Below are 72,089 nucleotides of genomic sequence, written 5' to 3'. Positions count from 1 at the left end.
AAAACAACAAGTGAGCTAACTGGATACTGCTTGCTTAAACATGTTACAATGACGGCGAACGCAGGATGGTCCCTTTCAACTGTTGACACTGAACGTACCAAACCACAACAGATTTATCGCATTTCACTTCAGGCGTTGATCTTCAACAAAACAAGAGAAACAAAAAATCTATCAAAATTTGCAATCCACAGATGGCCACGAGGATTTTCTTTTCACCCAAGACCCAACGAATTAAACACCTACGTTTGTCGAAATTAGTTTAATTTTCAAGATTTGTCGCGAGACGTGATAACAGATTAACCCCTTCGGGCCCGCGATCATTGTTTTTCGCAACCTGTTCCGTCGAATTTCCGTTACATCATTTTGGAATAACCGGAGGCGGGGGTAGCTTCCTATTGTAAATAATCGCCGTTTTGTGTGTGTGTGGGGGGGGGGGGGGGGGGGGGGGAGGGGGGGGTATTGTTTGGTTACTGGTCCCTGGGAAAATGATAAATGCTTCTTAGGTCTAAGTGATAAACCCGTGAGAATGGAAGCGTTTTTGTTGTTTTTGTTAAAGTCACATACCCTAGTTTTTAAACACTACGATGTATTTATGCGTTTACTGTTAAAGGCGTTTTTTATCATTTAAATTAGAAGTACATTTTCGTACACATGAAGTGGTTCTGGTCATCCAGGGTTTTGCAATACCCCAAAATGCATTTTTCATAATTCTAAAAACGCACGTTCGTCTGAGAAGTAATGGTTATCGAGACAAGCTTTAGTTATTTTTGACGGTATTTCCCTGTTTAAACATCACAGACTTTAGACTATTTTTGTTATAACCTTTTCCAAATGTGTGTTGTAACTTGTAGGTTTGTAGATTTACTAAACTGAGTGTCCATTTTCACGGGTTGAAACTAGTGTCTGCTCCTTTAATTTGTGATAAGATTATACCAACGGTTGAACTGCGACAGTTGTTGAAAACAGATGTTTCATAGCAGCACGTGTACGTTTTCTGTTTAGTTATTGGTGACGTTTTATAACATTATAGATGTCATTGAAATGTTAAAATTCTCAATTTCAATTTTCAAACAAAGATTTAAAAAAATATTATCAATGGCATATCTACAGTAATAAATATATGTGCATATGCATATAACTTTTAGTGACACTTTCATGTGCATATGAGTAACCAATGACGGATAATCAATTTTTCTGTTTCTTTCTGGCTGAAATAGAGTTCATCATACGAACGTAATCTACTGTAGAACAAAAACGAAATGTATTAAATGTAATACTGATGGGGGGATTTGTGTTGTTTGTTGTTGTTTTTTGTTCTTGTTGTTGTTTGTTTTGTTTCGTTTTGTTTTATTATTTATAATTTGTTTTCTTTCTTTCTTAATTTACTAGTGTTTATTAATTAATTAATTTATTTATTTTAACATTTGTTTTATTTATTTATTTTAAAATTTACTTTATTTATTTAGTTAGTTACTTAAGTTAGTTTAGTTAGTTTTTCTTGGGAAAACGTCATCACGGTAATATATTAACTGTTTACAACCAATGACACTAATATACGTCAAGTCAAAAAAACTGTTATAAATGTATATAATTTAGTATCTATATACACAGCGTAAACGATTCCCCACCCAAGAAATGCTATGATCAGTTTCCATGACTTTGCACCCCGACACTAGAATTAAAACTCCTGCGACCCCTCCTGTTTTATCAATATATTTACACAAGTACCAATGATAATTTTTAAGGAAGTTAACTTATTTTTTTAATGAAGGTACTTTATATTCTGTAAATTTATTATTATTATCAAAGATACGTTTTTCTAATTTATTATTATTATCAAAGATACGTTTTTCTAATTTATTATTATTATTATCAAAGATACGTTTTTCTAATTTGCAACTGACATGAACACGTTACTTATCATTCTGCGTGTTTTGTTTGTTTGGGGTTTTTGTGTGTGTGTGTGTGTTTTTGTGTGTTTTGTGTGTGTGTGTGTGTGTTTGTGTGTGTGTTTGTGTGTGTGTTTTTTTGTGTGTGTTTGTGTGTGTGTTTGTGTGTGTGTGTTTTTGTGTGTGTTTTTGTGTGTGTTTGTGTGTGTGTTTTTGTCGGTGGGGTTTAATGATTTATATGAATAGAGGAAGTAGTGTTAGTGAAATATGGTATCGATAGTTTATATTAACATTTTGTTACCTATATTTAACTCCTCCACATCTTCCTCTTCTCTGTCTGTCTGTCTGTCTGTCTGTCTGTCTCTCTCTCTCTCTCTCTCTCTCTCTCTCTCTCTCTCTCTCTCTCTCTCTCTCTCTCTCTCAATCTCTCTTTCTTTCATACCCTCTCCGTCTCTCACCTTCTCTTTATAGATAGAAAATAAAAAGCAACAAGACAATTTAAAAAAAAAATGTTACTAAAGTATAAAACCGTGACGTCATTCCACAATCAACTGAACTGAACTGAACTGAACTTTATTTACTCTCAGGCCGTAAACCACGGCATATGAGGTACACAATACAATTATACATATATTTTGACAAGATGGCAAACGTATAAGTATTTCACATAAATAAATAAACAAATAAATAAATATATATACACAAACAAGGTACCGCTTTCACGAAACACACGTTCTGCATAAATTATCATAATGCGATTAGCCGAATCGCCAATGAACGTAGCAGTGTTCAACACGGCAAAGGTGTCTTTGCAGAACTACGGCAATTTCGCCTAATGATTAACAACCGGAGATGGCGAGATGACAAAGTCCAATTTGTTTCACCACGGGATGACCCCTGATCGGGTGCATTTAGGTCATTAACTCTCGTGACAGCATTTACCTGCTGCCGTGGCCAGCACCGACCGGTCATTATTGGGAATAGTTCAATGCAGCAAATTAACTGCAATTGAGGGCCGGCCCCTTAATCGAGTTGTTTACCTGTAAATTCGCCATTGTATGTTTTCAATACGGTGGTCCCCACTCCCCCGTGGTGCAGGGTGGGGGATCTGTAGTTTTCGTTCGCCGAAGATAAGTATGATAGGTATGCAAGTAATTTGGGGGTTTTCAACGTGTGAGAAATTTGGAATATTTTATAGTGTTCTTTTGTTGGAACAAGCATTCGGGATTATTTTCTTCTTATTTTCTTCTCTTATTTTACCTCTTTTTTTTTCTTCTTTTTTTTAAAACTGAATATAAATTATTGTAGTTCTGAGGTTACATGCAAGAGAAAAATCAAAAAATAATTTTAAAACTTTAGATTCCACCATGAACTTATCTTGAAGATTTCACTAGATGTTGAATTTCATTCGAAATTTTAATATATATATATACACCTGTGTTATCTACATTTTTGCATAGCTTTTTACATTGTGTTTTAGTAGAATGTTTTAGTAGAATGTTTTAGTCATGTTGATCATTAAATTAATTATTTATTTATTTAACATTGTTTGCCACCCTATAGCCGATGTATTTTTTGTCATGGGTATCTTTAAACATTAATAATTGATTAATTCATTCATTCATTCATACTTTCGTTGAAAACTTTATGTTGCATGTTAAATAAATATTTGTTTAAAAAAATACAGAAATACAGAAATAAATAATAATAATAATAATAAAAATCAACGAAACATATACTAGTATGTATACACAAACAAACACAAATCATACTACAAATCTATTATGCTTGATGTTCTATGTATTAATTTTTTTCTGAATATTTATTGTAGTGTTTCTTCCGGTTTCACTTTATCTGCACTGTTAATTTGTCTTGCTTGATGGTTTGTGTATTTACTTTGTTTCAAATATCTGTAGTAATAGTAGTCGCCTATAATGTTATAATATTTGTAGTAATAGTAGTCGCCTATAATGTTATAATATCTGTAGTAATAGTAGTCGCCTATAATGTTATAATATTTGTAGTGAGGAGAGGGCCTCGTAAGATGGATAACTTGTGCCCAATCCTTTTGTGTATTATATACAATAAAATATGTTTCAAATCTTGAAAATTAAACTAATTTCGACAAACGTAGGTGTTTAATTCGTTGGGTCTTGGATGAAAAGAAAATCCTCGTGGCCATCGATTCTGTGGATTGCAAATTTTGATAGATTTTTTGTTTCTCTTGTTTTGTTGAAGATCAACGCCTGAAGTGAAATGCGATAAATCTGTTGTGGTTTGGTACGTTCAGTGTCAACAGTTGAAAGGGGCCATCCTGCGTTCGCCGTCATTGTAACATGTTTAAGCAAGCAGTATCCAGTTAGCTCACTTGTTGTTTTTGCATAAGATCCATGTCCGAAGAGTAATTATTTGGAATATGAAGGAATGAAATGTTTTATTTAATGACGCACTTAACACATTTTATTTACGGTTATATGGCGTCAGTATTTGGAATATGAAGGAAGATGAAGAAAGGAAGGAAATGTTTTATTTAATTACGCACTCAACACATTTTATGTACAGTTATATGGAGTCAGACATATGGTTAAGGACCACACATATATAGAGAGAAAACCCGCTGTCGCCACTTCATGGGCTACTCTTTTCGATTAGTAGCAAGGGATCTTTTATATGCACCATCCCACTAACAGGATAGTACATACCACGGCCTTTCTTACACCAGTTGTGGAGCACTGGCTGGAAGGAGAAATGGCCCAATGAGGCCACCGACGGGGATCGATCCTAAATCGACCACGCATCATGCGAGCTGGGCTACGTCCCGCCACGTATTTGGAATATGAAATAAATTGTTAAGCTTAGTTGTAACTAAGGAGGTGTTGTTTGTTTGTTTGTTTGTTTGTTTTGTTTTTTTTGTTTTTTAATACATTTGTTTTTTCACCAGGAGTTCAAACGGTTTAGCTGTAATGAGGCTGGGTATTCATACACTGGGGTTTTTCTTGGGACAAAAATGGGACGCGATCAATTCGGGTAATTTTCAAAGAAGCACGAAAATAAATTGAAATGAATGTTTAGAATATCAGTGTTTAGAATATCAAGATATTTGTTGTCGTCCTTATGTTTGTAGTAGCCCAAACCAGATTTTACCTTCCAATAATTGTGTACGTACGAAAAACTAATTACAAAGTAAAATGAAACATATAGTGCTACAAGCATTAGCACACGACTGCAAACACACTGAATTATCAGACACTGGTATTAACAACAAATGTTTTAAATATGTAATTTTTGTCGCCAAAAAGATTCTTTGGTCGCATTTGGCGACCCGGCGACTTGCAGTTTCAAGCCCTGTTACAGGCTTGTTTTTATACTTGTACCTTATTTTGTAATCTGTATTTTTGTGGTTCTGCCATTGGCGTAGCCAAGATTGTTTTATACTAGGGGATGCACCGGCATTGGGGACTGTAGCGCGAGTCACCTCCGGCCCCCTCCTTATTGGTATTGATATGATGGGGAAGACTAGAGGAAAATCTATGTAATGATTTGACAATCGTCGACAACCAAATGGTGGCAAGCTACTGTGCCTAAAATACACATTTTGTTCCTAAAATTCTGATGTCACAGAGCTTTAGTCTGATTATTCTCGAGTCACGACATTAAAGGGACATTCCTGAGTTTGCTTCACTTTTTAAGATGTTATCGATCAACAGAGACTTTTTAACGATTGTAATTACATATCAAATATATGTTTCTGCATAAAATATTAGTGGCTGTATATTAAACGTGTTTCTGATCGTTCTAATATTTGTACTAGGTTAAATTTCATCTTATTTCCTAAAACAAAATAAAAAATTGTACGTACGAAATTATTTGAAGACAAAATCCAGTTTGGGTTTCTTACAAATATTAAGACGACCAGAAACACATTGAATATACAGACACTGGTATTCTAAACAAGAAAATATATTTAATATGTAAGTTTAATCGTAGAAATATTTGATTAGTCGGAAACATTTTACAATGCAGCAAACTCAGGAATGTCCCTTTAAACTTACACGTTATTAACCAGTACCAACGTTACACGAAGAAACCCGACGCCTTTATGCGAAACGAACCTTACTTTCTTGTGGTGACGTAGAGCAAAGTGTGTACCCACGTGACACGTTGGAACTGGTCAACAACATATACATTTAATGTCATGACTGGACTCGAGAATAATCAAACTAAAGCTCTGTGGCATCAGATTTAGGAACAAAATGTGTATTTTACACACAGTAGCTTGCGACCATTTGGTTGTTGACGATTGCCAAATCATTACATAGAGTTTCCTCTAGCCTTCCCTACCTATAAACGGGAATAAACGAACATAAATACAAACAAACAGAAACAAAGGAATAATGAAATAAACACATAATGAATTATAATACTGAAGTGTAAATTTAAAATAATACTATAGAATTGTTTATCCTAAAATATTTAAAATCAAATACCAAAAACAAATTTTTAAATAATAAAAATAAGATTTTGTACTGTACATTTTAGCGTGTGTAACTAACCACGATACTAGAAAACGATAATTTATTTCTAAGAAACGAAGAAGCTATCACATAATTCAAATAAATATCCTATTAAAAATACATTTCAAAATTAAATCAACATTTTCTTCTTTTCGCCCAAGTCTACTGGCGCCAAACGAGACTGTATCAATTCATATTTGTTTTGTAACAAAAACATGTTGTGACATTTCCATTGTACAGAATCAACCTTTTGAATATTCAAAACTATAAGTGCCTATTTAACTACACAGATCGCCTGTGTCTTCCCGAAATGTAGTATTCTCACGGGAACCTAATAACCAAATTTTACCTAAGTGAATTTTAAGTACCCAATGTCTGTCTCCCTGTTGTAAGAAAGCGGCCACGCCCCTTAGCAAATATTACATAACTTTATGTCGGAGTGAGCCGAGGAGGTGTTTCCGCCGTCATCATTTACTCGTGGCACTGATATATTGATTGACATGTAATGAACTCATTAACAGACAAGTTGATTTTTTTCAAGTTTGCAAGAGCCATTAGTGTACTTGTGAGATTTAAAATTGTACGAAATCGGAACAACACAAAAACAAAATCGAAGAATTAACTAATTTGCCTATATATTATTTTCAGTGTATATGAAAAAAGCTAATTTTATTTATATTATATTTGTTTTAATAAATATTCACACTATAAAAAATATTTTATTGAGTGTTAAAAAATTTATAAAGAAAGTTATCGTCAGTATAAAAAAAAAAAAATGTTTAACATTGTCAGTTTAAAGTTATCGTCAGTATAATAAAATAATGTTTAACGTTGTCAGTTTAAAGTTATTGTCAGTATAATATAATAATGTTTAACGTTGTCAGTTTAAAGTTATCGTCAGTATAATAAAATAATGTTTAACGTTGTCAGTTTAAAGTTATTGTCAGTATAATATAATAATGTTTAACGTTGTCAGTTTAAAGTTATCGTCAGTATAATAAAATAATGTTTAACGTTGTCAGTTTACAATGTTTGTCCCCTAAAATAACTAATCAGTATCATAACAATGAAAAGACTACACATACATACATACATACATACATACATATGGATGCCTCGATAGCTCAGAGCGCATCGTGGTTGGTCTCGCAGTTTGCAGGCGATTCGGTGCCACAGGTTCGAGTCCCAGCAACGGCATGGGACAATTTGTGAGGCCAGAAAGGATTTAATTATCCCCTGTGCCTGTGCGTTAATATCTATGTATGTAACAGTCAACCTCGACATACATACAATATATAGATATTCATACATCATTACATACATACATACACTGTTTTATGCACGTAAGCGGGATCGGCCGCGTAAAGTGTAGGCCTCATGCATGTGGTTGAGTTAAAGAGCATCCTTTTTATGGATGTTTCAATAGCTCAGAGCGCATTGTGGTTAGCCTTGCAATTTGCGGACGATTCGGTGCCACAGTTTCGACTCCCAGCAACGGCATGGGGCAATTTGTGAGGCCAGAAAGGATTTAATTATCCCCTGCGCCAGTGCGTTAATATCTATGTATGTAACAGTCAACCTCGACATACATACAATATATAGATATTCATACATCAATACGTACATCAATACACACATGCATATATATCTAGAACTGAGATACTTAGTTATTTCACTACTTGTTTTCATGTGAAACATCAATAAATATTTGTAGACAAAAGAAATTTGGGACTAGCTGCGGGTCAGCGGAAAATGTCGAATGTGTGCACATATACTAAAAACTGAAGCTGGTATGAACAAAACAATATTGAGAAAACACAAAGAATATGTATACTATGTAATATTCATGATATTAAGAATGAATTGTATTTTATTATTCAATTATATTTATAATTTTCCCTCCTTTTTTGTTATTCATCTGACTAATAGTACTTGTGAATAGAACATTCTCACGGCTAGCTCTGGCACTCGACAAATACGACAGTTGCGAATTATAAAACAACAACAAAATCCCAGTAAAATAAATTCATAAAATAACTGACATTTTTTCAAATATCAATAAATTATTTATTTTAAATTTCGTGACTCTTTTGCCTTTGGCGGACATGTTTGTAGATATGTTTTTTTTTTAATGTTAGTAGAGAGAGTATCATCATGTTTAAACACAGTAAAAATACAAAATATATAATTAAATCATATGCATATCATATGCATATGCATGTATAGGCTACTCTTTATAGAGTTTGGGAGCGAGACGTAGCCCAGTGGTAAAGCGCTCGCTTGATGTGCGGTCGGTTTGGGATCGATCCCCGTCGGTGGACCCATTGGGCTATTTCTCGCTCCAGCCAGTGCACCGCGATTGGTACATCAAAGGCCGTGGTATGTGCTACCCTGTCTATGGGATGGTGCATACAAAAGATCCCTTGCTGCCAATCGAAAAGAGTAGCCAATGAAGTGGCGACAGCGGGTTTTCTCCTTCAATACCTGTGGTCCTTAACCATATGTCTGACGCCGTAAATAAAATGTGTTGAGTGCATCGTTAAATAAAACATTTCCTCCCTTTATAGAGTTATGAGAGACTATATACACAATAGATACACACATTCATAGAATAATTATAGGAACTAAGAGAAACATTTTTTTTTTTTTTTTTTGCTAACTAATGCAAATCACTCACAGTTAATAAACACGCGAGTTATCTCCGTCACCGAATATCTTCATTACCTTCATGGTGTCGTTAAACACGCGAGTTATCATTTTCACCGAATATCTTCATTACCTTCATAGTGTCGTTAAACGAAACAAACTTTAACTTTTAACTCAATCGAATGTACTGTGCATAAAACTGTGGCGGTTTGTTTTCCTTCTAATTTTACTTTATTTATTTAGGGGACAGGACGATTTCTTTTTCTCATTTTACTTTATTTATTTAGGGGACAGGACGATTTCGTTTTCTCATTTTACTTTATTTATTTACGGGACAGGACGATTTCTTTTTCTCATTTTACTTTATTTATTTACGGGACAGGACGTAGCCCAGTGGTACAGCGCTCGCTTGATGCGCGATCGGTATGGGATCGATCCCCGTTAGTGGGCCCATTGGGCTATTTCTCGTTCCAGCCAGTGCACCACGATTGGTATATCAAAGGTCGTGGTATGTGTTATCCTGTCTGTAGGATGGTGCATTTAAAAGATCCCTTGCCACTAATGAAAAGAAATGTAGCGGGTTTCCTCTCTAAGACTATATGTCAAAATTACTAAATGTACTCTAGTGCTGTCGTTAAACAAAACAAACAAACTTCTTCTTTTTTCTTTTTTTAATTATTTATTTATTAAAGTTCAAGCAATGTTTCTTTGCCACGCACATACACAGAAACACACACGCACCTATCTTAAAATATGGTTATTTTGCTATTTAGAGAGAGAGAGAGAGAGAGAGAGAGAGAGAGAGAGAGAGAGAGAGAGAGAGAGAGAGAGAGAGAGAGAGAGAGAGAGAGAGAGACAGACAGACAGACAGACAGAAACAGAGATAGACAGAGAGCGAGAGACAGAGAGAGAGAGAGGAGCTAGATTGTAAGAAAGAGAGGGAGCGATGTCACCACAAAGATTACTCCTATCGCAACAAGGGCTATGTATAAACAGACAGTGGTATTCTAAACACGAAAATATATTTAATATGTAAATTTAGTCGCCAAAAATGCTCTGTTAGTACGAAACATATTACAATGACTAAAAACTTTGCACAGTCATTTTAAGTACTGAAAAGTGTATTTTGAAAAGCGAAGTATTGTTATAGGGTGACATAATATTATATGCTGATCAAAAAAATTATAATTAAAAAAACATCTTAACTGGTTCGTCATAAAAAAAAATCAGCATCTAAACCGTATTCATAATATTAAATTTCATCACAATAATTTAAAGGGCCAACTCTAAAGAGAGAGAGAGAGAGAGAGAGAGAGAGAGAGAGAGAGAGAGAGAGAGAGAGAGAGAGAGAGAGAGAGAGAGAGAGAGGCAGACAGACAAACAGGGACAGGAACGGAGAGACGGATGAAGATAGAAAGTGACAAACAGATTGAGAGACAGACAGACAGGCAGACAGAAGGAGAGAGAGAGAGGGAGAGAAGGCGGACTCGTCACCACCACATAAGCTACTTCTACAGGAAAGCAGAAAGGGATCTTTTATATACACTTACCCTTTAAAGTTTAAATAAAACAGTACATACCACCACAGCCATTGACATACCAGTATTGGGCTACATGCCGCCCCCTGCCAGTAAGAGAACTTTAAAGAAACACTTCAAGACTTGTCATGGGTTAACTACCTGCTTGCCGGAGATCTGTTGGAGATTGTTTCATCATTTGCAGACTGTGATTTCAAGAAATCTTGTAGAGTAAAAATTGTGCTCCTTAAAATGTCGAGAATGGGTATCAGGGTGTAACACTCACTTTTCAAAGTAATCGGTGTTACATTCAGAGCAAGCTATTGTAGCGCACGCCTGTCATGGTCACAGGTGTTGACTTATGTTGGCTCCTCCGTCCAGGACAAGGAAGGGTTTGGGGTGGGTGGGAGGAGGGACCGCTCGCTCTTGCAAGTGCAAGAGAGCACCAGCACGTCGACCAGGGTCGGTGGATGGGGGTGGGGATGGGGTATTTGTGATGCTATTGAATTTTGAATGTCCCGTAGGATTAGTTTGTTTTATTTAGCGACACCACTAGAGCACATTGATTTATCCCATCGGCTATTGGGTGTCAAACATATGGTAATTTTGAAAGTCATAGAAAGGAAACCCGCTACATTCTTCCATTGGTAGCAAGGTATCTTTTATATGCACCATCCCATAGACAGGATAGCACATTTCACGGCCTTCACTGGCTGGAACGAGAAATAGCCTAATGGGTCCACCGACGGGGATCGATCCTATACCGACCGCGCATCAGGTGTGCGCTTTACCCCTGGACTACGTCCCGCCCGTCCCGTAGGATTAAGTCATAACATAAGATTGCGCAGTTTTCATGAGGTAATTTGGCGTATAATTTGGAGCGGTTCATAGAAATGGAAATGGGACTATTTGACTTACTTTGCCCGAACGATGGCTCACACTGGAGCCTTGTGTGTAAACCATTTCAGTGGTAGCTTTTATATTCACCTTTTTCATTTTCCTTTAATATTTCGCCGCACATATACACTCTCTTCAAAACTATACGATGGATAGAAATTAGTTTTTTTTAGACTATACAATTATGTCGTTTACAGTCGATGAATGAAATGAAGTTTGTTTCTGATGGCGATATTATCACTTGCCGAAATATGACAATTATTGCCCGTGGTTTACCTAGCATTACCGCTTTACGGACGGTAAAGACGTATAACTAAAAGTCGTCTACTTTTTACTCGTGGCTTTAATCATCGGGTTTATTGTCAATAACTGTCAAGAGCAATTTGCCTAAAAGTATTTCAAACCGCTGAAATAATCATCGAAAGACCATCCCTTGAAATAAATGATCGAATATCAACAATGCCACCCATAAATAAGTTCTGTATGGGGCATAAAGAGTATCATATTTAAGCAGCGTCGCTCCGATAAGCATCATGGAGACGGAACAATATTTAGGTATCTACAGATAAGGTTGACACCGCTTTTTTCTCTTTTTTCCGAAAATCTACGCTTTTCACAATGGTTTATGATTGGAGTCGTTGGATTAGCGACATCGGGCTTAAGGGATATAGCTGATTATAGTCCGTCTGACAGTGGGCAACAGTATTATCTTACACCCCTTGGATAAAAGTCCACCCGTCCGAATCTTGTCGGGACTATATTGTTTTGCGCATAGCGTCGAATTTGTGCAAAGCAATACGTTTTATCTGGCTTCCATTTCATCGAAATTTTTGCGTAATGCCTGTTTAGAACGAACTCTGGGCCTGGGAACTGTGATAAAATGACAGACCCCCCTAGTCAAGGTGTAAAAATGGTCACCGTAAATCAGAAATTATCAGAGGAAATGATTGTAATACCTTTTTATTTGTTGATGGTGTCACAACAATGCTGCCACCTGTCGGTGAAGAACGATCTCGTTTTGAAGCGATGACTAACGGTGATGATGAAGCGTTTTTGGTTCAAAGGAAAATAAATGGTCATATTTACGTGCTATTTATATTACACTTGCTTGTAGCTTTAGGGAGTACGTTACCAAATGAAACCCCATAGACGACAGTAGTAACATATGTGGCTAAAACTCCTATCTGCAGCGTACCCTATAATATAATATAATTTTGAGTTTATCTTTGGCATGTTCATAAAACATTTAAATTAATTTATACTACTAGTGTATAGCATATAGATTAAGATATAAACTTTCAAAACAAAAATTAATAAATATTTTTGAGGAAAGCCACCATTCAACAAATTTGAGAGATACCCTTTAATATATCTATAGGGGCGGAACGTAGCCCAGTGGTAAAGCGTTCTCTTGATGAACGGTCAGTCTAGGATCGATCCCCGTCGGTGGACACATTGGGCTATTTCTCGTTCCAGCCAGTGCTCCTCAATTGGTGTAACAAAGGCCGTGATATGTACTATCCTGTATGTGTGATGGTGCATATAAAAGATCTCTTGCTGCTAATCGAAAAGAGTAGCCCATAAAGTGGCGACAGCGGGTTTTCTCTCTCAATATCTGTGTTGTCCTTAACCATATGTCTAACGACATATCACCGTAAATAAAATGTGTTGGGTGCGTCGTTAAATAAAACATTTCCTTCCTTTAATATATCTACATTGCAAGTATTGTGAAAACTGATAAACGAAAATGAAATGCAACTCATGTTCGGCTTACTAATCGGGTTACAGAAAATACCTATTTTATCACTTATGGTATAAGTTTTGGTGCTAAAAATAATTTTAAAAGAAAATTCAGCTAATGATGTCATGTGGTCATCTCGACATCTCCGTATATTAGTGTTATCTCAACATATTATTTTATGTCGTCTGCTTGTCTTTGAAAAGGTGAAGGACGAATATAAAACTTCAGAACGAGGATAACGGTATATAATGCTCATATTGCAATCTTGATTCTATAATAATAATAATTACACAGCTTATTAGAGTTTTTAAATGTTATTTTATATTATTTGTTTGGTTTTCGGGTGGGTTTTTTTTGTGTCGGTCTGTCTATCTATTTCTACTATTCATGCATCCATGCATCCATCCCATCCATCCATCCATCCATCCATCCATCCATCCATCCATCCATCCATCCATCCATCCATCCATCTACCCATCCATCCACCTATCTACCTACCAACTTACCTATCTACCTACCTGTGTTTCTAGTTATCTATCCATATACATTTAATAATTTTTTATTTTTTATTATTATTTTCTTATTTCTTTATTTGTTGTTTATGTATTTATGTATGTATTTATTTATTTATTTCATGCCATCATTCATTCATTCATTCATTTGTTCATTTGAATTTCTTTTAAGTTGCGCAGGATCAGCATTACTTTGATTTGGCGCTTATTAATTTCCTCCTTTTTCCTCCAAAGCACCAGCTCTGCGCGATTATGGCCACTCAGCGACATACATCACGGCGGTTCACGCACCTCCGGTCCGCTAACATTTATTGCCGTGATTTATCCGCCAGGAGATTATTACAAATAATCAGTGATATCGTGATCGTTATAATTTCCGTCCTAATTGACATGTTTAACAGGTGTTTAATTAAAACCGGCTGCTATTATCCAAACGCCCACCGATGATAAATGAAGTCAAATTTTATGAGCGTTACACGACGCACGGAGAGCCGAAGAATCACCAAATTGCTCCGCGTGGGTATATAGTTTCCGCTCGAAACTCAATGTATAATTTCACGTGGAATCCTACGCGCGTTAATGGCCGTAAGTTGCTAGATTTTACATCTTTTTAAACACCGTCTTACTTCAGCATAACTTGATTCCTTGATGCTATTAAACTCACTGACTTGTTTCGAGGTATTTATTCGGTGGACACTTACATTCTGTTAGATAGGACCATTCAAAGCTCTTGTTCCTTTTATATGAAGGTCATTCAATACGGTTTAGTCTAGTGTTAACCCACCTCGGTGGCCTGTGTTGTTAAGCCAACGAACTTGAGACTAGGAGGCACCGAATTCGCACACTCCCCCACCCCCATATCTGTATTTATTTGGTGGACACCTTTCATTCTGGCAGATAGAGCCATTCAAAGCTCTTGTTCCTTTTATATGAAGATCATGCAATACGGCTTAATCTAGTGTTAACCCACCTCGATGGCCTATATGGTTAGGCCATCGAACTTAAGACTGGGAGGTACTGGGTTCACACCTTGATACCGGCTCCCACGCACACTTGTAGTTATTTGGTGGACACTGTGTTTCTGGCAGATAGCACTATTCAAAGATCTGTTCCTTTTATGAAGGTCATTCAATACGGCTAGAGTTAACCCACCTCGGTGGTCTATGTTTTTAGACCAACGAACTTGAAACCGCGAGGCACCGAGCTCGCATTCTCCCCCACCCCCACCCCCCATATCTGTATGCATTTGGTGAACACTTACATTTTGTCAGAACCATTCAAAGCTCTTGTTTCTTTTATATGAAGGCCGTTCAATACGGTTTAGTCTAGTATTAACCAGCCTCGGTGGCCTGTGGTGTTAGGCTATCAAACTCGAGACTGGGAGGTACTGGGTTCGCACCCTAATACCGGCTCCCGCCCATACTGGTATTTATTGGTGAACATTTACATTCTGTCAGATAAGACCATTCAAAGCTCTGTTCCTTTTATGAAGGTCATTCAATACGATTTAATATAATGTTAACCCACGTCGATGGCGTATATGGTTAGACCATCGTACTTGAGAATGGGAGACACTGAGTTCGCTCCCTGATACTGGCTCCCACTCAGAGATCGATTTTAACGGTTCAGTGGAAACACGTAAGAAATTAATTAACGTGTCTCGGTGGCCTTTGTGATTAGCCCATCGGACTTAAGGCTGAATGGTACTGAGTTCGTACCGTGATGACGGCTCCCGCTCAGATCGTGTTGAAACGGATCCGTGAAGACGTAAGGACACCACGATCAATTTACTTTTCACAATTTATATTATCTTATAAACAAAACCAGTTATAAATAACAATGTAAAATTAATTTACTGTCCTCTCCCCTAGCTCTTTAGATCATACCATTCTTGCTCTGAAAACGTTTTAAAAAGCGAAAACAACTTTCGCTATTTATATAATTAGGTATCTTGACGTTTTGAATGGTTTCATTATCCTATCCGAGAACCGATTCAACTAGAAATAATATACTTTAAATTTGTCGTTTACGTCATCCGAAGAATTACTGTATTCATTTCCCGTCAATGTATTTGTTATTAGCATAACCATTAAATTACTTCTTTTTTTTAAATCAAAGATTTTAAAATTGTCACGTCAGAAGGGATAAATTGCATCAGATATCTTTTGGGTACGTTTGGTACAGGTCAACGTTCGACCAGCCATTTTTCTCTGAACGTTTGACTGGTTCCCGAAGTGGTCACATGGTTTAATGTGAAACCTAAAACCAAGTCTAGTGACAAACGGCTGGTTGAACTCATCTTATATTTTGAGCGACACAGCTGAATATAAATCATATAAAATATAGATTGTGCCAATAAAAGGGTTTTGGAAAACGATACTTAAAGAAGAAAAAGAAAAGTAAAGAAAAGAAAGAAAGAAAGAAAGAAAGAAAGAAAGAAAGAAAAGAAAAGAAAAGAAAAAAAAGAAAAGAAAGAAAGAAAGAAAGAAAGTAAAGTAAAGAAAAGAAAAGAAAGAAAGAAAGAAAGAAAGAAAGTAAAGTAAAGAAAAGAAAAGAAAGAAAGAAAGAAAGTAAAGTAAAGTAAAGAAAAGAAAGAAAGAAAGAAAGAAAGAAAAGAAAAGTAAAGTAAAGTAAAGAAAAGAAAAGAAAAGAAAAGAAAAGAAAAGAAAGAAAGAAAGAAAGAAAGAAAGAAAGAAAGTAAAGAAAAGAAAAGAAAGAAAGAAAGAAAGAAAGAAAGAAAGTAAAGTAAAGTAAAGTAAAGTAAAGAAAAGAAAAGAAAAGAAAGAAAGAAAGAAAGAAAGAAAGAAAGTAAAGTAAAGAAAAGAAAGAAAGAAAGAAAGAAAGAAAGAAAGAAAAGTAAAGTAAAGTAAAGTAAAGTAAAGTAAAGAAAAGAAAAGAAAGAAAGAAAGAAAGAAAGAAAGAAAGAAAGAAAGAAAGTAAAGTAAAGAAAAGAAAGAAAGAAAGAAAGAAAGTAAAGTAAAGTAAAGTAAAGTAAAGTAAAGTAAAGTAAAGTAAAGTAAAGAAAAGAAAAGAGAAAGAAAGAAAGAAAAGAAAAGTAAAGAAAAGAAAAGAAAAGAAAGAAAGAAAGAAAGAAAGAAAGAAAGTAAAGTAAAGTAAAGAAAAGAAAAGAAAAGAAAGAAAGAAAGAAAGAAAGTAAAGTAAAGTAAAGTAAAGTAAAGTAAAGTAAAGTAAAGTAAAGTAAAGTAAAGTAAAGAAAAGAAAAGAAATAAAGAAAAGAAAAATAAAGAAAGAAAAAAGTAAAGAAAAAAGTAAAGAAAAGAAAAAAAGAAAGAAAGAAAAGTAAAGTAAAGAAAAGAAAAGAAAAGAAAAGAAAAAATAACTTCCTGAAACTGACATGTTTTCGCATTTCACTTGAATTATTCAGTCGTCACAGCGAAATGTATGCAAATGTGGACACCAGTTGTAGATTGCGTTATGTCACGTTGTGACAAGGGATTGTGAAACCGACATCTCCAGTGACGTGTCACCCACGACGCGGTACCAGTTAATTCTAGTCCTTTTCGAATAAATTTCACCCAATCACTGAAAATCATAGCCCTGCTACGCTTTATTGCTACAAGCGAAGTGGCAACGCCGTTGTCCGTCTCGCGCTGTGAAGTAGATTCGGTTGGAAATCGATTAATCACGTCACGTCATTTGAAAGACAGGCGGCTCATCAGCGGTCCTGATATTGACCGGCAAGAACCATTATGGAGATGCTACACAATAAAACTGCACTTAAAATGACTATCGCCAATTTGCCGTCGGTGTCGGTAAATCACAAACTCCGATTTATCGATTTCCTTTTAGAACCTTTTTAAAAATCTTTTTCTACTTACTTATGGATATTATTTTTTGTTCAGATATTCAAACATGCTTGAGAAATATATACATATATAGACAGACCGGTAGGTAGACCGATGGATGGATGGATGGGTGGGTGGGTAAGTATGTAGGTGGATGGGTGGTTGGTTGGATGGATGGATGGATGGATGATTGGTGGGTGGGTGATTGAGTGGATGGGTGGATGGATGGATGGATGAGTGGGTGGATGGATGGATGGATGGGTGGGAGGATGGATGGATATATGGGTGGATGGATGGATGTATGGATGGATGGGTGGGTGAGTGGATGGATGGATGATGGATGGGTGGGTGAGTGGCTAGGTGGGCTTTGGGTGGATGGATGGATGGATGGATAGATGGGTGGGTGGGTGGGTGGATGGATGGATGGGTGTGTGGGTTTCGGATGGATGGGTGGGTGGATGGATGGATATATGGATGGATGGATGGATGGGTGGGTGGGTGGGTGGGTGAGTGGGTGGGTGGGTGGATGGATGGATGGGTGAATGGATGGGTGGGTGGGTGCGTGGCTGGATGGATGATGGATGGGTGGGTGGGTGGGTGGATGGGTGGGTGGCTGGCTGGCTGGCTGGCTGCATGGATGGATGATGAATGGGTGAATGGGTGGATGGAGGGTCCAATGGAATAACTTGTCCACATTTGACCTATTTTTCGATTATCTGCTCTGATCCATATTTAGTGTATGTACTTTTTAACTGCAAACTACTCCATAATTTACTTATTTAATTATTTATTTATTTATTTACTTATACATATATTTTTGTGTGTTTATTTATGTATATACACACGTACTTGTGTACACATTTATATATGCATGTATGTTTGTGTGCGTGCGTGCGTGCGTTTTTTATTTATTTATTTATTTATAGGCTGTTCACATGTTTTATTTTATTTTATTTTAAATTATTTTGAATTATTGTAATTTGCTTGCTTTTGCTTTGCTTTGCTTTCATTTAATTTATATTATATATGTAAACATGTATGTGTTTGTATACATCTCTCTTTGTCTCTCTCTCTCTTTAGCTCTCTCTCTCTCTCTCTCTCTCTCTCTCTCTCTCTCTCTCTCTCTCTCTTTCTCACGCTCGCACACACACACACACACACACACACACACACACACACACACACTTTCACACACATACACGTGTGTAATTTACTAGTACTTACAGATATTTTTGTCAATGAAGTATGTCTTTACACACTAGAGTATATTTCTTAACATGAAATCAACTTTCACAGTGGTGGGCCGGACGCGTGAAATAGTTTCATCATAAATCCATTAAATTACTTGTCGACGTCAAGTTAGACGTCGTTGCTATCTCACCCACGATCAGAACATACACTCATTCTAATAAAACCGTATTAAAAGATACTGTATTTAGACTCACAAAAAAAGAAAAAGAAAAAAGGTCACACTATCCGCCAAACTTAAAGTTTCTTTTCAAACTGATTTTCACCTGGGCAATACATACATTTTATTATAATATATTTTTTCTTTCTTTCTTTTTTTCGTTGTTGTTGTTCCGTTCCCTTGAGTGGTGTTTCCTAGCCATGGCCTTAAATTTCCATTACGCGCCCAGGTGAGCTGGGTCTTTGTCAATAACCGTGAACGACGGCGATGAAGCCCTAATGACGAGAGAACCTTGCTTTTCGCAGCGAGCGGTTCAATTGGTTTTTGTTGTCGACTGCGGGGAGCGATGGAACCAAATCTGTAAGGTTCATTCATGGCGGTTTTGTGTTTTGCTCCGCGCGCTTGTTCGACGATTTTCTCCTTCACGGCTTTTTATAGCGTGTATTACTTATTTATGATTTTGTACCGAAATGTCGATTTTGTGCTCAGTTTGGGAGATGTATATTGAAATTTCGGGACTATATGGCCTGCGTTCAGCGACAGCAAAAACACGCCAACGCTCACGAATCAGTTCATTGATTCTCGGTGTAGTCATTTGGTTTAATGTAAAGCGTAAAACAAAAATCTTAGTGAGGTTTTTTTTCTTTTCCATGCGTGTTCAGGAGGGCGAGAGCACTGGTACCATCGTGTTCTATCCCATCACATTAATTTAACGTTAGACGCAAAAACCAGTCTAGCAAGCGCTCATCCTCCTTGTCTTGAGTTTAGCCAGACTGATCAGAAAAAAAGAGTTCGCTAGACTAGTTTATGCGCTTCATTTTAAACCAAATGACTACATCAGGGGGGTCAGTCAAATAGTCCGCGAACGTTAGCATCTCTTGTTGTCGCTGAACGCGGGCCTGGAACTCCCTCTGGTATAGTATTCCCAAATGTGGTGGCTCATGGTATCGGTTATTCTCAAATTTTCTGTTGCAACTTTTCACGATTTGTATTTCAAAGACGGTATGTCCTGTCACAGGTTTGATGCATTTAGTTACTATTGGGCCGTATAGAGGAGGAAATTATAATTGTTATATCGTAGGTCTTTTTTTTCAGCTGGTCCAAAGAAAGGGAGCACTTATAAATCACTTTTCTAGATTTTTTTATTCTTCTGACATGGGAGCAACTGTCCCCTTCAGCCAACCCCGCATGCGCTAGTCACAACCCTGGCTACTGCTAACGTCTTCTAAGCTAGTTGGAACAGTGATTGCATCACATATGTAAAGCGTACCATAATGATGACCTGGTCGCCACAGCTATACCATCCAAAGAAGTAAGCACGATTGAAATTGAATGCTCTGTGACGTACATGTTAACCTGAAACTGACTGATCTGTGACACATACGTTCGACCCATGCCCGCTTCTCCGTTCAGGACAGGGTAGTATTCTCTATATCAGTATATCTATATTAGTACTAAACTGGGGAGAGGAGCCCTGGAGAATGGAGTCCTGATTTAACTCAGTCGGTAGAACGCTCGCCTCAGTTTGCCTGGGATCGTAGGATCGAACCACCTCAGCGAATCCATTTGTTTCCCCCCCCCCCCCCCCAGTGGTATTTTCCAGTGAAACAGGACTCGACCCTTCCCAAACCCCCTATACACACAGGTCGCCAGTCTAGACCCCCCCCCCCCCCCACCCCCTCCTCTTAAAACTCTACTTATACTGTGCTTTAGTGATTCGTTTTAAACAAAACAAAGTTTACTTTACCTATACTAACTGTAACACAAATTAAAGAGAAAAAAAAAAAAAAAACTACAAATGGTGTTTTAGAATGTCATAAGTCAACCATTCATGCCCTGACATCAAAGTTGTTTAACTTCTGAATCAAAGAAAAAAAACGTGTTTCATCGTAGTGCATGTATAACCGTAACTCAAATTAGAAAGAAGAAAAAAACACTCCACAACAATCTCAGATAAAAAAAAAAAATCACAGGTAGTAAAAGAATGTAGTCACCTGTGAGCAAAGTAATAAACAAGACTGAGCGAGAACAATAGAAAAACAGTATCGGGTTCTTGATTGTAATCTAGACTGGCGTGTAAATTACGCTATGGGAAAAGGTCCCAGTCAGCTACACTTCCGGTCTCGTTCTTAGTTGTTTCCACCTGGAGTCCGCTGCGGCATCGCAGTAGCCAATTCTCATCCTGGGAGAAAATTATTTATATTGGTATACAACAAGCTTTGTGTGATCCTACAATTTACCTGGTATGCTAATCGCTCAAATTAGACACGCTATGTTCACGCTTTTCAGACAGATCAGAGCGAGGCTAACCATGCTTGAAGGACACCTGTCAAAGGATTCTGCCACCAGAGGTCAGCTCTGTTGAAAACATTTTTTTTCTCTCTCTCTCACAATATATATGTGCGATTTATGAGATTAATACTTCTTAAAAGTATGATCAATGACGTTGATGCTTATCTAAAGTGATGTCATATGGCGTGAAGGTATAGTTGGTTCACGGAAACACACGATTTGAGATGGCGTTTCTCGGCACTTTTCGTAAATTCTGCAGAACACATAGTTGCGAGTGCGAGTGCGAATAATTTTTTCATGCTCATATACCACTAGAGTTTTGAGCATGTCCGTCCCGGGGCATGTCCAGGGACAGAAAAAAATTAAGCGGACAATTTTGAAATTTACATCCAAAAATTAAATAGTGGGCCTTTAAAATTTTGATGTGCAACTCTAATTAATATAATAAATAAATAAAATTCTACTCATTAAATTTGGCCGCTACATTAGATCGGGTGGTCAATTTTTTTTAAAATAAGATCTGTGGCCTGACTCGGGATGGAGGGGGGGGGGGGGGGGGGGGTATTGTTGAAAATGGTCCGAATTTTGAAAATAGCGATTAGTAAAAAAAGGTTAATAGAATTTAAAAAAAAAAAAAAAGTTACAAGCCAAAAATAAAAAGAATTGACTGCTCGGTCGAATATTTATAATATTTGGAGCATTTTAGAAGGACAGTCCAAAAATAAATAAGAGAAAGAAGAGAGGATCTGACTATTTAATAATATTTAAAAAAAAAGAAGTAATTTCGACATAAACTTTTGAACGAAGGTCTAAAAGTTTAAAGTCCGATCTATATGTCCACGTGAGTGGCCTCGTTAAGGTAGTTAGGGTGCACAGCTTGTAGGGACGAGATGGGTTGCCATCCCGTCAAGAAAACCCCTAGATTGACAGTCAATAGACGTTGAAGGTGTAGTGCTGTGCTGAAATACAGATCTTGAGAAGCCGGATCCGTCTGAACGAGAGAGAGAATCAGACTAGGGTATAGTCCAGTCGTCATGGGTTGGTATAGTGGTGCGGACGGGCCCGACTCCGGAGGATACGAGATGGTATCACAATAAAACAAAGTAAAGTCTAGAAAAGAGTAGTAGGGCCCACCCCGCTTCCTATTTCTTCTTAGAGTGGGTCGGTCAATCTTCCAGTGCTGTTAGGAAAGGCTCGGACATGTAGAGACTAAACGCTAACAACCGTGGCGTTCTGCAGAATGGCCGTCATACGAGTCACGAAAAAAACAAGTCAACATAGTCAGACGGAGAAATGACGTGGAGGCGAGGAATCTCGCTAAAAAAGAATCCAACCTGGTGGTGCAGACTGTCGAAATGAGAAGCGTTCCAGCGTTCAATCAGTTCCAGTGGTCGCACACATCCCAGTAGAAAACGTCACTTCGCTGACAAAAAACAACAAAGTGAAGGATCCCCAAGTCGAGCCGCGAAAGCACGTGCAGTGTGCACAAGCGAAACAAACACGTCTCACCGCGAGGAGCTCCATATTGGGAAATCACACGCAACACACACTAAATACATAGGCATACGGGCTCCCGTTTATTTTTTTGTAGGATGGAGTGAGGCTGAATCTGGGTAACAACATTTATTTAAAGTTTTGCAAAGTTTTGTTTTGTATAACGACACCACTAGAGCAACGAATCACTACGCATTTTTACATGGGCTACAACTAAAATGATTATTATTAACAGAATGATGGAAATGCATGATAAAAAGGTTTCAGGCCAGCTAATTTTGCTCGAATATCTATATCGTTTTTGACCTCCCATCACCTGCTCTCTCCCCCTCCTCCCCCCCCCCCCCCCCCGTCTCGTACGCTTATGTCTAAATACCCACTATACACAGATATGACACACTTTTGTATATTTAATTTAAGTATTATAACAAACATAAATTTGAAAAATATTAATATTTTATTTTTAATCTTTATTCAAATTTTGTTAACATTGTGGTGTCATGTCATATATATATATATATATATATATATATATATACACGTGAAAATAATAATAATATGAATATGTGCCAATTATATAACCAATACTGAAGCACATATGCACACATGAACAACATAACTCCATATTAAACATACGAACCATAAAAAACAAACATAGATTAGTCGGTAAACATCGGCTCTTTCCGTCTAAGTCTAAGAAAACGAAATAAAAAACAAAAACTTCTTGAATAAAGACGGCAATGAAAGCTAGTAGCATTGAATAATAAGATTTAATGAAAATAATTATTGGTTAATAGCTTCAAAACTTGATACTTCATATCACGAAAACTATTTTAAAAGCTCTTAAACATGTTGATGTCTCGGTATAGGTTTGTAGTGCTACATAGCAATATGGGTACGTTCTACTAAATGGACTAATTAAATATATATTCTCGACAACACCAGTTGCTGGGCACTGGTCAGATATTTACCAGTATTCATCCTAATTTCCAAAAACAAATACACATTTTATTTCTTTTACTCAGTTTATTTAATAACAGACTAAAATACGTTTATTATAAAACTTGAAAATTCAGTATTTATTATGTACTCTGTTAAAAGTTAGAAACGCATTAGAAAAACACATTCTTATATTTATTTTTATGCTAGCTTTCTTATTTTACCGAACACTTTCGGAAGAAATACCGAAGAACACCGATCTATGACGGAAAGAGCCGAAATAATTCGATGAACGATACCGCCATAAAATAAAAGAGCGGCCTGCATAGCATGTTTATACACTATAAGGATTTCAAAATAAATTACTACGATGATAACGCAAGTAATGGTACACTCGCCTCAAACATACAGTCACATCTGTCTCAGAAATTATGCGAAATAAAACATTTGTGTAGAATGTGCTGTTCTTTAAAAAAAAAAACTAATAATAAAAAAAAACCAAAAAAAAACAACAACACTGACTTGCTTCTACAAGTATTCACATTTAAAGTTATGCGTTTTCTCTTCTTTTTTAAAAGAAAGAAAACACAACAAATAAAACAATATAAACAAAATAAAACAAAAATAAAATGTTACCTGAATACCCCAGAAACACCAGCTTGTTTGAGTGATCGTACGACCATACCCGAACATACCCGATATTCTCCGAATTCATAAGAGAGTTACAAATGATATATTCGGGTTTTTTTATATAGAGAATATAGTTACAGATACTAATACCAGCGTAATTTACATCGCTGTCCCATCCAGTTTTAAATAATAAAAAAGAACATAAGATATATAATAAAATAAACAAGGTTATGTCAAATTTCCACTGATATTTTAAACACAAAATAAACATTCTTAATAAATAGAAAATTGTCAGCCAATTATCGCTATTGACAAGTGGTTTACATATATGATAAAAGTCGTGTATAAAACACCAGTAACTCGTGATCAGGGCGGACGTGCTTGAACCTTAAACGAACAGACTCCCAAACAAAGTACCCTACCCTAAACACTAGAGTAGAAACCACGTCAGGAGTAAATCAGATGAAATAACATTTTAACACTCCACTGTATTGTGAATGATCGATGATCGGCTAAACTAACACACCTGAGACGAAACCCGTCAAGGATAAAATAAGTTACAGAATAAAGCCTGGTTTCCGTAAAATCGTCCACAGACACAAATAGACGCAGTATAACGCAGATGTTATGCTATTGATTTACAAAGCAGACAGACAGACAGACAGACAGACACAGGGCTCACACTGGAGATAAAAAATAATATGCCCAATTTTCAGATAAGTGGGTCATTTCCTTTAAAATGACAAAAAAGGCTAATTTAAACAGCATTTTTATTAGACTACTACAAATGTACTGAATGTTGTAGCCACTGTGTATAAACATTAGCAATTGGCTAATTTGGCTAGGAGCAGGGTGACATTTTTTGCAGGGCGCACACTGGAACGAAACTTGGTTCCTTGAAAATTATTAAAATGTGGTTAATTTAAGGAATATTTTAATAGCCAAAGATTAAATGTTCTATTCACTTTGTATGACAATTAGCAATTGGCTTCGTTGGCAATAGACAGGGTGATCCCTGAATTTCGACGTTGAACACGTTTTAATTTCATCCGATCCGTCGCCCATTCGACGAGACCGTATTCGATTGTCTTCCCATATTTTGGTGGGGGTTTTTTTTCGTCTGCGTCGATCTGAGTCAGTCTGCGTTGCATCACAGATTTTATGAAAACCAAACTTTAGGTAAATTAATTCGGGTGGTAATAAAGGCGGGTATACACTAGCTGACTTCCGATCCGGAGCTTTGGTTGACGTCTTGCGGTCAGGATATAAACATACCGATTTGATGATTGGCTCAATAAATAAACAAACAAATGAAATACCTACCCACCCCATAAAACACCAAAAACAAACAAACAAACAAAAACCACCAAAAACAACCCGGACTGGAACTCACGTACGTAACACATCCGGTGTTCAATCACCTTTACATTCAGTGAGAACCTTTCATATAGATTTAAAAACAAGTCACACCACGGGTTGTACACTAAATTTTACAACAAAATATTACCTGAAAATATACACATTTAACTTGATATGAATTGCAGGGTAATGTGGTATTTTTTTCAGTTTGTTGGTGTATACTAAAATTATGGCTACGTATTTAAAATGTTCGCCTCAGCTGTTCAAGAGAGACAGTATGCATTTTCGTGTCATTCTCCCTTTAATAGGTGCGAACTTGCGTTCATAATCTAAATGTGCATGTTTTTGCTGATTTTTAAAAAATAAAAATAAAGAGGAGTGTAAAAATATTCATGGAAGAATATATCACATAATAAACGACCAAAGCTAAGCCATAAAACCACTAGTTTATAGCAAAACGTATTTTTATAGAATATAAATCCAAAGGGCATAAAAAGCAAGTGTGCACATTAAACAACCCTGTGGAATAGTTTTCACAATAACTGTACGCTTAGTTCATGACATATTCAGACACAAATTATGATAATCAGTTACCCTGCCCCCTCACCCACCCCAAGAAAATAAAAAAAATAAAAAAAAAAGATAATTAAATTTTCACAAACCTTGTGTAACATATCTCATTTATTTACATGTGAATATTAAAAATTCATTACCTGTTTTGATGTTTTCAGAACATTAAGGCCAATCATATAATTTTAAATATTTAAATATTTGAACACATTAGCATCAGTGTATATCATATGCTAATTATTTCAGTTACGTCACGTCGAACATAAATTATGACGTCACGTCCAACATAAATTACGACGTCACGTCCAACATAAATTATGGCAATGAAGATCACACAATAAATATAAATATATTGAGGTTTACATTCCCACGAGCTTAATTAATAACATAATTACAATTGTTGATGTTGAATTGTGTTTTGTTTCTTTTCTTCTTTTTTTTCTCAATTCTGACCCAGTCTTATTCTAGGCATTACTTCCCTTCCGACGAAAATAACATACCCAAGTGATGGTCATCTTTCTTCTGTGATTGAATCTAGAGGGATGTTTGACTGTGTTTCGGTGGAATTCATATTAGTTAATTAGTGGCTGTTCGGAGAATCAATTTCACTCCCACCGCACGTTTATTTTTGTTTTTATTCCACCTAACTAACATCACATTTACCACACTATCTTGTAATGTGGTCGTCTGTGACTGCAGAGAGAGTGTATTTAATTGATGGCTTTCAGGCTGGTTATTAACATCACTCCCTTCACACCTCATTTTTTTTTTTTATAAACAAAAATATCGAAAAATTACCCAGTTACAATCACATTATCGTGTTCTTTCTTTCTCTTTCTTAAATATGAAAACATTTCTCAGTTAAAATCACATTTATCACCCTCATTATCTCACAATGCGCTCTTCTTTGATTGAAGAGGGGGACGTGTTCGATTGGGCTCGAGTGGAATTAACGTTAGCGGATTCCTCGCTGTTCTCGGTGTCGCTCTCACTCCCGTCTTCCTTCTTCCCGCTGGTGTGCGTCTTCACGTGTTTGCTGAGGTGATCGCTGCGCATGAAGCGTTTGTTGCAGACGGGACACGCGAACCTCTTTTCTCCCGTGTGCGTTCGCAGATGGCGCTGTAGTTCGTCGGAGCGCGTGAATCTCTTTCCGCAGAACAGCCAGTTACACACAAACGGTCTCTCGCCCGTGTGCCAGCGGAGATGGGCCTTCAGATGGGACGTCTTGTTGTAGACCTTCCCGCATCCTGGGATGTGACAGCTATGGATGTTGCGCTTCCTCAGGTGCTCCCCGGCGGGACCCAGTCTGTCGGCTTCCTGGCAGTTGGGGCAGTCGCACGTCGCCCTCCCCGTGTACCGTCGCTGGGACCTGGGGCTCGGGATGTTCGATAGACTGGGTCTCGTGAGGAAAGGCGTCACACCAGACGAGCCCAGGTCGGTCTGGCTGGGCAGCATGGATTTGTAAGTGTCCTGCAGTAGATGCTGCCCAGACGACAGCAGAGACCCGGACGCCGACGTCAGCGAAGAACCTATTCCGTAGTCGGATGCCTGGTAAGGTCCGGTAATCTGAGAATGTATCCCCGAGGCGGCGGCGCTGGGTATGTCCGAAAGCCAGCTTCCGGGTGTGGAGTGCACGGAAGGCGTCCCGTGTACGTCCCACCACGCCGGTGCGCCATTTCCGGTCACTTCCGATTTCAGTCCGTGTGCGTTCACGGCGTGGGAGGACGCCATTCCCGGGAAGGGCCACGATTCGTAAGGGTGACTAGCCATCGAGGGAACCCGCGAATACATCCCGCCGAAACTCGCGTTTCCGAACCCGCCGTCGTTGTGCATCTTCTGCAGCAGCGCCGCCTGCTGGGAGAAGTCCGACTGCACGTGCGAACTGGCAGACGTGGTCGGGTAGAAAATGTCATTGGCGTAGGTCGTCGCGCACGTGGAGTTGGCCGAACTGCGCTGGTAGGTCAGTCCGCTCGTCGTCATTGACAACGAAGGGTTCAGAGAAGACATCCTCTGTGACGTCAGGTGGATCGGGCTGGACGAGCCCCCTGGAGGCGATTTCTTCCAAGGGAGGAAACCTTTCCCGACGGTCGCTTCTGCTAGAGGTGGTGGACTTTTGTTGGTGATTTTGCTACACTGGGCCGCTAACATCGCCAGAGGTGTTCCGCCAAAAGCTTGCGGATCCTGAAAGAAGAGAAAACATGTTTTAAAAATATTTTAATCATCTGATATAATTAACGGTACATGTATGTACTTGTTCCCATGCAGGATAGGCTGCAGAGCTCATGCTTATAAAACATTAGTCTAAACTCAAATCTGTACGACTTGCTCGGACTACCCACTGCCAGAAAAAATTGGTCAACTCGACGGTTTCGTTGTAATTTCCCTAACTCCCGACTTACGACGGGCGCGCTCACATTAACAACTAATGAGTTATACTGTAACGAGAGTCGAGTTGTAAGAGCGCTCAGACCAGCAACTGGACAGTCGTAGAAGTCGTGACAGCAGAACGTTGGCCAACTTTGTTGTGGCAGTTGGTAGTCCGAAACTAGCATTAGAGTCTTGAGTCTAGACTCTAAAAACATTTAGAAGCACGGTGCTAATGGGTGTGGGTTTTTTTAGAGAGACTTGCTGCAACGGCTAAAGCGGATACATACGGTATTCCAAGGTATACTTAAATACATTATACAGACGATGTTCAAGGTACTTTGATGTTTGGGGTAGAGAGTGGGCACCCCAGCACCCTTCCCCTGATTCCGCGCCTGCCGTGTTTCCGGTATTTGTCGTTAACAGTCTCGGCAAACACATTAGGTATACCGAAAGCCGTGGTATAGTACGTTGCTCAGTCCATGGGAAAGTTCAATCACAAGATAACTAGCTGAAGACTATATCTCATAATTATAAAATGTTGGACATTCATTGTTGTGCATCGTTCAACAAAATAAACTTTGACCCTTTTATTGGACGTTTGAAAATCATGGAAGGTCAACGTATAACGTTCTTCTTTTCTTCTTTTTTTCAATAATAATGTGTTGTACCTGTCACTGTATGGTGAATTATGGTTAATGTATTATGTGTATGTATAATTATGTGCCAAACTAGGGATAATGTATGAAATGTATATATATATATATATATATATATATATATATATATATATATATATATATATATATATATATACAGTGTGTGTGTGTGTGTATGTGTGTGTGTGTGTGTGTGTGTGTGCGCGCGCGCATGCGTGTATGCCTATGAACTGTATGTGTACGGCGAATAAATTATTATTATTATTACAACCTCATCATTTAATTACACGTATGTATTAAATAATATAATTACTGCTGGATAGTTTCCACATATGTTAGCAACGTTTAATACAATTTCATTAGGCCGACTCTACTTAGAAAGGTAAACATATTTTCAATCTAATTAAAATTAGCTCCACAATTACATGTGGATCTAACACCAGCCAGTTGGAGCTCATGTCCACCAATCAAAACCTTACTTGCAGAATCCTGCCAGTGATTTAAAAATAATTTGAAAACATTCCGAATTATCCTGAGGGTATACGACATGTTTCGTGTGAATTACGAATGCCTTAAAACATGTTTTATTTTATAAAATAAATAATTTGTAATGTAAAACTGAAAACTGATTTAGTTGGGGGGTTTTATTAATAAATAAATAATTTTTAATGTAAAATTGAAGACTGATAACCCACCCCGTACGTATTGATATGGTTCGCTGTACTGCGGCCACTAAAATAGACTCGTCCGATATTTTTAGAATTTGTATGCTCCCAAATAACGTTATAAAAGGCGAAGTGTGATTGGTCAATATTTAAATTATTATTTACAGGCGAAATGTTACCTGGACATTGGGGACTACGCAGTGTTGTTAGTTTTAAATCACTGGCAGAATTCTGCAAGAAAGGTTTTGATTGGTGGACATGAGCTCCAACTGGCTGGTGTTAGATCCACATGTAATAGTGGAGCTAATTTTAATTAGATTGACTTTTTTTTTTTTCTTACTTTTTTTAAATTAATATATAGATGAAAAAAGTACAAACATAAAAACAAAACCAAAACATAAAAAGAGTTTACACACTAGGACTACGAGATAAAGTATCAGCACTATAAATATATACACCTGGAAATAAATTAAGCATCACCCTGATTTTGGGAAGTAACTTATATTTCTCAACGTACTGTGACTATTGAATTGACCCATTCCATGTAAATTGCTATTTTGTGTGGAGATGACGTAGCATGTCACATGATCACACGAAGGTTAAGACAAAAGTTTATCCTAATTTAATGTGTAATGTTACAAGGGGTATGAAATGTGTCAATGTGGGTGAAAATATAGGTAAATTAACTATAATAATAATAATTTGGTGACAATATAAATTGGGTAGTGCTTAATTAATTTCCAGGTGTATATATGGTTTCGAAGAAAATTAATGTGTAACTTTAGCCAGGTAGTTGCTTAAAACAATGGCTGTAAAACACAGGTTTCGAGAGGCGTTACTATCGGGTGAGAGTGGAGGGCAAGGAGACAGTTCCCCCTCTCAAAAATGGTCCCTGATTGGATAGACAAGACCAGGGCCGTAGCTAGGATTGTTTTGTTGGGGGGGGGGGGGGGGGGCAACTGAGTAGTTAATAGTCTAAAACTCCTTAAAGGGTTAAGACAAGAATTTTCTTTAAGTTTCTATAAAAAAATTCTGGATTCTTTTCCAGCTACGGCCCTGAAGACCCAATATTACTGCGCGCTGATTATATAGTGATTAACAAATAAAACGCGAATATGTTTTTATATGCATTGTAGGCTATACATTTATGTTCGTGATAAAATTAGTTCGGTAAATATGCTTTCAAAATGGTATTAAAATGTGTACAACGCACTAATCATTTTAATAAACTCAAACACAAATAGGATTTGAATTGAATCTTTTAAAAAAAAAAAAAAAAAAAATTAAAATTAAATTAATAGTTTCGCTTCTTTCGTTGTACAGAATGTTATTGATACGTTTGCGAGCACCCAACCCCATCGCCACCAACACCCATCACCCCCACCCCTGTTATTTTAGACTATGTCCTACCCCTGCTTTCACTATATCTAATAACTGAAACATCTTCTTACATTTATATTTGTTCCACTCTGAAATCATTGTGACCCAAGAAAAAAAAATACATTCATACATATTTTTTTTCTGACTGAATTAAACTAATTGCTAATGATTTTTTTCTAAGTTAACGAAAACAGTAAAGTAGAGCAAAGATGCACAAAGAATCGTATTTGATTTTCGCGTTGCCGGAGGGTTTGCAATTACACTCGTGTAAACAAGACTATCAATGCAATAATAACAAAAGTGGGATTCTGTGAAGAAGCGGTTTCGGAGTTGAGTATTGGGGTGTTGAAGTTTTGTTCGATGTGTAAATATATGGAGTGTAAAGAATCTTTATTGATGAAACACTCAATTATTATATATTTAAAAAAAAAAAAATGTATCTGTTTTTACTGAATTCAGAAATGAGAGTTTAAGAAATAAACGTGGAACGCCTCAGGAATAATGTTTGCTTTGAACAGAAACAAGTTCATAATACCCTACAACGATGCAAGAAAATCCAGTAACACTGAGCTATACAATTTCTCAGCAAATACACTGAATACTGCTTAGATATGTTCTTATTTAATTTTGCAAAATAATTCTAAACAAATACAATACTAAACCGTTTCAACAATTTATTTCGCTTAGATGTTTCGCATAAATATACAAGAATACAGGGCCGTGTCAAGCTTAAGATAAGTAGGGGTTGGGGGACGGGGTGGGGGACAGTAAAATGTGAAAAAATTAACCAGGGCACAGTATATGTAGGGGTTGGGGGACGGGTGGGGGCAATAAAATGTAAAAAATTAACTAGGGCAGAGTATAAGTAGGGGTTGGGGGACAGGGTGGGGGACAGTAAAATGTGAAAAAAATAACCAGGGCAGAGTATAAGTAGGGGTTGGGGGACGGGGGGAGGGGTCAGTAAAATGTGAAAAATTAACAAGGGCACAGTAAAATTGTAGGTCTTCTCCAGTTAAACGAACATGATATTTCAAAAATAATAATGATAATGACATTTTTTTCTTATTTGATTGATTGATTTGTTCATTCATTTAAAATGTGTTTATATCTTTTGTTGCGTATGCCTTCTGTTTGATAATAAATTAAATGTGAATAGTATTCCAAATACTATAGTCTACTATACTATAGCACAACACATTTATTCTGCCATTGTTGTTGGGTTTAAATGTATAATGTTCTGCCTATTTTTCTTTCCGCCGTGGTATGTGCTATTCTGTCTGTGGGATTCTGCATATAAAATATCCCTTGATACTAATGGAACACATGTAGAAGGTTTCCTGTCTATGACTGTGTCAAAACGACCATATGATTGACATCTAATAGCCGATGATTAATAAATCAGTGTACTCTAATGGTGTCGTTAAACAAAACAAACAATTTTTTTCTTTCCTTTCTCTAAATTTATTTTAAAGTTTATAGTACTTTCTTATACAAAATTTAGTTAAAAATAATTGTTCCATCTTTCCTATATATATATATATATATATATATATATATATATATAAAATAAGTTGAAGCGCTAATGCGTACCCCTTGTGTTTGAAAACAATTAAAAGGTAAAAATTATAAATGTGTTTGCGTTTTAAAACAATTAAAATGTGATTACAAATACGTTTATAAGTGAAAACAATTTAAAGGTAATTACAAATATTTTGCTATTGTTTATTTAAAAAAAAAGAAAAAAAAAAAAGAGAATTAAATAAGAAGAAGACATACACCTTTGAAATTAAGAATACCGAATAATTATCTTTTTCATCTATTTATTTTTGTGTGTGTGTGTGGGGGGGGGGGGGGGGGGGGGGGTAATAATGTTTTGGGTTTTTTTTCCAAATGATAAATCTGAATGTACGTTGTATTGAAAAGTCATTTGTTCTATTATTGTTATTGTTAATGTCTGTCTGTCTGTCTGTCTGTCTGTCTGTATGTATGTATGTCTATGAGATTGATTAATTGAAACGAAAGCATGTGTTATTCAACAAAAATAATGAAATGATTTAACATACGTTATAACGTATATTAACTTACAAGACTATCTCCTGTTTTCATGTATAATATAAATATCAACAATATTAGATTGCCTCCCTCATCTCACCCACCTTTGTCGACGAACTGCACCTACCGACCTTTGTCCTAGCCATATGTTACCCACCCCTTTTCATGTTCCGGCCCCACCCCTTTTCATGTCCCGGCACTACTCGTACAAAGTCTTGTGTTCGCCTCTGAACGAAACTGGTACTCCAACGTCATATCGATCAGGACAAAGGTATTTGTGGCTAACACAACCGTTTAATCGAAATAAATCACATCTGACGTCTCCATATTCAATCAAATAACCCGGGATTTTGTTATCCTTTAAACAATAGCTGTCTTAGTTATAAACAAATACAGTTCGCCTTACCCCAAGAATAAAACTAACTAAACAAGAATCGCTTTGATGCCAACCAACTATGTCAAAATGAACACAAACACTTTTGATTAGGACAATGTATCTGTAGTTAACACACCCACTTGATCGAAATAAATCACAGCAAATGTCTCGATAGTCAATAAGCAGAATAATAACACGGCATTTGCGTTTTATCCGTAACCATTTGTCATATTTATAGAGGATAAAAAACATGCAGTTCGCCTTACCCCAAGAATAAAAATAACTAAACAACAAAATGGCATTGATGGTAACTAACTGCCTTTATCAAAAGGAACACACACACACACACACACACACTTTTATCAGAATAATGTATTTGTATTTAACACCCCCGTTTGATCGAAATAAAATCACAACAAATGTCTCTATATTCAATAAAATAACATGACATTTGCGTTATTCATTAACCATTTGTCATATTTATAAATAGAGGTAAAAAAAAAAAGAGTCCGCCTTACTCAAGAATAAAAATAATTAAACAAACAAATCGCATTGATGATAACCAACTGCCTCTATCAAAATGAAGACAAACACTTTTGATGAGGACAATGTATTTGTAGTTTGATCGAAATAAATCACAAACTAACATCTCGAGATTCAATAAATTAACCCGGCATTTGCGTTATCCTTGTCATATTTATAAACAGAGGTTTAAAAAGTACAGTTCACCTTACCCCAAGAATAAAAATAACTAAACAAAAAATCGCATTGATGGTAACCAACTGCCTCTATCAAAATGAACACAAACACTTTTGAGCTTTTGTGTCGTCTGCGACACGAGGTTTTCAAGTGCGCGTAGCAGGAAAAAGAAAACCAGTCCCGCCCCTTGAGAGTCTCCATTTAGCAAACTGCCTTTCAATTAAGAATATTGACCGTTTGTTATTGATAAAATCCCTCCCGTCTCACGGCGCACTTCATAACTGACGTACTTTCTTGGAGTCTTTTGAAAATATTAAGAGCTCGCTCGTATTCAGTGCCGTGTCTTCGATTGGTAGTCGTCGGGGTTTTCTTTGTGGATTAAAGCGTAGCAATATGTTAATTTAATTGCCGTTTACAGACTCTGAAAAGGACGCTGAGAGTAAAACGAATAAAGCGCACGAACGGGTGAAAAAACCGTGAAAGGGGGAAAACAAGGTTTTACACTACTTGAAACACAATATTAATCAGAACAAGGATATTTGTGATAAAGTTCACGTAAATAGTAATTTGATTCTTGATAATTGTTTTATTAAGGGTTTTAAGAAAAATAAACAAATATATCGATAATCAGAAGATAGACAGACAGGCAAACATATGGACGAACGGACGCCGATAAGCATACAGACATTCATACAGACATGCAACCAAACAAACAGACATAATTATTATTAATGAAACAAGCATAAGACCGGGTGGGCACAGACACACAGACAGACAGACAGAGAGACAGACACAAAGACAAACTTCAAATCAAACTTTGTTTTGTTTAGCGACTCCACTAGAGCACATTGATTAATTAATCATCGGTTATTGGATGTCAAACAATTGGTAATTGTGACTAGTAGTCATCAGAGGAAACCCGCTAAATTTTTTCCTAATGCACCTAAGGAAACCGCATACCATTGCGATTGACCAGTTGTGGTGCACTGGTTGGAACGAGAAATTATAACTATATTAATTATCTGCTATCTAAATTAAATCCTTTCGGTGGACCCATTCTTCCATTTGTATTGTTTTTGCCCGTTCCATCCTGTGCCCCACGGTTGGCACATCAAAAGCTGTGGTATGTGCTGTCTGTGAGAAAGTGCATATCAAAGATCACTTACTGCTAATGGAAAACATGTAGCGGGTTTTCTCTAAGACTTATAATAAAGAAGCAGTTTGTTTTGTTTAAGGACACCATTAGAGCACATTGATTCATTAATAAGACTGTAATATTGTCACAGTTATATCAAGTGTTTGAAATGCAGAGGACGGTTAACTATAAATCAATGTGTTCTAGTGGTGTCGTTAAACAAATCAAACTTTAACATAGCACACTTAAGTTAAGTAATTAACCACTGTACTACCACCACAGACACCGGTAAACATTGTTAAGTGTGAAGAAAGACCTATTTGAAGACGAGCATGTCAGTGTCAGCGAATAAAAAGAGCGCATTGTAATTGAATTACTTGGACAGGATCGTGAAATTTCACACCGCGGCCCAGCGTGAAAACCCCGAGCAATTACCAGACAAATGATATATATACCCGACGTCATCAATCAAACCAGCTAATCACAACTCTAATGGGTGACGTGGAAATCTTTCCGAGGTGGCACAAGCGACCCCGCAGTGCACGCTACGAAACTAAGGCTTTTGAGAAAAAATATTCGCGCCTAACTCTACTTATTTTAAACGTAGACTGGTACTAAAAATTAGAAATATAGTTGATGGAAGGTGTATGCACACTTCAGAATTTGTGTTTAAAAGTCAACGTACGAAACTGAAGGTACGTACAATATTACTTATTTTTAAACAAAGACTGATACGGTACCAAAATTAAAATCACATGCAGAACACATGCATCTCTGACAAATGGTATATTGCTAAGCTATACGAAATACTTTAACATAGCTTCACTTATTTTAAGAATACATTGGTATTAAAATTAAAAAGTTTTTGATGAATAGCATATACATGCACTAAAATTTAAAAAACAAAAACACAAAACATTGATTTTGATGGATAGTGTATATACATATTCAAGAAGTGTTTTTAAAATGTTATAAAACTAAAGTAATAATGTAAAATATTTTTGATCGTCGCTTAACTTTCAATTTGGAATCAACATTAATATTTAGAAAATAATAGACACAACAAAATAACAACAATAACAACAAAACACTTTAGTTTGCAAATCAGTATTCATTTGTGGATTAATTTCTTGAATGCACTTAATTAAAATAAAATAGACAAATATGTCGCTGCAATTTAAAGTACAATTACTTGATAATTTGTTTTACTAACTTGTATTTGTATTTTCTAATTTAAAAAAAAAAAATAAAAAAAATTGTGCTTTAATTTAAAATAATATTTTATTTGTTTTATTAAACAAAAATTAATCAATTATTTTAATAATTTATATTAAAACAATGTTGTCCTTTGTCTTTCAAAAACTCTATTTTATTTGGTTTTTAAATTAATTATTATATTGTTCTATTGTAATAAAAGCATGTTTTTTTTAAAGTATGATATATTAATAAAATATTGAAATCAACAAGCACAGCCGTAGTTTCTATTAAACTAACGACAACCGAGGCACTATTTACAAGCTTACGCCTTGCTACGTAATTTACGTGACACGCGTGACGAGCGTTACATGTCATAATTACCAGGATAACTAAATTGAAAACTCTCTGACTAGTTTCTCACCGAGGGCTATGGGTTATTATTACAGGCCGTTGTGAACATAATGTAATTTTCTAGAGTTATGTAATTAATTGATTTAATGCGTCTGCTATTATCTTACAACATTATGTAATTAAAGTGGTTTAGCGCTAAAAATATCTTCGTGTTAAACAAGAGAAAGTAGTTCCTTAAACAAATGGGTTTAGTCAGTTCAAATTTATTATTATACGCATTATTAGTAATTAAAGCATTTGTTTATCTAATTAAATATCAATATCCTTTTTTTTTTTTTTTTTTTTCTTTTTTTTTTTTTCTTCTTTTTTTTTTTGGGGGGGGGGGGGGGGGTAGCAATGGTAGTGGTAGTAGTAGTAGTAGTAGTAGTAGTAGTAGTAGTGTAGTAGTAGTGGTAGTTTATTTATTTATTGATTTATTTGTTGTTGTTGTTGTTTTTTTTTGTTCGCTTGTTCTACTGCTTGCTTGTTTGCTTCTTTGTTTGTTTGTTTGTTTTACAATTTTCTTTATTGTTGTATTATTATTACTACTATTTTTGTTATTATTGTTGTTGTTGTTGTTACACTGATGAATTATTATTATGATTATTATTATATATTATTATTATTATTATTATTATTATTATGAACATCATCACCATCATCATCGTTGTTGTTGTTGTTGTTGTTGTTGTTGTTGTTATACAGATGAGTTATAAATAATAAATATGTTGTGTGGAATCGAGATAACCTGTCGCTTTGAAGTAATAATACTGTATTAAAATCCAATAATCTATATTTTTAATTATTATGTAGCCGATACACGAGTTATACAATTATTTTAATTTATAGTTTCAAAACAATTATATAGTTTCTCAAAAGTACAATCATTAACCCAAACAAAAAATATTAGGTGTAATACAAACTATTTTACTGAAATATTATGCCATTATTTTAATTGATAATTATAAAATCATAAAACATTAGATAACTTTCAATTTTGAATCCAGCCAAATTATTATGCATGGAATAAATATGAAAATAAATTCTAACTATTGAATGTTTTAAACGTTTGGTGAGTATTGCAGCTAATGTCGGTTTCATTTTTTCCTATACTTTAATTTGTTTTCTTTTGTCTTCTTTTAAACAAATCTAATCTAATCTATTCTATTCAGTTCAATTCAATTCAATTCAATTCAATTCAATTCAATTCAATTCAATTCAATTCTCTATTCAATCTATTCTATTCTATTACATTATATATTCTATTAGATCCATTCGTATTCTATTATTTTATAAAAGATGTGTCTGTGTACTTGTTCGTCTTTATGAATTCCAGTGTTTTAAAATATACTTGCTACTATCATATTTTTATTTTTCTCTCTGGAGAGTCATGTCTAAGTACTTACTAACGAGATTTTATTATCAATATTTACTGTTTCGAATATTATACATGCATCAAGGACAGGGAACTAGTTTCATATGGATATTCTTTCAGGCCGCTAATCAGGATTATTTAACACAATGAAGGAATGAAGGACATGTTTTATTACTAAACACCAGACGCACTCAACACATTTATTTACGGTTATATGGCGTCAACATATGGAGTTAAGGGACCACACAGATATTGAAGCGGGGAACCCGCTGTCGCCACTTCATGGGCTAACTAATTTTCGAATAGCAGCAAGCAGGGTATTTATATGCACCATCTCATAGACAGGATAGCACATACCACGACCTTTGGTATGTACCAGTTGTGATGCACGTCGGCTGGAGCGAGAAATGCTCACTGGGCCCACCTGAGCGGGGAATATCCCAACTGACCGCGCATCAAGCTTAACAGAGCCTGCAACATCAATATATTGTCGTTAGGTGGCGTTAGGTGGTGTTGACAACACAATTTATCACTTTATACCTACTTATACAAAGGAAATTTAATTATATGATAAAATAAAAAAAAAATTAAAAATAGGTGGTCATTGGACCCCCACCCAAATCTGCACCTGTTTTTATTCTTTTGTACTTTGTCTCCGATTTATTTTACTTTTTATTTATTTTTAGATTTTTTTTCCAATTTTATGAGTACTAAACAACAAGCGTGAAATTGTGACACACCACAGCCGTAAACGAAACCGCCACCCGAAGATATCATGTACTGAAACGAGTAGTATCTCGACACATGTCGATTAAAAGTTTTACCGCTTGTTTCACCAGCGTAGATAGAATTATAGCCACCGCGCACTGAGTCAGTTGTTATATGCAAACGAGGTGAGACATGAAATTAAAGATGAATCGCGAGAAACAACCGAAGTAGTATCTTTTTCCTTTATTTAAATCTCACAACCACTGAAGTTACTCACGCCGGATTAAATACTACAGCCGATTTAATGTTGTGACATTTTAAACGCAGCATGGAATAAAATTTTTTTTTTTTTTGTCTCTTTGGGGAGAGAAGCCAGTGGAAAACCCGAGACACATGAATACACACATCACACACACCCCACAACAACACACGACGAGAGAGAGAGCGAGACCGAGAGATGAAGAGAGGAGTGATGCGAGAGAGGAATAAGATCTTGAGTCGAGAGACGGATGATGGAGAGAGGGGGGAGTGGAGGGAGGGAAGGGGGAGACGAGCGAGAGAGAGCAGACGGGAGAAGAGAAGCGAATGAGGGGAGAGGAGGTTTTTTCCTTTTTTTTGATGGAGGCAACATTAGAGAGAGGACTTCCCCATGAGCGGAGATGCGAGAGAGAGAGAGAGGAGACAGACCGACAAGAACAGATCAGACCGACAGACAGACAGTCAGTCAGACAGAGACGACAGAGACGAGAGAGACACAGAGGAGAGAGAGAGAGAGAGAGAGAGAGGAGACGAGAGAGAGAGAGAGAGAGAGAGAGAGAGAGAGAGAGAGGGGGGGGGCAAATACAGAGACACAGAGATATATATTCAGAGAGAGAGAGAGAGACAGAGACAGAGACAGAGCGAGACAGACAGAGACAGAGCGAGATACACAGACAGACAGACAGACAGACAGACACACAGACACACAGAGTCAGAAACACAGAGAAATGTTACTGATTTTTATTGTAATAAATTATAAAATTGTTGTTCTAGTTTTAAAATACAAATTGTTATTTATTATTACAATATATTTGCATTTCACATAGAAACAAGTGTTAGTTAAAGTTGGAAAAGTCGTTCTACGAGTATATTGTAATTAATATTTTAAATATATTGTTCTTATTCATACATTTAACATACATTCCTTTTGTGAATATGTTAGCCATAGATTTCGTGTAATGAAACACTTTCAACATCACAATGATTTGGCTGTATTGCGGAACAGATGGTTCTGAAAATTAATTCAGTAAAGTACAAATAAAAAAAGGAGAGGAGAAAAGAAATGTCCATATGTTCCCATTAACCTCAATTAAATTCACATAAGAGCGTTAAAATCCATCTTCGTGCACAATGTATGGGTTTTTAGGACAACCCGAACATAATAACGGAGATCGTTCAGTACTGTTCGGCTTTTAGCCCCAACCGATGGTTCAATTTTGGCTGGGAATTCAGAATGGCGCCGTACAACAGCGAATCTATAATGTCATGTGGCCTTAGGGTTTTAATTATTTTTTTAAATAAACTAAAATATGCTTTATTAAAATTTTATTGCTTGTGTTTCAATTAAAAAATAAAGTATCTACCGTCTGACTTAGCATTTTATGATACTTGAATATCACCTTAACTGTAATCTCCAGGATTATTAGTATTTTTTTTTTTTTTACTATTTAAACGTTAAGAATAGATCACCCATGTTAATTTTGTTGACCTCGCGCGCCATGCGTGATATTCTCTGGTTGTACTAGACTTGCTAATCTTTGCAGGGCTCCTTTAGGGAAGAACGTAGCCCAGCGGTAAAGTTTCGCTTGATGCGCGGTCGGTCTGGGATTGATCACCCCTCGGTGGCCACACTGGGCTATTTCTCTGGCTCCAGCCAGTGCACCACGACTGGTATATCAAAGGCCGTGGTATGTGTTATCCTGTCTGCGGGATGGTGCATATAAAAGATCCCTTGCTGCTAATCGAAAAAGAGTAGCCCATAACGTGGCGACAGCGGGTTTCCTCTCTCAGTACCTGTGTGGTCCTTAATAATAATAATGATAAAACATTTTGTGTATGTTGTATGACATTTGCCTCTTGCTCCTTGTCAATTGCTAGCTTTGCTTTGTTACATAAAATGTTTTTGAGATGTTTATAAATTTATTATTCTCCATTCAAAAGCGGGGAAGTATTCCTGAATTTTGAGTTACAAAGTATTTTATCACATGACGACAGACATGTAAGTACCGTTGACATCAATAGCATTGTGCGAGGTCGGTTTGGGATCGATCCCTGTCGGTGGGCCCACTGAGTTACTGTTATTTTTTCGTTCCAGCTAGTGTACCACGACTGGTATATCATAGATTGTGGTATGTTATCCTGTCTGTGTGATGGTGCATATAAAAGATCCCTTGCTACTAATGAAAAATAAAAATGTAGCGGGTTTCCTCTCTAAGAGTATATGTCGCAATTACTAAATGTTTGACATCCAATAGCCGATGATTAATAAATCAATGTGCTCTAGTGGTGTCGTTAAACAAAACAAACTTTTAACTTTTTCTACCACCAATACATTGTGTAGGTCATAAATACAATAAATGGATAGGTGACCTAATATAAATTAATTCTACCCTGCCCCCTCTAGTTGACGCACCCACCCACCCCCACTTTTAACTGTTCCACCTGCCCTGAAGTTTTTAATTATGACCCCGACAGAGAGTGCAGTTTTAGTTGAGCGACAAACCTTTGTACTCTTAACGAACAGGACATTAAACAACATTGAAAGCTTTGTGATCTGTTTTTATCCATTCACAGGTTTGGCATGAAAGTGAAAAAAAAGAAAGAAAAGAAACGCATGTCTTGAGATGAAAGAACAAAATGGCCGCTATTTCTTTCTTTTTTATTTTCTCTTTTTATTGACCGCAAATTAAGAGAGAAAAAAAGCACGTGAGATTGTCTATTGCACCCGGATTAAGTCCTTCTTTGAAGATTCGCCGGAGAAGAGAAGGGACCGCGTTTCAAAGTTACTGTTCAGAAAGTTTGTGGAACCAGTCAAAGTCGGGTTCTGCCGTCTTTCAGAAGAGCCAGCGTGCGTGCAAAATGGCCATAACGTGGCGAGAGCAGTTTTCCACGCGTACGACACTGCGTTTCACAAAACAATGCGCCGACGTGCCGGGAAACAGTCAAGCGCACGAGACGCCTCAATAACAGTGACCAGATAAAATTATTTATCACAATTTTCAATTCACTCGTTGTTCGACTCAAGCACGAAAATTCACAAGGCGTAAACGTCGATCGCATTTCGCTTTTTTCTTCTTTTTTTTTCTTCTTTTTTTTTCGTCGATTCAGAAGCTTTGCCATATGTTCACCGGTTTACATTGAAGGGTGGAAAGAATGGCGATTTTTCTTTTTCAAGTGGGTACACATAGAATGCCGACATACTGGTGTTAGCTGCGTGAATGACCTCGGAGTTTGGGTCTTTTGGTGACAAGTCTAGAAGCATGCATGAGAAATCAGAATACTTCTGAATTTACGGTTTTATAATGTCGTCCTGAATTTGAGATGAATGTAAACCTCGAAACTGTAGGCCAAAGCACCCTACGTTTTCAAGTCAAGGTATATACACACACCCCACGAAAATAATTGTTTTGAAATGATTAAGATATTAAGGGAATATTTGTAGTCAATATTATAAAATTGCATTGTTGTTGTTGTTGTTGTTGGTGGTGGTGGTGGTTTGGTATATTGTATTTATTTTATTTCTAAAAAATGATCTTATCTTATATTATATTATATTACCTTATCTCATCGTATATTATATTGTTTTATTTTATTATCGATATATTAGCCTAGATGACAAAGTTTGTTTACAATTTGTTTTGCTTAACGACACCACTAGAGCACATTGATTAATTAATCATCGGCTATTGGATGTTAAACTTTTGTTAATTCTGACAGTCTTAGAGAGGAAACCCGCTACACTTTCCATTAGTAGCTACGGATCTTTTATATATACTATCCCACGGACAGGATAGCACATACCACTATCTTTGATATTCCAGTCATGGTGCTCTGGCTGGAACGAGAAATAGTCCGACTGACGGGGAGCGCCAGGCGAGCGCTTTACCACTGGGCTACGTCCCGCCCCTATATTAGATGAAAAAATTAATGAGTGAATGAGTGAGTGAATGAATGAATAAATGAATGAATGAATGCATAAGTCAGTCATTCAATCAATCATTTAATCAATCATTTAATCAATCAATCAAACAGTTTATCAAATTAAATGAACGTAATATCTAAAACTAACAAAATTGTCACAGCTTTTAACAAAGTAATATTTTATTAATAACACTGAAATTCTTAATATGTCGGGGTGGAAATGAGCGACGATAGGGTGTAGATGAAGCGATAACAAAAACACGTCCGAATTAAAAAAAAAAAAAAATTAAATGTTTTGAACATTTAATACCAGATACAATTTCCTTTCCATTTTTTTTACAATGTGAACGATTCCTTAAACTAGCATTAACTATTACAATGTCAACTCGCCACTGCCTACAAACACCTGCAAAGTTTTATTTCGACAGGGGTGTTATCGGGTGCGTATCATTTATATTCCATTTACTAAACACGTCCAGTCAGGCGCGAAATACAGCTCTAACCCGCCATAAACGAAACTCCCCCGTAAAGGTCGCGGTACGAACACTCAAGCAGACCCCTGTACAAGTCAAAAAAAAAGAGTTACAAAGCTAACATTTTGTTGTTCTCCGTGTTAGAAAACATACTTTTCAAGATTGCACGAAATAATACCAAGCATTTAACTTCCCTTTTGACTTCTGTAAATTCAATGAGCGCTTGCGTTCAGCGCAATTGAAAATAGCGTGTACGCAAAGCCCTCTCAAACGACTGGTATTTTGTCGGCTGTAATTGTAGCGCGAAATTACGCAATTTGACTTGCGGTTGTTCGCGACGTATTTACATATTTGAGAACTAATAACGTTAAAGCAGAGTAAGATTTCGTTAACACGATATTGGAGTGGCAACCGAATATCTCTGTGTTGACAAACTACAGACAAGAAGACGTTGTAGTAGAAGAAGAAGATGTTTGTTTTGTTTAACGACACCATTACAGCACATTGATGTATTAATCATCGGTTATTGGATGTCGAAAATTCGGTAGTTGTGACATATAGTCTCAAAGAGGAAACCCGCTACATGTTTCCATTAGTAGTATGGAAGAAGGCATTGTATGTAATAAAAGATAGATGTTTTACGATTTGCTATAAAATGTATATCTGATAAAAATATGTTATTTGTTGGGTTTTTTAAACCATAATTCATGGTTTTAATTGGGTTATAAACTGAGTTTTGGACGATATGATCATCATCATCATCATCGCCATCATCATCATCATCACTATTATCACCATCATCATCACTACCACCACCATCGTCACGTGATAATAAGTATGGAATACATAACATTTCTTTTTATTCATTTTTTTTGGTAACTCATATTTTTATTTATATTAGGTAGTTGACATGATATTCTCTACCCCCACCCCCACCCCTAAAAAAAAAAATAAAAAAAAAATAAAATAAAAAATAAATAAATACTAAAATAAAAAAAAAAAAAAAAAACATTTAATTTCCAAAATATATCCTCCGAAATTTGTGAGCATTTTGCCTTTTGTTACATTTTCAAAACCGTTTATCTTTCTCTCGTTTCCTATTCAAAAGAAAAGTTATATCTATAAACGCATGTGCCGTTTGTCGTGTCGCAAACTATACCACGAACGCTGGCGAAATTCTATCTTCCTCAAAAGTGACTTCGGTGCCGCGCGTAAAGAAAATCTTCGTCAATTGCCGGATATTTTACGTGAGTGCCCGAAGTGCGAACGGATTACACGATAGTGTGATCTTTTGTCAATCGGTAAACGGCGGCGTTTAGCAGAGCAAACAATCGAGGCTGGGCTAACACAACGCGTAAAGTTGCCATTGAAACCGACATGAAAATAAAATTTCTTGAACGATGACTGGCAATGTGCAATGTACAACCAATAACGCCAATTGTATTAAATGCGACGTCGATTAATATCATTTTATTAACTCACAATAGAGAGATAGAGAGAAAACAGCATGAGGTACTGGTTGACAGATAGAGGGGGAGGAGAGAGGGAGGGAGAGAGAGAGAGACAGGGAGGAAGGAAGGGAGACATAGAAATAGAGATATAGAAACAGAGAGGAGAGAAACACACACACTAATATCAAAACCTATATTAGCTCGGCCATTTACCTTTCGACCAACCGTTCAACATTGCGCCAAATTCCCTCAATCAAAATTGCGCATCCTTTTCTCTTTGGCATTTAACTGCTCCATTCAAATTCCATAGCACCACCACCACCCCCACCCGCCTGCTACCGATTTGATCGGGCTGCTGGTGCTCATTTTCACCTGCCAGTGCAGGCGGTCCCTCCTCTCCCCTCCCTCCCCCCACACCTTTCCTGTCAAGGTCGGCTCTTGTGCCCACGACAGGCGTGCGCTACAACAGCTTGTTCTGAATGTGCACGTAAAACCATATGACATGACATGACATAACACACACACACACAGAGAGAGAGAGAGAGAGAGAGAGAGAGAGAGAGAGAGAGAGAGAGAGAGAGAGAGAGAGAGAGAGAGAGAGAGAGAGAGAGAGAGAGAGAGAGAGAGAGAGAGAGAGAGAGAGAGAACGAGAGAGATATGGAGGGAGTGAGGTAAAGACAGAGAGAGGGGGAAGATGTAAAACAGAAAGGAAGGAAAACAGATATGGAACAACCGAGAAGAGAAAAACGAAAGAAAGAAGAGACTGACGGATGGACTGACACACATTGTTATTGTTATTAACACTTTCTCAAATGGAATTATTCTACAATTTCTAATTATTTATCGGTCTTCACAACTGAACTTATTTTTTCGTCTTTGTAGTAGACACAAATAATTATTTTAACTCTCGATAATTTTGTAGGTAAGAAAACAAATTATATTTGAAGTAAAACAAAGTTTGCGCTAGCTCCTACAGACATTAGGATATCCAGAAACACATTATGTATCCGGACACTGGTATTCTACGCAAGAAAATGTTTTTAATTTTTATATTTAACTTTCATACGCGAACAGGAAATAATTTCAATGAGTTTCAACATTTAAACAAAATCTGTATGAACTGACTTACAAAAAAAATACATACATAAACACTATTAAATCGCTCTGCTTCACATTTTGTCATTTCGGAAGCGCCTTATCAGTTGACGAAGAGAAATAAAATTAAACCGAGCCACATGTTGGCAACGTTATGCCTGACGTAGATACAATTTACTTCACGTTGCTTCTTCCACGCTTCCCGCTAAACCGCGGACTTTTAATACGCGGGGCGAGTCAAAATCCTGACCCCGTCTTTAAGGATGGTCGTAAAAACAACCAAGTCGGCAGATTTTTCATAACTCGTTTCGTTTCGTATCAGGGTTGAAATCAAATTTTACGAGACCCCTGTTAGCCTCGTCTTGGGACACTTCCTGTCTAATCCTCCAATCGTCTCAGCTGGACGTCTGGTATTCAGTATCTAGTAGTGGGAAAATATTTTGAGGTTTTAATTTTCTTATTCATGCGGACGAATCAACAAAATGGTTACTCTTTTGGAGGTTATGATTATAATTATGTATTTTAAGAACCATACTTAGTGGGAGGAGGATGGGGGGAAGGAGGGAGACTTGCTTGTTTGATTAATTTTGGTTACTCTTTTGAAGGTTATAATTATAATTATGTTTTAAAAGTCATACGTAGTGGGAGGAGGATGGAGGGAAGGAGGGAGATTTACTTGTTTGATTAATTTTGTTTAATGACACCCCTAGGGCATATTAACTAATTAATTAATTTATAAATAACGCAGTGTACCAAGTTTGACGGCTATCGGATATAGCAATACGAATTTTATTGATTTCAATACTGTTAGTAAATTAATTAATTAATTAACTGGATGTGAAATATTTGGTTATTTTGACACGTCTTTAGTGAAAGTTTATTTTGTTTTGTTTTACGACACCACTAGAGCATATTGGTTAATTAAACATCAGCTATTGGATGTAAATTTATTAGATCATTTTGACAGGTAGTCTTCACAGAAAACAAACTACATTTTTCTATTAGTAACAAGAAAATGATTTATATGCACTGTTCTACAGAGAGGACAGCACATACCACGGTATTTGATATACCACTTGTGGGGTATTTGTTGGTATGGGAGGAGTCCAATGGGTCTACCGAGGAGGTTCGATTTTACAGCCCATGCACAAAACGAGTGTTCTGCCGATAGAGCTTAATACATCACCTCTGTTTTCTATGGGATTGTTTATTTAAAGGGACATTCCTGAGTTTGCTGCATTGTAAGATGTTTCCGACTAATAAAATACTTCTACGATTAAACTTGCATATTAAATATATTTTCTTGTTTAGAATATCAGTGTCTGTATATTCAATATGTTTCTGGTCGTCTTAATATTTGTAAGAAGCCCAAACTGGATTTTGTCTTCAAATAATTTCGTACGTACGAAAAAACAATATTTTAGGAAATAAGATGAAATTTAACCTAATACAAATATTAGAAAGATCAGAAACACGTTTAATATACAGCCACTGATATTTTATGCAGAACAATATATTTGATATGTAATTACAATCGTTAAAAAGTCTCTGTTAGTCGATAACATCTTAAAACGTGCAACAAACTCAGGAATGTCCCTTTAATACGCATGAACGGCAAACGTTCTTGAACACTTTTATACTGATTAATGGCTGTTGAGGGGCGGGACGTAGCCCAGTGGTAAAGCATCCGCTTGATGCGCGGTCGGTCTGGGATCGATCCCCGTCAGTGGGCCCATTGGGCTATTTCTCGCCCCCGCCTGTGCACCACGACTGTTATATCAAAGGCCGTGATATGTGTTACCCTGTCTGTGGGATGGCGCATATAAAAGATCCCTTGCTGCTAATCGAAAAGAGTAGCCCATGAAGTGGCGACAGCGGGTTTCCTCTCTCTCAATATGTGTATGGTCCTTAGCCATATGTTCGACGCCATATAACCGTAAATAAAATGTGTTGAGTGTGTCGTTAAATTAAAAAAAAATACATTTCCTTTCTTTATTAATGGCTGTCGCACATAGTAATGCGAATACTATTTCTTTAAGTATTGTTAATACTATTTGTTTAATATCCTGATTGTGACCCTTTAACTAAGGTCAAAGGTCGATTTTTGTGCTGTTGGCTTTAGCTGTTAGTCAAGCGATAAACTTCCCAGTTCTTGTTCAACTCTTACAGAAGTTTTAGGATGTTTGGAATAATTGCACATAGTCAGAAAGGCGTTAATCCCGACAGGGCTACTTAGCAAACATTATTAACTGGTGGTCGGAATCACCCGATCATCTCCGTCAACGGAATGACGTAACAATGTCACGATCCAACCAGTGATTTCGTGACGTGTGTAATCTGCCAATCGTTTTAGACATGCTGGTGACGTAACGAAGTCAGGTGACATTCCGAACTCGTTTATTGATATAAGAGAAGTGCTTCTTGAAGTTAAATTAAATAATTATAAATGTCTGAAGTTCAGGGAAGTACTCATTGGGTGGAGGGGGGGGGGGGGGGGGGGTCGGGTGGAAGAAGATGCAAACCCAGTAAAATATGAAGAATTTTTTTTTTTTTAAATTTTAAAATATTTTTTTTTATTATTATTAATATTATTATTATTATTATTATTATTATTTTGTTCAGTTGTCTTTTTGGGGGTTATTTGGGATTTTTTTTTTTTTTTTTTTTTTTTTTGGTTGTCCTGGGTACCTTTTGTTTATTTGTTTGTTTTGTTTTATTTTTTAAATTGTTCACCCCTTTTTGCTAGCCCTTAACAAATCGCTCCAAAGAAAATCATATAATTTCCAATACTGTGGAGCAGACAACATTCTTCGTCCTTTTGCGTAATGATCGCTGTTTTATTTATATATATATTGACCAATGTTGTTACTAACAGTTACTGCACATAAATATGTAATTTTCAAAACACTTTTCCTCTTTTTTTTTTCAAACGTTAATCCAAACAGATTTGTTTTGTTGTTACAAAAAGCATGTTTAGTGAAGGCTGATAAAAAGGTATGCAATCAGAATTCAAATTCAAATCCGTCACATCATTATTAGTCAGAAAAAGTATTTAGTATATTCTTAATATTTAAGCATTTTGAAAAAAATTGCATGCAGGTGTATCTTGTGAGAAAAATATACATAAATATTTTTTAAATATTAAATTGTGGCTCTAATGTTACTTTCTGCATATTATTTCCATATTGTTTGGACAAATAAATTTATTCATTAATATATATATATATATATATATTCACACATTATATTAATATTAATATTAATATATATATATATATATATATATATATATATATATATATATATATATATATTAGTGATTTCCCTAGAAATTAGGCAAGGCATGGTATACCAAACACTTTTAATATATTTATTAAGTTAATAACACAATTTGAACTGTTTTCTGTCAGAAATAGTTGAGATTTGTGAGTTACAGAGGCAGTTGGTGATATCCATTAACCGGCTTCAGTAGTGTCGTGGTTAAGCAATCGGACATAAAGTTGGTAGGTACAGGCTTCGCAGCTCGGTACTAGCTCCCACAAAGAGCGAGTTTTAATTACTCAATCACTACACCCTCTGTTCTCTCACTAATAACTAACCACTAGTTAACTAGTTGTTAACAACTAACCCACTGTCCTAGACAGACAGCCCAGAAAGCTGAGGTGTGTGCCCAGGACAGCGTGAAAGAAAGACAAGAAAGACGATATCTATTGACAGTGGAACCTGGCAACTGCGTTATAATTATTAACTGTACTTTTGTTTATATTTTATATTAGTAAAAAAAAAAAATTCACATCGAAGTGGAAACTCTATTATGCTGATTGAAAGAGGAGACTCCACTGGACTTCAAGTGTGGACCCGCCACTGAGTGCCCGTATCGACCAATCCGTGACAGAGATCAATTATAAAGTTGTCTGTTAACGAGCCACTGAGAGCCACTCTAAAACACTTGGCTTAGAGGCGGTAGACTTGCATCGGAGCTGTTTCCTATTGACGAAAAACATGGAGACGCAATGATACATCATTGATGCATTTATCTTAGTTTGAGCCGTGGTATGTGCTATCTTGTCTGTGGGAAAAGTGCATATAAAAGATCCCTTTCTGCATTAGAAACAAATGTAGCGGGTTTCCTCTGTTGACTACGAGTCAGAATTACCAAATGTTTGACATCCAACAGCCGATGATTAATTAATCATTGTGCTCCAGTGGTGTTGTTAAACAAAACAAACTTCTGATGACTACGAGACAAGACAAGAATTTTATTCTCATAAACTGCACCGAGTGCAGTATGGAGAAAATATAAACAAAATAAGTTACAAAGTGTTTTCTGTAGTGGTAATGCACATACTATTTAAGTAATATTAACCCGGAAGACTGACCCTCTCAATGACAATTTGCAAATATTTACATAGTTTACACAAAAGTGATTTTTTAGTTGTAGAAAATAACTGGTAAAAGGTAATTGCACTTGCTCTATTGGTATAGTAACTAGGTATATACACATTTCGATCAGTAGATAAAGACGTACATTTAAAAATATAGTGAAACTCATCACCAACATCAGTGTTGCACAAGTGACATATTCTGTTTTCTCTCTCAATATTAAACCATCTACCGGCTTGAATAGGAAGTCTGACATTTCCAGTTCTAAATTTACAAAGAATTCTAGCATTTTTTGTTGAGAGTTTCAACAAATAATTTTCTAATTTAAATTCATGCTTGAACATTCTGTAGTTAATACCTTTCGATGAGTCAAATTTATCACTATTCCATTTTTGTAAGTACTGGTCACATAGTATTCGTTTAACTGCATATTTTAACCACAAAACATTCACCTGTGTACATGAATATATATTACATAAACCACATTCATCTAATATACGTTTTATAAAGGATAACCAAGTACAGAATTACCAAATGTTTGACATCCAATAGCTAATGATTAATTAATCAATGAGCTCCAGTGGTGTCGTTAAACAAAACCAAATTCTTACCTTAGTTTGACACCCAATGGCCGATGTATTTTTTGTGCTGGGGTGTCGTTAACATTCATTCATTCATTCATTCATTCATTCATTCACGCGTAACGGTACTCAAGACAATACATTTCAGTGTTAAAATTTAGTTTTTGTTTAACCATACCACTAGAGCACAATCAATTATTAATCATCGTCTACTGGATCTCAAACATTTGGTAATTCTAACATAGCCTTAGAGAGAAAACTCGCTAAATCTTTCTATTAGTAGCAAGGGGTATTTTATATGCACTTCCCAACAAACAGGATAACACATACAACAAAAGTTAAAGATTTGTTTTGTTTAACGACACCACTAGTTTATTAATAGGTTATCTCGATTAGCTGTATATAGACTTAATTGTTTTTAATTCACTCTTTGGAATTGCATATAATAATAATAATAATATATAACTTTCAGAAAAGAGTTTGTCTACATAAGGAAAAGAAATATTTTATTTTAACGACGCATTCAACACATTTTATTTACGGTTATATGGCGTCAGACATATGGTTAAGGACCACACAGATATTGAGAGAGGAAACCAGCTGTCGCAAATTCATGGGCTACTCTTTTCGATTAGCAGCAAGTGATCTTTTATGTGCACCATCCCACAGACAGGATAGTACATACCACAGCCTTTTTTTTTTACACCAGTGACACCCAATAGCCGATGTGTATTTTTGTGCTGGGGTGTCGTTGAACAGTCATTCATTCATTCATTGTTACACCAGTTGTGGAACACTGGCTGGGACGAGAAATATCCCAATGTGTCCACCGACGGGGATCGATCCTAGACCGATCGCGCATCAAGCGAACGCTTTACCACTGGGCTACGTCCCGCCCGGCTACCTATAGCATGAATCGAACATGTGAACTTCTCGCACTTCAGGCGATCGATAGACAGCTCAAATTTTCTCAGCCAGAAGAATTGCGTAGCTGAAAATCGTAGACGTTCAAGTATTAGTATTATTCCGCTGTTACAGGCGATCAGGTTCGAATGTGTGAGCAATGAAACAAGGCACCTGAGCGGCCGCTTTGATCTTCCAGGTAGACTGGCAATAATTGCGCACAGGTGTTACAATTAAATGATACCGTTGACAACACGCCATATCAACACGTGTTGCCGATCATTTCACGGTGTTGTGGCTGCTACTGCTACATGCGTATTTCATTTCTGTCTGTCTGGGGCCAGAGGGGTGGGTTTCATTTCTGTCTGTCTGGGGCCAGAGGGGTGGGTTTCATTTCTGTCTGTCTGGGGCCAGAGGGGTGGGTTTCATTTCTGTCTGTCTGGGGCCAGAGGGGTGGGTTTCATCTTAGTACGGGGCGGGACGTAGTCCAGTGGTAAAGTGCTCACTTGATGTGCGGTCGATTTGGGATCGATCCCCGTCGGTGGCCCCGTTATTTCTCGTTGCAGCCAGTGCACCACGACTGATATATCAAAGGCCGTGGTATGTGCTATCCTGTCTGTGGGATGGTGCATATAAAAGATCCTTTGCTACTAGTGGAAAAATGTAGCGGGTTTTCTCTCTATGATTATGTCAAAATTACCAAATGTTTAACATCCAATAGCCGATGATTAATAAATCAATGTGCTCTAGCGGTGTCGTTAAACAAAACAAACTTTTTTTTCATCTCAGTAGATAGACAAAAAAGAATGAAATATGGCAGAAAAGAAAAAGAAAAAATATTATAATTATAACGTAATAAAAAGATTGTTTCTATATTTAATTTTAGATGTACATGTACTGTTATACTTGTATTACTAAGATACTGTGTAGTGAATTGCACGTCGTCATTGTAATACTGAAATAATGTACTGTTATACTTTTATTACTAAGATACTGTGTAGTGAATTGCACGTCGTCATTGTAATACTGAAATAATGTACTGTTATACTTTTATTACTAAGATACTGTGTAGTGAATTGCACGTCGTCATTGTAATACTGAAATAACGTAAATCGAATGTACTTTCTTTTGTCTTGTTTTGTTTAACAACACCACTGGAGCACATTGATTAATTTATCATCGACTATTGGATGTCAAACATTTGGTTATTCTGACTCGTAGTCATCAGAGGAAACCCGCTACATTTTTTCCTAATGCAGCAAGGGTTCTTTTATATGCATTTTCCCCCAGACAGGAAAGCACATACCACGGCCTTTGATCAGTTGTGGTGCACGGGTTGGAACGAGGAAATAACTCAAGCAGTTCGAGATGGTTCGATCCTGCAACGTAAGCACCTCAAGCCAGCACTCAACCGACTGAGCTAAATCTCCCCCCCCCCCCCCCCCCCCCTCGAATGTACATGCTTATAAGCAACTTGGTTTGGTAAATAAAATGAATGGGGGGGGGGGGGAAATGAATATCGGGTAGTAGTTTAAAGTATTAAAAAATCAATTTTTCCAATACGAAGGAAATTACGAAATGGAGAGTATGAAAGAGATTTTGTAATCCTTGAAATAATTATGTTCGAACCAAATGCCAGTATTTCTTCATTTATAAAATATAAGGATTATTATATTGAAATCATTAGAAGAAAATATAAACCAAAATAATATATCTTTAATTAATGCTAACACTTTCATAGACGTACGGGCTACCGTTTTTTGCCGGAATTAAACGAAAATGCCCGAATCTCATATTAGCATTATTGCCAAACAGCTATATATGGCTAAAAGGAATCACTTCTTATTTTTACATGGATTACAACTAATTTTGCGGGTAGAATGATGGAAACACACATGATGAAAAGGTCTCAAGTTAGCACATTTTGCATCGTTTTTACAACTAATTTTGCGGGTAGAATGATGGAAACACATACATGATGAAAAGGTCTCAAGTTAGCACATTTTGCATCGTTTTTACAACTAATTTTGCGGGTAGAATGACGGAAACACATGCATGATGAAAAGGTCTCAAGTTAGCACATTTTGCATCGTTTTTACAACTAATTTTGCGGGTAGAATGATGGAAACACATACATGATGAAAAGGTCTCAAGTTAGCACATTTTGCATCGTTTTTACAACTAATTTTGCGGGTAGAATGATGGAAACACATACATGATGAAAAGGTCTCAAGTTAGCACATTTTGCATCGTTTTTACAACTAATTTTGCGGGTAGAATGATGGAAACACATACATGATGAAAAGGTCGCAAGTTAGCACATTTTGCATCGTTTTTACAACTAATTTTGCGGGTAGAATGATGGAAACACATACATGATAAAAAGGTCGCAAGTTAGCACATTTTGCATCGTTTTTACAACTAATTTTGCGGGTAGAATGATGGAAACACATACATGATGAAAAGGTCTCAAGTTAGCACATTTTGCATCGTTTTTACAACTAATTTTGCGGGTAGAATAATGGAAACACATACATGATGAAAAGGTCTCAAGTTAGCACATTTTGCATCGTTTTTACAACTAATTTTGCGGGTAGAATGATAGAAACACATACATGATAAAAAGGTCGCAAGTTAGCACATTTTGCATCGTTTTTACAACTAATTTTGCGGGTAGAATGATGGAAACACACATGATAAAAAGGTCGCAAGTTAGCACATTTTGCATCGTTTTTACAACTAATTTTGCGGGTAAAATTATGGAAACACATACATGATAAAAAGGTCGCAAGTTAGCACATTTTGCATCGTTTTTACGCGAATTTGCGGATTTGCCAAATAAAATTTTGCTCCAGCCCCCTGTCTCGTACGCTTATGAACATTTTCGAAATGAAAGGTACATGTATTCTGTTTTTGTGTAATGTTCCATTATTATTTAAAATATCGCTGTACTGTGTCTATCTTTAAAACAAAATCATTCTGGTATCATGCATATTGATGTTGTATTCTTGTTTTTGAATAAATGTTTCTTGAACCAATCAGTTTAATTGTTTAACTCATTAATATTAATTTGCAGCACTCATTAATATTAATTTGCAGCACTCATTAATATTAAATACAAACACTCATTACTATCAGTTACTAGTGTCCATAAATAGTAATTAATTACTTTTACTTCTTATCACTGACAGTTGTTTTCTTTCCGTCCTTCTTTCTCCTTCTTTCTTTCTTTCTTTTTTTTTTTTCTTTTTTTTTTCTTACTTTTTGACCATGTTAATCCAAAATGAGCAAGAATTTTTTTTAAAAAGTAAATCATGGCCTTAGTGAAATATTTGGTTTTATAGTTTATATCAATAAACAAAACATAACAATAATGTATTCCCCTAGTTTGAACTCATAAAAATTAACATCAAGTTTATTAGTTTATCTACAAACCTACAAACACATTTGAATACGATTATATAATAATGAGAAGCTAGTCTGTGATGTATAAATTTGGAAATATCGTCTAAAAATAACTAGAGATTGTTTCGATAACCATTACTTCTCTGACGAACGTGTGTTTTTAAAATTATGGAAAACACATTTTGGGGTATTAAAAAACCTGTATAACTAGAACCACTTCAGATGTACGAAAATGAATGTTTTACGTAATAAAATGTAAGTACCTCTAACTTAAATTATTAAAAACGGCTCCAGTAGTGAAAAATACGTCGTAGTGTTTAAAAACTAGGGTCTGTTCCTTTAAACCAAGATTCATTTTTAACAGAATGTCAGTATTGTGTTATGTATACGGTTAAATTTTAAATTAATAATACAAAAATTGTTGAAGTGAACTATTGTGTATGGGTGTTTAATATGCAGGATAATAATGATTTTGAATCAAATACGAATGTTTATAGCAGGCACGGCGGAGCAGGGAGGTGTGTGTGTGGGGAGGGGGGGGGGGCTCTAAAAGTTCTTTAAAATATCATTCTATATTTCATTTCCTAATATGTTTATAATTTAACAAATGGGTTGCAAATGCTTGAAGTAAAATAATGGATAATTATTCAATACTGACAACCCAATATAAACGAACAAATCAATTATTTAAAATCATATATCTACGAAACTTAATAATGAATAATTAATGAACACTAACAACCCAATATAAACAAACGCAATTATTTAAAATCATGTATCCACGAAAACCTAATTTTTTTTTTAAATATCTAATTACTATTTAACTAAATCTATAATTCCGTACGCATCATTCGTTAGTGGTATTCAGAAAAGCGCCAATGCGCATCTATTATTTACCAATGCGGTTTTTTGTAAGTATTGTAATATCGTGTGTGCGTTTGTATTTTCTAACTTTTGTTTATATTAGGTGCACAAGGGATGCTGCTCCAAATACATACATAGAAATACGCCTTCCATCGATTTCCACAGATATTTTGTTTCAGTGCTTTGTTCATGGCATAGAGACCAATATTTTTATTCGTGCGAATATTTAACATTCACTTGACTTTGAACGAGATTCACGGAGGAAGAGAAGTGGGTCAATGATGTAAAAGGACAAGGGGGGAGGGAGGGAAATAGGTAATTTCATTAGACGAAGGGGGAGAGGTGGGGTAGGTGAGAGCGGCATGCGAACCTGGAACCTAACCACTATGTTAACGAGGCCGATTGAGATGGTAATGGAAGATTAATACTGTAATGTTTATGTATATCTTTTATATACTGTGTATTAATAATGTCCCATAAGCGTGGACCGTTAAAGTTTGTTTTGTTTAACGGCACCACTAGAGCACATTGATTTGTTAATCGTCGGTTATTGGTTGTCAGTCATTTAATAATTTTGACATATTCTTAGAGGAAACCCTCAACACTTCTCCATTATATTAGCAGCAAGGGACCTTTTACCACAGACAGGCCTAGAACAGTACACACCACGGCTTTTGATATATCAGTAATGGGATATAGTAGGGACGGGAAAAATCTATTACAAAATGTCCACCGAGGGGATTCGAACCTACAAACCCCAGTACCTTAGGTGGATGCCTCACTACCTAGTTTGATACCGTACTACGGCGCCGATTAAACCTTGGTTACATTCAGCCAAACCCAACAGAAAACAAAAGAGAAGAAAACGTTCGCTAGACTGGTTTATGGGTTTGACGTTAAACCAAATGACCAAATCGGGGTCCAGTTCAAATAGTTCGCGAACGTTAGCGTCGCTCGCTGTCTGTCGGTGAATACGAGACAAATGACCACATCGGGAGACCAGTCAAAACTGTTGGCTCGCTATCGCTGAACACGGAACAAATGACTTTGGCAGGGATCAGTCAAAAAGTTGGCGAACGTCAGCGTCGATCGCTGTCCCCGAACATAGGGAGAATACTTTCAAATCCTCTGGGTGATAGTGTGTGTATTTTTGTGCATATGCACCCACCATCGTGTTACAATTATATGTACTGCTGTATGCCTGTATCCTCATATGCCGTAGACTACGGCTTGAGTGTCAAAAAAGTTCAGTTCAGTTCAGAGAACCAGTTAAAACAGTTGGCGAACGTTAGCGTTACTCGATGTCGTTAAAACACGGAATAAATGACAACATCGGGTGAACCACTCAAAAGAGTCTGCGAACGTTAAAGCGCCGCTCGCTGTCGCTGAACGCGGGATCGTGTTTCAAGTTTACCTACTTCGGTATCAAGTCTCGCGGCCCGCGATATTCAGGAGACAGGCCCGCGGCGTGAAATACCCAACACGGATGAAGTCAGATGGGTGTTTTTACGCTCGTCTGATTTCAAATGGATGAATGAGAACTTTGCTACAATGGAGGCTACAGCAGTTCTGGAGCCCTGTGATAGAACCAACAACCATTACCGACCCGCGGTGTTTCCCTGTAGTAGAATACATAAAAAAAATGTTTATGGAAAATTGTTTAAAAGTAAAATATCGAGGACTTTTCATAAGAAAAAAGCTAACAACGGGTGGGGGAGAGGAGAAATAAGGTAACTAACCAAACAATAAACAAAAGATAAGTTTTATACGTTTACAAATTTTAGAAAAATATTTTTTTTTATATTTTCAAAGTGTATATAGCTTTCCATCTCGTATGTTACGGGGCGGGATTAGATCAGTCGGTCGAGTGCTCGCTTAAGGAGCTTGCGTCGCAGGATCGAACCACCTCAGTGGATCCATTCAACTGATTGGGTTTTTTTTTCTCTCGTTCCAGCCAGTGCACCACAACTGGTCAAATGCCGTGGCGTGTGCTTTCCTGTCTGTGGGGGAGTGCATATGAAAGATCCCTTGCTGCATTAGGAAAAATGTAGTGGGTTTCCTCTGATGACTATGTGTCAGAATTACCAAATGTTTGAGTCTGACATCCAATAGCCGATGATTAATTACTCAATGTGCTCTAGTGGCGTGGTTAAACAAAACAAACTTTAACTCTCCTGATATATATATATATATATATATATATATATATATATATATATATATATATATATATATATATGTATGTATGTATGTATGTATGTATGTATGTATGTATATAAATGTTAAATTGTGTAACGGGGGATTATCCTCATTTTTGCAAAGAGTTGACACAACCGGTATTGCTTATTAATCTTCGATTATATATTTAAGTTTAGTCCGTTTGGTATTTATTACATGCAATATTCAGAAGTATATTTAAATGGGTTAGTGACCCACCCACCCTTTCCGCTACCACAAAACGTGCCCTTTTTAATATAAACTATATCTTTTCATATCGGCTTGAAGAAGACACTATGTTGATGTCTTGATTTGTTTTACTACCCTCTCCCTCCCCCTAGTTGTTCCATCCCTCATAATTGACCTAACATTTTAATAAATAATGACGAAAAGATGAAGTTAAGTTAAAGTTAGTTTTGTTTAACGACACCACCAGAGCACATTTGATTGATTTATTAATTATCAGCTGCTGGATGTCAAACATTTGATAACCCTGGCATATAGTCTTAGAGAGAGGAAACCCGCTACATTTCTCCTGAGAAAGTAATTTATGATCGATATTTTATATATTTTGTTTTTAAATTGCAATTGTCCGTTCTTGTTTAATTTACGGTACTGATATTTTAGGATGTTTAGGCACAGGTATATATGTAGGATATATTATTGATATTGTTAAAATAGGTCTACATACGGATGGAAAGAGGATTTATGAAAAACAACTTTAAAAAAAAAAATAGTAGGACAAAAACATGTAGATCGTATGGTCTAAGAGAGGGCAGGGGCGACATGTGCCATTCCCCGGCTCCTACGGGTCCGGAAATATGCACAGTAAAGTTAAAATGTCACAAAATAGTTTACAAGACGATATCATATATATACAATACAGTGTCATATTACTGCAGTCAACATATAGACAGTATAGTGTCATATTAAGATAGTCGAAGCATGACTAGATGTCATTTTAGATATATATGTTTCAGTTTATCCGGTGCTGAAGTAACAATTTATTTGACAGAACATTTTACATGTAAATGGAAAACATTATAATGAATTAAATATATTGTGAATAGAATATGTGACACAGTGGTTTGCGAAAATATATCACATATACGACATTTAGATGTAATGTATATATAATTATATTATGCACAGCATACATCTAGTGGCAATTCTAAGATTATTGGGACCAAGGGAAAGACCACTGGGTTTAGTTAGATGACTGAACATTTTGGGGTTTCTGTTCTGTTTGTGTTTGTGTTTGGTTTAGGTTTTTCCTCTTTTTTTTCTCTTTTTTTTTAAATTTTAAAATTCGTCAAATAGTAATTGCAACCCCATATTATATTCTTAAATGGACAGACCCTAGTTTTTAAACACTACAGCATATTTTTCACTATTAGAGCCGTTTATGATCACCGAAATCAAACATTACTTATATTTTATTCTTTAGATTATCCATTTCCGTAGAACCGAAGTGTTTCTGGTGATCCTGGTGTTTGTAGTACCAAAAATTGCATTTTTCATATTTTTAAAAACGCACGTGCGTCTGAGAAGTAGTGGTTTACTGATTCGAGTTCTAGTCTATTTTTATGGATATTTCCTGTTTTAATGTCAGACTCTTCTTACACTCTGTTGTAACTTTATCCAAATGTGTTACAGGTTTGTAAATTAACTAAACTTACTGTCCAGCATTTACTGGTTGAAACTAGGATCTGCGCCTTTAATAACAGTTGTAGTCACCGATATTGGTATTGTTATTATCAGTCTAATTTGTCCAGGGCTTTATAAATTCGATAACTTGTGCTCAATTCTTTTGTATTTTAGATGTAATAAAATATATTTCGAACAAACCGAGATTAATTTCTTCATCAATTTTATTTCTAAATTTAGTTTTGATTTCTTTAAAACATGGATCCCATGATAGGTTCTCGGTTTATCATTCACTACAGGGCCGTACCCTGATCAAAATCCGGGGGGGGGGGGGGGGGGGGGCCACTACTTTTTATAAACAAATGAAACACTATACAAATTAAACCCTGAGATTTTCTAGAGTATTTTCTGGAGTATTTTCTGGAGTAAAAAAAAAAGAAGAAGAAAAAAGTGAGATTCCCAGGGGAAAAACTGCCCCCCCCCCCCCCCCCCCCCCGGAGGATACGGCCCTGTACTATGACTGCCACTGCTGAGGGGACTTTATCACTGTGAGGGTCCCAGGCTCATTGGTGTGTTTGCCTTTCTACTCGTGAATATTTAACAGTCATCTTCATCTCTTTTTTTAAACAAGAATTTAACACTGGTCAACGAAAACAGACGATGGACAAGCAACAAATGATTTTAGTTATGCGGAGGGAACATTAGATATATTCTATTCCGCACATTTCTATTATTTTAATTACTTGTTTCACAGTATTTCTAAAGGAATAGTTTTATGCTATTTTCTGTTGTTTATTTTATATGTTTATATGATGTAGATACGATGAGACGTAAATAAATTATCCGTCTATTCTACAGAGGGTTTTCTGTATTTGAAATTTGGCTGTTCTTCTTTTCCTATTTTACTGTGAGTTATTTATTGATTATTATTTAATTTTTATATGACAGGATTATTGAAAATGTAGCATTTAGTCGTAATTGTATTACTATCACCATTATTATTATTAGTAGTAGTAGTAGTAGTAGTAGTAGTAGTAGTAGTAGTAGTAGTAGTAGTAGTAGTAGTAGTAGTAGTAGTATTGTCGTCGTTATTATTATTATTATTATTATTATTATTATTGTTGTTGTTGTTGTTGTTGTCGTTGTTATTATTATTATTATTATTATTATTAATATTATTAATATTATCTTACATATTCATTCTATCGATTCTATGCATTTTATTTCTCAATTATGACTATTCTAAAGAAACCCTTGTAGAACTAGTAGGTATATAACATTAAGTTTTACATATAAATTTAATATAATATAACATGTATAAAAGCATGTACCTGTTTGCAATACAGTTCTGACGTAAATAAATAAATACATAGGTAAATAAATAAATAAATAAATAAATAAATAAACACAATTAGTTTAGAGCGCTGTACACTATTACTGACAGCAATCTGTGACCACATCTAACAGAATATCGGATTGCTGGAACATAACTGATAGATAATATTCATGGAGGTGTTAACATTTATCTATCAATCTAAGCAATAGAACATATATATATGATTATTATATTTATATGTATACTGTTTGTATGTATTCAGTATTCAATTCTTTATTAACTCTGAGCTTTAGAGCTCATCGGTATACACACAAAAGTATAAATAAAAACGACAGCTGGATATAGTGCAGGAAATGCAAAAACAATATAACAGTGATTACATATATAAACATACTGTAATACACAATTATTCATAATGGTTTGATATTAATGATAAGGTGTATCTTAACCTGTTACATTCAGAGAAGCAGTCACCAAGCTGGTTTAAAACTTTAATATCATTAATACTTAATAATAGTACAACATTCAGAGAGGTATTTATCAAGCTGGTTTAAAACTTTAATATTATTAATACTTAATAATAGTACAACATTCAGAGAGGTATTTACCAAGCTGGTTTAAAACTTTAATATTATTAATACTTAATAATAGTACAACATTCAGAGAGGTATTTACTAAGCTGGTTTAAAACTTTAATATTATTAATACTTAATAATAGTACAACTTTATGAGTTGAAGGTTTCTTCCAATAAAAAGATTTGATATATTTGCTTCTAAGAATGTCAATGTCTATTTTGTGTGATGGATTTTAAAATGCAGCCTATGTTATAATAAGAACTTATAACTGAAATGAAGTATGTAAAAGCATTTTAAAATAGTTTAAACACTTAATCAAATACGCATAACACTGAGGCGGTTTTGGGGTGGGTGGGGTTTGTTTTCTTTTTCTATTATCTACGTAGAATAAAGGTAGGCCTATTATTTAGATATCAGCTGTAGTATATATTATTATCCAGGGATGGAGGTAAGTATAGAATGATAAGGACCAGTGGCGGATACATAAAATCCATTTGGGGGGGGGGGGGGCGCAGTGACATGAGGCGGAAAGCCAAAGGAACTTTGGGGAGGTTTGGAGGGGGAATCGTAAAAAACTGAAAGTTAATATATAATAAAATTATAACTGTCGCAAAATGTAGATCCGCCTCTGAGGGCGAGTGTAGTTGGAGTTATTTTCAATGAGTAAAATTCATTTCTGATGTTCTTGTTGATTTTGTATGGGGTGCTGGATTGTTAGAAACACATTGCTTAATAACCACACTTTTTATTGTATTTTTATTTTTATTTTTAATTTTGGTCTTGGCTGGGAGAGTTGTTTAAATAAATAATATATTAATATAGAACATTTACCTATATTTCGGTTTGTTTAAGGTGTTACAGGTAAATTCTTGAAATATTTTAATCAATAGTATTCCTACATGAATTATTCAAGTGTTATAGGCTAAATCAACTTACAAACCTATATCTTATTAAACAAATAATAATTCATATTATACATATATAAAATATAAATATTTACTTAATGACACGTCACTATATTTTAATCTATGGCTACTCGGTGTAAAATATATAATTATTACAACAATGATACTTACATGTGTCGGGTATTGTAGCATCGATGCCAGGGTTGCTTGTTGGTCAAAATGGAATATTTCCTTTTCAATATAAGTCCCATACATAGAAACAGCTAGACGTACAAACAATACAGCATTTTTTGTAACCAAAAAAAATAATAATAAAAAAATACTCAAACAAACAACAGGAAAAATAATAAATAAACGAACAAATTCGTGCAACAACTGTTCTTACTGAGAAGAAATTCAATCCAGAAAAGAAAAAAAAATTCACAAATCAATCCCAACTCTTAGAGTACTCCGAAAGCAAGTGTTAATGTTCAACACATCGTGAGAAAGCAGACGACACGAGACAAGAAGCTATGTTTTGCTATGCACACGGCGAATGACAATCCGATTTTTGATGTCCGCCGATTGCCCGAAACTTGCTTAGTAATTGGGTACGAAAACGGGGGCGACCCGACGACAGAAGCCTTGAAATCAGCAACGATGCGGAAATCTTTTTTTTCTTCTTTTTTTTTTCGTTTAAAGACGAAGACACAATAGCAATACCTGCTCGCTCAGAACTCAGAAAATATGTGACTCGCACACTGACGTACATACCCCGATAATTGTGGCTGCCATAGCGTGGACAATCCGGCAATACAATTTGGCCCCGCTGTCATGAAAGATGAAAGAGTTTGTAATGTCAAGATCGCGTATAACAGCGCCTTCGAAACCTCCCACATCGCCCCGCCCACAAATGCCACGCCCACCGCCAGTCTTGATTTTGGACAACAAGCACCTAGTCGGCTCGACGCAAGCATACGTGGCCAATGAGATCGCGTTTCACTTGTTGACGGACGTGGGACGCGCTTGAGGTGTCCTGTTCGTCAATAAACATGGCTGGATTCGTTCGCTTGATGTAAAAGATCAACACGTTAACATGAATCGACAACGGAGTGGGCGGGACTTCGTGTTAATTATTTCTGAATGAATAATGAGCACTCGGGGCTGTGGGCATACTGTTTTTCGCATTTGACAACCGCCCATGTAAGGAAACGAAAGAAAAGAAAAGGAAAGGAATGTATGTTTGTTTATTTATTGGCACCTCAGCATTTTTAAATGTGAAAAAGAAAAAGGAATATACATTTTAAACTACGGCTATTTTGGTGTCTGTTATATGGCTATTTTCTATATTTCAAAGAAAGAGAGAGAGAGAGAGAGAGAGAGAGAGAGAGAGAGAGAGAGAGAGAGAGAGAGAGAGAGACAGACAGAGAGAGAGAGAGAGAGAGAGAGAGAGAGAGAGAGAGAGAGAGAGAGAGACAGACAGACAGACACAGAAAGAGACAGACAGACAGACAGACAGAAACAGAGATAGACAGAGAGCGAGAGACAGAGAGAGAGAGAGGAGCTAGATTGTAAGAAAGAGAGGGAGCGATGTCACCACAAAGATTACTCCTATCGCAACAAGGGCTATGTATAAACAGACACTGGTATTCTAAACACGAAAATATATTTAATATGTAAATTTAGTCGCCAAAAATGCTCTGTTAGTACGAAACATATTACAATGACTAAAAACTTTGCACAGTCATTTTAAGTACTGAAAAGTGTATTTTGAAAAGCGAAGTATTGTTATAGGGTGACATATATGCTGATCAAAAATATAATAATTAAAAAAACATCTTAACTGGTTCGTCATAAAAAAAAATCAGCATCTAAACCCTATTCATAATATTAAATTTCATCACAATAATTTAAAGGGCCAACTCTAAATTTGTTGTTATTAAAATAAACACTGGGTTAATTTCCTTACATCTGATACATCTAATAAATTCTACTGAAAGTTGTACATACTTTTATAAAACATTATATTGATAAGTACATTTGGTTTGCCTTTTAACCATTTGTGCGTTGAAATGAACTAACCCACTGTCCTGGACAGACGGTCAGGGTAGCTGATGTGTGTTCCCAGGACAGTGTGCTTGAACCTTAATTGGATATAAGCACGAAAATAAGTTTAAATGAAATATCCTGAGTTTCTAGCAATTTTTCAAAGGTTTCCGTCAAATAAAATTATTGAAATTACAATTGACTTGTATTGTCTTGCTTAGAATATGAATATATCTATAGCCAATGTATTTCTGGACGTGATAATGTTTTGTAGTATTTCACTATCTTTTTTTAGGTCTAAAATGATATCTTACGTACGAATTTATTATTTATTCCAACGGCCAAACGAAATTCGAACTAATTCAGCCAAAGGTCATTCCAAATGCAATCCCTACAATTAAGATGAAAAACTTCACAACAATACCCACGGCATTGTCGATTGCCGTGGGCAATTGCATGGGTTGCAAATGTATTTATTCGAACAATGCTTTATATTTAAAACCCTTTAAGGTAAGGTAGTAATTAAAAAAAAAAAAAAAAAGGAAAAAGCGGGATGTGCGTTTATTTTGTTGAGAAGAACAAAGGGAAGTGTTGCTAAAAAAAAGTTTGTTTTGTTTAACAACACCACTAGAGCGCATTCGTTTATTAATCAGTGGCTATTGAATGTCAAACATTCGATAATTTTGACATATAATCTTAGAGAGAAAACCCGCTACATTTTTCCATTAGTAGCAAGGGATCTTTCATATACATCATCCCACAGACAGGATAGCACATACCACGACCTTTGGTATACCAGTCGTGGTGCACTGGCTGGAACGATAAATAGCCCAATGGGCACACCGACGGCGATCGATTCTAAACCGACTGCGCATTAAGCGACCGCTTTACCACTGGGCTACGTTTCGCCCCTAGAACTTTTTCCAGTGATGAAAATTCAGGATAGACCCTTCATTACTATGCACCTACCCCTCCCCTCCCCCTCCCCTCCCCCTCCCACCTAATAAAGATCCTAGATCTTACAATGATTATAACAACTGTCTCACGAAGTTGATTTTCCTGAAGATAAGTCAGGCTTGAAACCGTTGAGACTTTCAGTGGAGATAAACAAAAACGATTCTTGCAATAATTAATATCGACTTTGTCATCCCGACAGTTCAAACCTCTTCATATATTATTTACAATAATAATGTGTTAATTATTTAATTAATTAGTTCTTAAACGAAGGGGGGTCGCCTCTCGTTAGTTTGGCGTGAAAATGTTTCTAAAACGGACCCCAGAAAAGAAGTAACCAATCAGCGGTCTTGGTTAGCTGTAGCAGCCAATCATTTTAAAAGAAAAAATTAATTTTTTTACGCCAAGCCGGCATTGTGAAATTGTATCTGATCTGGACTGTTTTAACGTTCTTATATAACCCAATGTTTTCAAGCACGCCTATCACGGGCTTAATATCTGACTTCGCCAGTGAGTAAGTCTGAGACAGGAGTGTGGAGGTGAGTTTGAGGCGGGCGGAATTTGGAAAATAATTTAGAAGTTAGGTCAAAGACTTGAGACCAAAAAGGAGAATAAATATTCTATTTATATCTAGAAAGAAAAGTTGAGTCCAAAAATAAACTTCGAGTGTTCAGCTAAAAATAATCAAGGCGATGAGCTACTAAAATGAAGTCCGTCAGACTATTTACAAAAAAGTCCGACTAACCCCTTACCTGGAGGCGAAAGTTCGTGGGAAGGTTGGTGCCGTGAAATATGATAGCACAAGCTCGTAGAAAACCGGAACATTATTGTTAAAGGGACATTACTGAGTTTTCTGCATTATAAGATGTTTCCGACTAATAAAATATTTCTACGATTAAACTTACATATTAAATATACATGTAGTTTCTTGTTTACAATATCAGTGTCTGTATATTCAATGTGTTTCTGGTCGTCTTAATATTTGTAAAAAGCCCAAACTGGATTTTGTTTTCAAATAATTTCGTACGTACGAAAAAATAATATTTTAGGGAATAAAATGAAATTTAACCTAGTACATATATAAGAACGATCAGAAACACGTTTAATATACAGCCACTAATATTTTATATAGAATAATATATTGTAATTACAATCGTTAAAAAGTTAGTAGATAACATCTTAAAAATTGCAGCAAACTCAGGAATATACCGGCCTCGGTGGCGTCGTGGCAGGCCATCGGTCTACAGGCTGGTAGGTACTGGGTTCGGATCCCAGTCGAGGCATGGGATTTTTAATCCAGATACCGACTCCAAACCCTGAGTGAGTGCTCCGCAAGGCTCAATGGGTAGGTGTAAACCACTTGCACCGACCAGTGATCCATAACTGGTTCAACAAAGGCCATGGTTTGTGCTATCCTGCCTGTGGGAAGCGCAAATAAAAGATCCCTTGCTGCCTGTCGTAAAAAGAGTAGCCTATGTGGCGACAGCGGGTTTCCTCTAAAAACAGTGTCAGAATGACCATATGTTTGACGTCCAATAGCCGATGATAAGATAAAAAATCAATGTGCTCTAGTGGCGTCGTTAAATAAAACAAACTTTACTTCTATTTTGCCTGTATCACGGATGGAGGATGTAGGATAATTCCCCCACCCATATATACTCTTCAAAAAAAGAAACGCAAAAGGGTACAAATGGGTTATAACTCCGATTTTATGTTTCCTACCGGTTCATGCTTTGTGAATATAAGGTCATTGCATGTCCCAAACACATTCCCACGGTTACATTCGATAAAACGCAGCTACTGTACAATAAAGTTCCAAAATGTGAATATTCGCAAAAACGCAGCCACGTGCAAACCATGTCACCACTGCACGTGCGTTGTCTGCACGTGCAACATGAACACCGACAGTATAAAAGTGCAGGGTGTTCGCTTGCCTGGCCTCTGTATCTGGCCGACAGTTGACAATCCAGGACATGCCACGTCTCAGTGAACCGCAGAGAAACAATGCCATCGGCCGACTAGACGCAGGCGAATCCAGAACGGCCGTTGCCAGGGCATTCCATGTGTCCCCAAGCACCATCTCCAGACTGTGGGACCGTTACCAGCAACATGGATCAACACGTGACCTCCCTAGATCCGGTCGACCACGGGTCGCTACCCCCGGGCAGGACCGCTACATCCGGGTACGCCACCTTCGGGAACGATTGACTACTGCCACCTCCACAGCCGCAGCAATACCAGGTTTGCGCAGGATATCCGACCAGACCGTACGGAACCGCCTACGTGAGGTAGGAATTCGTGCCAGACGTCCAGTTCGAGGTGTCATCTTAACACCACAACACCGTCGACTCCGACTGCAGTGGTGCCATATTCATCGAGAATGGCCTCAACTGCGATGGAGACAGGTGTGGTTCAGTGACGAGTCCCGATTTCTGCTCCGACGTCATGATGGAAGATGTCGCGTGTATAGGCGTCGTGGTGAACGTTATGCGGCAAACTGCGTGCAGGAAGTGGACAGATTCGGCGGGGGTAGTGTCATGGTGTGGGCAGCCATCTCACACACTGGCAGAACTGACCTGGTCCACGTGCAGGGCAACCTGAATGCACAGGGCTACATTGACCAGATCCTCCGGCCACACATCGTTCCAGTTATGGCCAACGCCAACGCAGTGTTCCAACATGACAACGCCAGGCCTCACACAGCACGTCTCACAACGGCTTTCCTACAGAACAACAACATTAATGTCCTTCCTTGGCCATCGATATCACCGGATTTGAACCCAATTGAGCATCTATGGGACGAGTTGGACCGACGCCTCCGACAGCGACAACCACAGCCCCAGACCCTGCCCGAGCTGGCAGCAGCCTTGCAGGCCGAGTGGGCCACCATCCCCCGGGATGTCATCCGTACTCTGGTTGCTTCAATGGGCAGGCGGTGCCAGGCAGTTGTCAACACACGCGGAGGCCACACCCGGTATTGACTCCAGATGACCTTGACCTTGGTGGTGTGTCCTATCACTTACTCACAATGGACTAGAGTGAATTGTGAACAATCCTGCAACATTTGGTAATTATCGGACTCACCATTCAATAATTAAATCAATTCTCCAAATGTTACGACAATGTGGTTTTGCGTTTCTTCTTTTGAAGAGTATATATTTGTTTTTAACTAGATGCTTCTTTGTTGCATTTTCAGATAGTTTGATACGGATATATGTATATAATTATTTACTTACCAAAAACATAGTTCATAGGCATAAAATAGACATGCGCATATTATTTACAGGATATAATAATGTTAACAGATGAGGAATGATAAACATAAAAATAATATTGCATTGCACGCCAATAACAGATGTGAAGTTTACATTTATATAATAATACTTACAAACATATACAGGTAGCACTAAACCAAATAATTTCCGGCTGGGTCAAAGTTCGATGTGCACCGCACCACAAGTCCAGTGATTGGTTATAAATGTGAGTGTGTTGGTTGTAAAACATTTTTTTAGTTTTATCTGGGCTAAAAATGTATGCAATATTTTGCATCTAGTACCACTGTGTCGAGTAGCTTTGTGCTTGGAACATGTATGGGGTACCTGTAAAAAAAAGTACTAAAATTTTGTGCGAAACTAGGGGTGTTATCTGCTTATGCCGAAAATTAGCAATGAAAGGTACCATTTTCTTCACTTAAAGGGACATTCCTGAGTTTGCTACAATTTTAAAGATGTTATCGACTAATAGAGACTGTTTGACGACTGAAATAACATATCAAATATATTTTTCTGCATAAAATATTAATGGCTGTATATTAAACGTGTTTCTGATCGTTCTAATATTTGTACTAGGTTAAATTTAATTTTATTTCCTAAAATATGTTTTTTTCGTACATACGAAATTATCTGAAGACAAAATCCAGTTTGGGCTTCTTACAAATATTAAGACGACCAGAAACACATTGAATATACAGACACTGATATTCTAAACTGGAAAATATATTTAATATGTAAGTTTAATCGTAGAAATATTTTATTAGTGGGAAACATCTTACAATGCAGCAAACTCGGGAATGTCCCTTTAATATTTTGAGGTAGGGGCTGTAGTACTGATATTTATGGGTCAAAGTTTGGTTGATATAATGCATATAGTGTTTTTAAACACCAACGTTAACATTTTATTTGGTATCTGAGATCTGTTCCGTATTTGATACATAAATGTATGTTTCGATAACAGACATTTGCAATATTATATTTCGAGCACAAGCTCGGCGGAAGCAAGTAGACATGGTGGTGGGGATGAGGCTAACTGAGATCGATGGTGAATAGCAAAGTTTCTAGATGGTTCGGGGATATGCTCCCCCGTTGAATTTTGAAAACTAACTAGATGTGCTGAAATGCAATTTCCTGCATTCTACTAGTAAAATCCATCTCTACCTGTCAATAATATTTTTGATTCAGAATGTTTGTTTGGTGCACGAGTAGCGACAATATGCATTATTTGTTTGTTTTCTTTTTTATATATTTTTAAAATTAAAAAAAAATATATATAAATAAAAACAAGGCTCTACCACTTCCTTCGGTCTTGGCGCAGGCGAGTATTTATGTTGAGCGTTAATAATTAATTTTGTCTTTGTGTAAGTTTTGTTTTTGCAATACACACACGACCCCCCCCCCCCCACACACACACACACACACACCACCACCACCACCACCACCACCACCACCACCACAACCACCACCACCACCCATTTATAAACTTAGACCTGCGCCTGTAGAGATCTCCTTTAAGGAATTCAATTTAATTCGAGCAGAAGATATCGTCGCACGATAAGCCAGACAAACTTCATTATGTCATTTGGTATTTCATTTCACCCTGTTTACACGCTTTCACGAAACTAGCATCCAAACGTCATGCTAATGTGCCTAACTGTCCGTGTCTCCTCAGCATAATTGAAAAATTAGCTTATGTCGATTGAACTCGCGATAATGGCGCGTAAAAGCGCGAGACCCAGCCTCGCTTTAAAAAAAAAAAAAAGACATTTAGATTCGCAGACGTGGCCCACACTGGCGTGACAATGCCAACAGCTCCATGATTCAATCAAGACAGACACGGAGATGGCGTGAAATTTCTATTTCCAGCGAGATTTTAATCACAGACTTTAGCGCGGCCATTTTGTATTCATGGCGAAAGGAGAATGGTTTTTTTTCCTACACACGATGCACGTGCCAGAACCTTTGACGGATATACATAAGCGTGCATGACGCGTGTGTGTGATTGGTGGGGGGGGGGGGGGTGGGGGCAGGGGGTCAAATCCTTAAATTCGAGAAAAAACGATAGAGATATTCGAGCAAACTGTGCTAACCTGAGACCTTTTTGCCATGTACCCCGGTATTTCCATCATTCTACTCTTAAAAATTAGTTGTAATGCATATAAAAATGCATAGTGATTCGTTTGTTATGGTAATTATTCAGGGGAAAACCTAGCCTGCCCCTTGTGAAAATGGGAGCCCGTACGCCTATGTGGATATAGAAATGTAAACAGCGTTACTTGGACTTGGTTTTCCTGCTCAGAATTGTAGGTAGCAGAATAGCAAATAGCATCTGAACGGGTCAAAGTTCGAAGTACACCCAAGTTTTAATACCTCTGTTAATACTACCAGACCTGTCATTTGTGAGATATATGACAGTGTTTGTTATCATAATGTGTTGTTGTATCTGGGCAGTAAATTCATGTTATGTAATTTGAACTGTTGTCCTGTTTAATTATTTAAAGCCTAAGAGTTTTGCTAACATCACATTGAATTCCTGTTGAGTACCTTTTTCTTTATATACTCATGAAAACAAAAGTTAGTTTTGTTTAACGACACCACTAGAGCACATG

At 36.5% G+C, this 72,089-nt stretch overlaps 1 protein-coding gene across 2 annotated transcripts; it reads right to left on the bottom strand.

The window, feature by feature from the left end:
- Window positions 1-23,190: 23,190 nt before the first annotated feature.
- On the bottom strand, window positions 23,191-64,027 carry LOC121387532 (transcription factor Sp9-like). Of its 2 annotated transcripts, none has more exons than XM_041518685.1 (2): window positions 63,983-64,027; window positions 23,191-28,395 (listed from the first exon to the last, which is right to left on the bottom strand). In XM_041518685.1, the coding sequence occupies exons 1-2, from the start codon at window positions 64,001-64,003 to the stop codon at window positions 27,100-27,102; spliced, it is 1,317 nt and encodes a 438-aa protein (XP_041374619.1). In that variant the 5' UTR covers window positions 64,004-64,027; the 3' UTR covers window positions 23,191-27,099. The 2 variants fall into 2 exon arrangements, with proteins under 2 accessions (XP_041374619.1, XP_041374617.1); XM_041518683.1 differs by lacking the exon at window positions 63,983-64,027 and adding an exon at window positions 63,401-63,969.
- Between the last annotated feature and the right edge of the window lie 8,062 nt (window positions 64,028-72,089).

This window comes from Gigantopelta aegis, chromosome 13 (assembly GCF_016097555.1).
Source record: "Gigantopelta aegis isolate Gae_Host chromosome 13, Gae_host_genome, whole genome shotgun sequence".
NCBI classification, from domain to species: Eukaryota; Metazoa; Mollusca; class Gastropoda; order Neomphalida; family Peltospiridae; genus Gigantopelta; species Gigantopelta aegis.
The sequence above is the reverse complement of the archived record's forward strand: the minus strand, read 5'-3'. Positions and strand labels throughout refer to the sequence as shown.

Excerpts from the sequence above, each read along its gene's own strand:
- LOC121387532 (XM_041518683.1), bottom strand. The coding sequence starts at position 63,484 with ATGTATGGGACTTATATTGAAAAGGAAATATTCCATTTTGACCAACAA. Across the intron at positions 28,396-63,400 it reads TGCTACAATACCCGACACAT|GATCCGCAAGCTTTTGGCGG; the intron begins GTAAGTATCATT and ends CTCTTCTTTCAG.